General features: G+C 40.0%; 4 protein-coding genes across 5 annotated transcripts in view; 1 reads left to right on the top strand and 3 right to left on the bottom strand.

Annotated features, from left to right (window-relative positions):
• The window catches only part of DOCK2 (dedicator of cytokinesis 2), a 247,022-nt gene extending 239,342 nt beyond the window's left edge, over positions 1-7,680 (bottom strand). The window contains exon 1 of the mRNA XM_053465366.1: positions 7,525-7,680. Within this exon, the coding sequence (XP_053321341.1) occupies positions 7,525-7,567 (43 nt within the window). The 5' untranslated portion in view covers positions 7,568-7,680. The remainder of the gene's footprint in view (positions 1-7,524) is intronic.
• Positions 7,681-19,569: 11,889 nt separating this feature from the next.
• On the bottom strand, positions 19,570-39,986 carry HMMR (hyaluronan mediated motility receptor). Of its 2 annotated transcripts, none has more exons than XM_053462363.1 (22): positions 39,825-39,986; positions 38,273-38,371; positions 36,851-36,939; positions 36,289-36,366; positions 35,983-36,171; positions 35,607-35,693; positions 35,323-35,434; positions 34,911-34,976; positions 33,801-33,874; positions 33,320-33,406; positions 32,373-32,470; positions 30,281-30,367; positions 29,027-29,205; positions 28,798-28,946; positions 27,704-27,918; positions 27,261-27,365; positions 24,684-25,970; positions 23,398-23,553; positions 22,097-22,184; positions 20,916-21,092; positions 20,158-20,320; positions 19,570-19,855 (listed from the first exon to the last, which is right to left on the bottom strand). In XM_053462363.1, exons 1-22 carry the CDS (start codon positions 39,868-39,870, stop codon positions 19,836-19,838), a joined length of 3,651 nt encoding a protein of 1,216 aa, XP_053318338.1. In that variant the 5' UTR covers positions 39,871-39,986; the 3' UTR covers positions 19,570-19,835. The 2 variants fall into 2 exon arrangements, with proteins under 2 accessions (XP_053318338.1, XP_053318337.1); XM_053462362.1 differs by lacking the exon at positions 30,281-30,367 and adding an exon at positions 29,719-29,805.
• Positions 39,987-40,212: 226 nt separating this feature from the next.
• Positions 40,213-49,170, top strand: NUDCD2 (NudC domain containing 2). The gene is made up of 5 exons (XM_053464380.1): positions 40,213-40,331; positions 40,495-40,695; positions 42,572-42,620; positions 46,750-46,901; positions 49,023-49,170. The coding sequence occupies exons 2-5, from the start codon at positions 40,507-40,509 to the stop codon at positions 49,104-49,106; spliced, it is 474 nt and encodes a 157-aa protein (XP_053320355.1). The 5' UTR covers positions 40,213-40,331; positions 40,495-40,506; the 3' UTR covers positions 49,107-49,170.
• A 13,202-nt stretch (positions 49,171-62,372) lies between these two features.
• On the bottom strand, positions 62,373-65,695 carry CCNG1 (cyclin G1). The gene is made up of 6 exons (XM_053463409.1): positions 65,470-65,695; positions 63,973-64,236; positions 63,588-63,841; positions 63,364-63,442; positions 63,141-63,239; positions 62,373-62,577 (listed from the first exon to the last, which is right to left on the bottom strand). The coding sequence occupies exons 2-6, from the start codon at positions 64,234-64,236 to the stop codon at positions 62,386-62,388; spliced, it is 888 nt and encodes a 295-aa protein (XP_053319384.1). The 5' UTR covers positions 65,470-65,695; the 3' UTR covers positions 62,373-62,385.
• Positions 65,696-72,089: the final 6,394 nt, after the last annotated feature.

Genomic DNA, 72,089 nt, shown 5'->3' with positions numbered 1-72,089 from the left:
TGTTACAAGGCTGCTGAACATTTTGGAAATTAAAAACAAAAAATTAGTGACTACGGTAATTTCATGCCATTTGGTCCGTGTGCTTATGTGCAGTTGACCTGCAGCTGGTGACAGAGGTTCAAAATAGCACCCCCAAAACCATGGGTGTATATGTCATTATATGGGCCCCATAGAGAGACCAGTGTACTCTAAAACATCCACAACCATGCCTTCATGTGATATAAAGCAGCATTTAGCGTGATTATAAAGCAGTTCAGCATAAACTGACATTTCCTGATTACAGCATGAACGAGAGCAGGAAATAAGTAACAGCACATGATAAAACTACCGTAGAGATCCACTGAGTATTTGATTAACTCTCTTTCATGAAAAAAATGCCGGTCATATTTCCACAGTAGCTACCCCTTCCATTTAATAATGATACTAATAATTAATAATAATGCTTAAAAAAGGTTTCCTTAGTACTGATTACAAATTATGCAAGCTGTTACCCAGTGTCACGAACCGGATAAACAGGTCGGGTAGGAGCCCAGACGCAGGGGATATAGGGGGTTCTGTCTGTACCCCACGATGCATAATGACTAGAGGGATGTTACAGACAGGTGCAAAGAAACAAACCACAGGCAGAATACTATGATATGGTCTGTATTGAAGATGTTGGCATGAAAAACAAGTACAGGTGGTAAGTCTCTTGGCAGGGAACCAGACACACAGCAGGAAGCCCACTGGCAGGGCTTGACGGCAGGGAGCCCACTGGCAGGGCTTCTCGGCTTGGGAGCCCACTGGCAGGGCTTCTCGGCTTGGGAGCCCACCGGCAGGGCACTCGGCTTGGGAGCCCACCGGCAGGGCACTCGGCTTGGGAGCCCACCGGCAGGGCTTCTCGGCTTGGGAGCCCACCGGCAGGGCACTCGGCTTGGGAGCCCACCGCAGGGCACTCGGCTTGGGAGCCCACTCGGCTTGGGAGCCAGGAACAATTCAGGATCAGGTACAGGGCTCAATCCAGGTAACAAGGTTCAGCTCCTTATAATAATGAGGTCTGGGTGCTCCAGAGAGAGAAGGGCGGCCACTAGTGGTTGTAAAACAACATGAGCGTCAATAAGTAGTGAACACTCCAGGCTGAGTAGGGTGGAACCTGACACCCAGACACTAGTTTGTGGTTTCTTAACACAAGAAAAAGTACAGATAATTAATGGTGAGAACGCATATAAAGTCCTTAATGATATATGTGGTTTTGCCATTTCAAGTATCTCGTTTTGAGTAATAACTTTATAAGCGATCCCACCGTTAATTATCATCCCTCCCCTATTGTTCATTGAATATAGAGATGCAAGTAAAGGGGACCTTATCTGGCAACTCATTGGTTAAGTGCATAACTTACCCTGTAATACCACAGACATATATACATTGTTAGATATACATAGAAATATTTCACACTCCCAAAAACTCCCCTAAACTATCAATGAAAGTACTTTCTAAGTGTTCAATGGTAGACCTAAGTCCATCAAGTTCAACCCTTCTACCTAACCTTCCTATTCTTGATCCAAAAGAAGGCAAAAAAAACCCCTAATTAAGCTACTTCGAATTCTGCCATCAGGGGGGAAAATAAATCCTTCTTGACTTCAAGAGGCAATTGGATTTCAGCATAGGATATGCATAGTGATCTCATTAGAAAACCCACATAGAGTGTTCTCCGTGCCAGCTCTGTGGACGACAATCGGTAAGTATATCACGTGCCAGGAAATGTGTTTGGCCAACTCATCCCTTCCACAGAAAACATCTTGGAGGGGGGCATATGTATATAGGGGGTATCTGCAGAATCCTTATAGGCATTTGCACGGGGGAAGCCACATCTTTGTTTTCAATTAATAATTTTGTTATACAATATAGCAACATTAACAAAAGAGAGAGGACATAAAACAAGATTACACAAACTCTAGACAACACTACTAGAGACATGTAGAGAAAAGTTAACAAAATGTAAAGTATAAGAACAGGAAGGGGAAGAAAGAGAGGCATTCCATTCAGATCTCTTGTGGTAAAAGGGAAGGAGAGGCCATTTACACCTATGGTACACCTATATATACCATCCTACCCCCTGGAAAACATGTATTCGATACGGTAGATACTTCGGGTCTCATAAAAATATTATCCAGGAAAAAAGAGAGGAGAGAAAAAATAAAATGGGTGACATTTCCTTTTAAGCCCAAAGGTTTAACAGTCTAAAGACAATAGCTTTTGTGAATAATATTGAATAATGTTTGTTTAACCACAATTTCCCCTTTTTTGAGTTTTTCCCTCTTTTCACTCTGAACTTTATTGCATCTGACCAATGTTTCTGGATAATCTGACAGGCTTCATTCACACAACCATTGAAGACAACACATAATTAAAGCACATTGTTTTTTTCTAAGTATAATTCTCATTGATGGGAATAATTGCAGACACACAGCCTTGGTGGACTCTCTGGCAACTGCCTGTCCCACCAGGACCACTAGTGTAAATGACTCTAATGAAGTACTCTTTATGGGAATAATGCATAAACTTTATGAAACGTTCCTTGTTTTAAAGTGTGTAATTCATGATATATCTCAGAATAACACATCAATGATTCTTAACTAAAATCTCTGTGCATTATTAAAAAAACCCACCAAATACAAAAAGAAAAATAATATAAATCAAACATAGGATTTCTCAGAAAAAGAGTTACATAAAGTGAGAATGGACACTTTATGGTATGATCGGCAGTGTTGAAACCAAAGGACAAAGGAGTTGCTAGGATATCTGGTAATAAATGCATAGTATGGTATAATTTATTGATGTTAACCAGAACAATTTTTTAAAAAAACTCATCAAATACATGAGCTCTGCACTGACAATAAGATACTGAGACCAAACTGGATTTTAAAGGCCACAATGTTTACCAAAACACTATGACATGTTTACTGTATGACAACACAAATTCCCACAATAGTCAATGAATGTGCAATTTTCTAGCTTTTGAGAAACACTTCCATATATATTTAATAAAGGTACCCCCCACCAACACAAAAATTCTTCCAGCAATATATGCTACCCTGGGGACTACTGTGGCCAGGTCAACCCATCCTTCACTTTCTTTGTTTCCTTTTACCTCCTTCTGGTAAGGTCATGTTCTCCTTCTCACCATATTGCTCCAAGGAACACTTGTATTGTAACAGAAAAGAGCTAAATACCGTATATTAAATAATTTATATACAGTTGCATATAATCTTTGCAAAAAAGGAAAGCGTTAAGATGATGGTGTGTAAAAAAATTATATTGTGTTCCTTCATGGACTCTTGGACTACAGTTAAAGTGAGTGACCCAGAAACTCTTTCAGCTAGCATATGGTTATAGGCACTACATGGAACATACTGTAAGAATTTAAAAAGGCATGACATATTAGAAATTGAAACCACCCAGTATAGGCTTTTCTTAAGTGGTGCTTTCACTAAAGAGCGTGACAAGCACATTGCATGTTACAAAAGTACTAAGCAAAATAAAATGTGAAGGACTTTAAGGATTTTCTAATACTGTACTTGCTTAAACTAAATCTACAGTATCTCACAAAAGTGAGTACACCCCTCACATTTTTGTAAATATTTTATTATATCTTTATGTGACAACACTGAAGAAATGACACTCTAGTACAATGTAAAGTAGTGAGTGTACAGCCTGTATAACAGTGTACATTTGCTGTCCCCTTAAAATAACGCAACACACAGCCATTAATGTCTAAACCTTGGCAACAAAAGTGAGTACACCCCTAAGTGGAAATGTCCAAAATCAGCTGCCACAAAATTCCCATGAGGTCCTGTATATGTATATATTTTATTAGGTTTTGCAAGGGCTTGACCTAGCAAGGAACCTAGGCAACTGTTCCATGTAAAAAGGGTCAAGGAGAGTGGCTGAGGTTAATGAATGTCACCAGTTTGATATTTAATTAAACCTTCATTTTGCTGATTTTACACCCAGTATTATCAAAGTCTATTACTGGAAGAACTGAATGTGATGCCATAATGAAGTCACACAGCAGGATATGAATAAAAAGACCATATATTCTTTTAATTAAAAAACATAATAAAAGTATGAAATACCACTCATGCAAATAAAGATATATTGTACTCCAGATTCATACTCCAGATTCAGTAGGGAAGACACATATTTCTCTCATGCTGTAATCAGATAAATGTTCTGCTGGCTGGATGTGCAGGGCTGTCTCACACCCTATGAGGTACTAATCTGATCGCAAAATTTTAACTCTTTTCACTAAATAATGCAGACTCTGAAAAATGTTAAGAAGTATTTTCCAGCTGAATTAGAGGTTACTTTTAATTTGCATTCACAGCTAAACATGATTACTACAGGGAACTAGAACATAAATCTCCAATTTTCCTTGTCCCTAACCTTACTGGAAAACATCTAGATAACTGTACGACAATCATAGGTGTTACTGTTAGAAAAGCAGGTTATCAGCTGCTTGGGGTCCCCATTAAAGTAAAAACAAATATTGCCATGATACTGGTGTAGCATCATTAATGGAGTTGAGTAAAGTAAAGAAGGAACTCTTCTGCCAATAATAACCAACCTTTAAAAGAGAATAAACCCCCAGGTAAGGATGATCATCTGGACTTCACTTACAAAAGCACCAGGATGGTCACACAACCCAGGTTGGCACACAGGAATCAGAATAGATGGTCAACAGCAAGAAGGGTTGATTTCATTCAATGGTCAATGAAACAAAAGTTTTCTATTGGGGTCAACCTAGGTCTACAGAAATCAGGGTACCAAGACAATTGAAAACAATCCCAATAAGAAGTATAAGTGAAACATTGTGGAAGTGGGTTTTATAGGCTGATTTCAGACATTTGACTAGGAACAGGTACAAGGATTAAAGACAGATTACAAAAATTGCAGCGTCATTAATTATAGAGCTGGATTTGATCTAGGAGTATGTAAAATCAGTAGGGGAAATGGATTAGATGTGAGGGTACTAATTCCACCAGGTCCAGTACCTGGCAAACATATACACTCACTGGCCACTTTATTAGGTACACCTTGCTAGTACCAGCTTGGACCCCATTTTGACTTCAGAACTGCCTTCATTCTTCGTGGCATACTTTCTACAAAGTGCTGGAAACATTCCTCAGAGATCTTGGTCCATATGGACATGGTGGCATCATGCAGTTGCTGCAGATTTGTCGGCTGCACATCCATGATCCGAATCTCCCATTCCACCACATCCCAAAGGTGCTCTATTGAAATGAGAACTGGTGACTATGGAGGCCATTGGAGTACAGTGAACTCATTGTCACGTTCAAGAAACCAGTTTGAGATGATGTAAGCTTTGTGACATGGTGCATTATCCTGCCGGAAGTAGCCATCAGAAGGTGGGTACACTGTGGTCATAAAGGGATGGACATGGTCAGCAACAATACTCAGGTAGGCTGTAGCATTTAAACAATGCTCAATTGGTACTAAGGGGACCAAAGTCTGCCAAGTAAATGTCCCGCCCACCTTTATAGCACCACCAGCCTGAACCGTTGATACAAGGCAGGATGGATCCATGCTTTCATGTTGTTTACACCAAAGTCTGACCCTGCCATCTGAATTTCGCAGCTGGAATCGGCACTCATTAGACCAAATGTTCTTCCAGTCTTCCATTGTCCAATTTTGGTGAGCCTCAGTTTTTTAGCCTCAGTTTCCTGTTCTTAGCTGACAGGAGTGGCACCCAGTGGGGTCTTCTGTTACTGTAGCCCATCTGCTTCAAGGTTCAACGTGTGGTGCGTTCAGAGATGGTATTCTTCATACCTTGGTTGTATGAATTGGTTATTTGAGTTACTGTTGCCTTTCTGTCATCTTGAACCAGTCTGTCCATTCTCCTCTGACCTCTGACATCAACAAGGCATTTTCGTCCACATAACTGCCGCTTCACTGGATATTTCTCTTTTTCGTACCATTCTCTGTAAACCCTAGAGATGGTTGTGTGTGAAAATCCCAGTAGATCAGCAGTTTCTGAAATACTTAGACCAGCCTGTCTAGCACCAACAAACATGCCACGTTCAAAGTCACTTAAATCCCTTTTCTTCCCCATTCTGATGCTTTGACTTCAGCAAGGTGTCTTGACCATGTCTAAATGCATTGAGTTGCTGCCATGTGATTGGCTGATTTGTGTTAACAAGCATTTGAATAAGTGTACCTTATAAAGTGGCCAGTGAGTAGCAGGGAAAAAGAGGAAATGCAAGGAGGTCCTTATGGTGAATTCCTCCATGCATTTGCAAGAAGAAATGTTTTTTAAAGGGGGTACTCAACTATCATATGCATTCAAGTGAATATGATGGCTGGAGTGTGCCTTTGTTTCTTCAAAATTTCATGGAATCTTGTACTGTCCTCAAAAACGTCTTATCCAAATACAAGGATGAGCAAAGAGAAGTTAAAGCACATAAGATTCTTATACCATAAGTTAATCAAGAGTGCATGGAAGGTTAACTGCCTTCCTAAGAGATAAACTTTCATTAGTTTTAGGTTTGTTTGTTACGCATGACCATATGAATGATTTTTATAAAAAAAGAACCTTTTGTTCAAGCTAGAGAGAGAGAGAAAGGGAGAAAAGAATCTCAAATTGTGTATGACCTATGAGATAAGCAGAAGAAAAATAATGTCACCAATCCTTTTCAGAATATTTTACTGTTTTTTACTTATTTTCTATTTTTTAATAACTTATAAAACATATTCGGGGGGTATATATTATAGAAATAAAAGTATTGTGGGACTGCAACTGGAAAACGTTGTAATTACATACACTAATTATGTCATATTCCAACATAATGATCTTCTCTATAATTTAAATAATTTGTACTTTTGGAAGTGTTTCTTGGTAAATGAACAACTCCCTTGTTTTTGATAACAACCACACATGACCGCTACATCTTATGCCTTATCACGAACTTTAATCATTCTTAAGAGTGATACGGTTCTTAACAGAACAGTTATGCTACGTATACCACTGTCAGTTCAGATTATACAAAATAGAAAAAAAATGTGTGCCTAAATATGCTACAATCATCCCTATATAAACAATTGCAATAAAACCTGGCTTTCACTTTTGCATTCCTTTAAATGCAAAAATAGGATGTAAATGTTCACTATGTAAAAGCAAGTTAAAAAAAAAGAAGAACTTTAGTTAATGCTTACAGGTCATTTTTGTTAAGGAAGTAAAAACTGGTACGAAATGGAAAAAGATTAGCATTAAAAGTATTTTAGTAGGATCATGAGATCCCATTTTTAGGCAGAGCATATATGCACTAAATACATAGAATTTCTTAAATAATATACAATGTACATAAAAAAGAATTAATGCAAATATTTGTAAGATACTTTTTAAGGCTTATTCTGCCAGATGGAGATTTGGTTCACCTGCCCACATCCTTCCTGTTCAACTCTACGCGAAAAAAAAAGATGAAGCAATCCAAAAACTTAGGTTTATGTTCGTTTTGCTTAACTTACCAACTCCATATCGTTCCTTGCCAGTTTTCTGCCAGGGAGCCATAGCAAGCTGCCTTTTCTTTAAGAAATTTTCACCCGATAGATAGGTACAATGTCCCTGATATTAAAAAAAATCTGCTGTCACCAACAAAAGGTCTGTCAAACCCACACAGCAAACCATATTACTTCTCTTTCTAATGCAACTGGAGGTAGCAGAGTCTTGAAGTCCCTCCCTGAGACACTCCTACAGAGAACTTCCGACTTGTGCTTTCTGAAATGTAGTTACTGAGCTTCCTCTTGTGTAAGGACAATGTTGTACTGATTGTCAGTCCTGATAATCATCAAATGCTATTAATGTTCATTTAAAGAGACAACTTCTGGTATGAAGGGACACTCCGGCCATCATATACAGTATGTTTTAATGCATATAATATCTGAATGGTTCCTTTAAATTTAGGTGGCATTCTCCTTGCAAATGTGTGGGGAGATTCAGCAGAATGCCCCTATATGCATTTACCCCTTTCTACACCCCCTGCTGTTTGCCATGCAGGAAAATGTTCAGCTAAATGCTAGAAGAAAGACACCAAGCATCTTGCAAAAGCAGAGGGCCACTGGTGCACAAAAGTATATATACTTCCACGAAACCAATAGCTAATCCACGGTCATCCGCTACAGATGGATTAGTTTGATTTTTTCTTTTTGTGTCTTTTATTTTATTTTTTGCATGGCCCTTACTTTGGGCTGAAAATGAGTATCAATAGCTTTTTACAGAGCATTGCTGGATAGGGCCTGGAAGGCAGGGCTTTTATTATTTTTTGTACTTTAGCTCCCTATCCCACAGGGCAGAGATAAAGGAAGAGTTTTGGGATGGGGTCAGTACCCCTCCAAAGGGTTATATTATTTTTTTTAATCCCCACTTCACCCCATTGGTTAATAGGAGTCCCTGTTTTTCTTGTTTTATATAAGTTTGTGCACAAGGGGGGGGGGTGGACTTTTGCAAGCTGCAATTTAATTCCAACTCTCAGGTTAATGAATCTTCAGGTTGCTTGCTTATTTCTACTCGCATCCCCATGACACTCAAGCAAGTTCATATGAGTTGAGAGCCTTTTTGGAAAAAAAACCCACAAACACAAATAAATTTTAAAGTTTATTAATTTATAAAGAAAATAGTTATAAAGAGAAAAAATGAGAAAACTCGCTGGTATGTAGTATATAAGGAGTTAACATGATGGAGAAGTGGATATCTAGTAACAATAAAACCAATCATATAAAAATGAGATTTTTATAGAAACTCCCAAGCACTGATATGAAAAATAAAAACCTTCTTTCCAGTAGAGGCACTCCCATTTACGCTGAATATTGGGATGTGCTACAGTGCAACCTCTACATCAAGAAAATGCAATATTGTCATATTTCAAATCATTGCATGCCTTCAATTGATCAAAAACTGTGAAGTCAGGTTGTTTTGCAGCAAAATGTAACCAGTTACAAAAAACAGTGTTGTGAGTCCTTTAATATCTATTGATCTCACAATGTATTCCAACATCTTTTGGAATACAGGAACTTGTGGTTATTTGTAGGGATGAATTTTCCTTCGTTCACGCAGAAGACATGCACAACATCCTCTTCAGTTTCTTCTATATCTAATGTAAATTCTCTCCTGTCTCTGCTTACTCCAGGGAAAGATCGTCTTTAATTTTTAATAGAACTGGATGGTCTTTTTGGCATCATCTTAGGAGAAAGAAAAAAACACAAGCCTTCAATAATTATAGGGATTATCACACACACACAATTACACAGTTTAGTATTTAGTATGGTTAAAGGTTCCATGGGGAAAAAAATCATTTTACATGAAAAAAAGTTCTCTTTAGACCCCTAGAATGGTTGGGCAAGACGTGTTTTGCTGGCTGGTCGTGTGTATAGCGCACATGCACACTGGCAAGCAGTGGGGAACAGTGACGTCTCCAGCTTTCATATTTAGGAGGGGCACATGGATACACAGGGACCAAAGTAGGGGGGCCAATTATAAAATGCTACATATACACTCTCTCTCTCTCTCTCTCTCTCTCTCTCTCTCTATATATATATATATATATATATATATACATATATATGTGTGTGTATATATATGTGTATATATATATTTATATATTTTTTAGATATGCATTTTTAACTACATAATATGTGTTTAACTCGTTGAAGTAAAGACTGTGATTAAAATATAATTTCAAAATAACAGCTGAACTGTTATATTTCATTCTTTAATATTAGCCCCTGCTGCCAATCTATATAAATATTGGACCCTGTTGCCAATATATTTTATATTGAAAAAAAATTGGACCCCAGGAAAGCATTTCCTTGGGCCGCGCTCCACGCTCCCTAGCATGCAATCACTCCCTCCGCTCCTGCACCAAAACCAATATTTGCCACACTGATTGCAGATTAGGGGAAGACTGTGAGAGTCAGTGCAGTCTTCCCTCTTTTTGACCCTACCGTGACATTGAGAGGTCATCTCCCCGTCATCATGCCCAGAGTTCCTTTGTCCCCTCATTCACTAAGCCACACCTCTCTTTTACTTACTCCCTGTAGTTCAGGTATAGATCAAATAAACGTGGAAAAAGCATGTGCATGTATAGATCAACTGAATAAGACATAAAAACCCTGTATTTGCAGGTATACAATAATAATGTATGGAAACAACAGAACACACAAACCCAGCACTGCAGGTGTAGATTAACTGGAAATCACATGTAAACTCAGCACTGAAGGAATAGATCAAATAAACAACACATGGAAACAGCACTGCAGGTATTGATCAACTCAATAAGACATACAACCCCTGTATTTGCAGGTATAGATATATCATTTATGAAAACATAGCATAGCAGATATAGATCAACAGAATAACACAAAAACCCAGCTTTGTAGGTATAGATCAATTGGAATTCACATAAAAACTCAGCATTAAAGTTATAGCTAAAACCCCCTAAATTACAGGCATAGATCACAGGTTTCACACACCAAAGGCTTCCACACTGCCCACATAGAACCTGACCAGCACTCAAATTACACACACAGGACATGCCATCATTGTCCCCAAACAGCCCAGCATGAGTCAACTTTGTCCCATAAACACGCCACTTGTGCAATCTTTGTCCCATAAACACCCTGCCTGTGCCATCTTGGTCCCCAAGGCTTAAACACCCTGCTTGTGCCATCTTTGATACACACAAACACTTTTATAGTCATTCACTAATTCACACTTTCATTCACATAATTCATTCACACAATAATTTATTCTCTCACTTTCACACAAATCATTTACACATATTCATTAATGCATTATCACAAATTCATTGATTCTCTCACTCATTCACATAATTCTTCCAAACATTAATTCATGCACTCACTCATTCAGACAATTCATCCACGTTAATTCATACTCTCAGTCATTCACACACTTCATACACACATTAATTCATACTCACTCATTTACGCAATTCATACACACATTAATCCATACTCATTCTCACTCTTTATTTAAATATTCCTACTACCCTTTTTTCTAACCCTCTCCCCCTCCCCCCTTTTCTTACTATTTACCCCTCTTCTCATTATCTAACACCTCTCCCCCTATGTAGTTTACTTACCTTACAGAAGTCCTGCGGTGGAAGCACAAGGAAGAGAGTGAGGGTTGCTGAGCGGTTGCTGAAAACCTAGGCGACCGCTTGGCGCCCCTCTCTCTCCTCCCTCGCGACTGCAAAAAAAATTGAGGGGCACACGGTGGGGCACAGCATGATGTATGGGGGGGCATGGCCCCCCTTGTCGACACCACTGGTGGGGAAGGGGCAGGGAAACAGTTCAAGAACTCTTTTCCCCTGCTGATCCCTGGGGACACAAAACAGACTTCTCCTCTGTATCTGAAATAGGACAGGACTCTGAAGGAAAATAACCCCCCCCCCTCCCATCAGGGTTACCTTAGTTAGAAGAACTGGTTTCACTGTTTTTGTAGAAGAAAAAAACTTGGAAAGAACAACATCCCAAGGTTTTATAGAAAACAGGTTGCACATTGGCATGCATGGCTTCCAATGGCACTGCGTCACTAGACACAGCCGGATGAATTTTTAAGTGTATAGGGATATAGTGTCTGCTCAGATTCATACTAATTGTTGATTGGACGGCGCTTCACTTTCCAGATGGACAAAACCTTCTGTGAAAGAAATCCAAGGCTTTTTTAAGGCAATAGTAATATTCTGCAATGGCCAAATGAATCACCTGATCTCAACCCAATTGAGCATGCATTTTACTTGCTGAAGACAAAGCTTAAGGTAGAATGACCCACAAACATTGAAAGACCTGGCAAAGCACCACAAAGGAGGAAACCCAGCGTTTATTGATGCCCATGCATTCCAGACTTCAAGCACTGATTGCCTGCAAAGGATTCTCGACAAGATATTAAAAATGAACATTTTATTTATGATTCTTGTGCTGATTTGTCCAATTACATTTGAGCCCCTGAAATAAGGAGACCGTGTATGGAAATGGTTGCAATTCCTAAACGTTTCATACAATATTTTTGTTCAACACCTTGAATTAAAGCCTGTACTTCAATTGCATGTTGGTTGTTTCATTTTAAATTCATTGTGCTGTTGTAGAGGCAAAATTATGAAAATTGTGTTCGTGTCCAAGTATTTCCAAACCTAATTGACTTTTAACAGTCTCCACATAGGAAATGGTTGGAGGGCATGTTATTAACTTATAGGCATTTCCCTGCCTATAATGTTGAGGATCCATGGTTCTGATGATACATCCACCTAAGTCAGCTCTTCAATAACCCCCAACTATGATATCTCTGGGTCCAATATCTTTGGCCAGGATTTCTTCTAATACTGTATGGTTTATCTGGGAAGCTCCTAGGTAAGTACTTTGATATTTAAATGCTACCCTAAAGGAACTTGTACCAAATCTTGTGGTTCTGTCAAACAGATCCTTTACATTCTTTCCAAATACATCACATAATTTGTTTTTTGAGGTGTTATCTGGCAAGCAGGATTTCAGACACATCTGTTGAGCTACTGATTGAATGGTAATCACCTGCTCAGTCGTGTGGCAGAAATCCTGGTCAGACGAAGATTCAGTTGCTACTTTGATGGTAGGCACCTGCAGAGCTCTTTTTGGTTAAGAAGCTGCATCAGACATCCAGCTGCTGTCTTTTACATTTCTTGCTATGACTTTTGTGCCCAGACATTCCACAAGATCATCCTCCACCTGTTGCAGTTAAATCCTGATGATCATGGTAAATGAAGCAGAATTTGTTTCTGTGTGGAACCCTGCTACTGTTCTGTTTGGCCTCCGCCTTACAGTCTTGATAAAACTTTAATATTGTCTCTTTAAAAGGAAAAACATTAGCTTCACAATTCCCTGTTAACACATGCAAGATGGGCTGCTCCCTTGTAGGTATACTCCTATAAAAACATCTGAACTAAGCCCCCCAAACTGTATTCTTTTTTTTCTTGTCCCGCCTCAGATACAGACAAGTCTCCATCTCTCCAGACAAATGTTTAGTGTCCACTTCACCTATCTTGGTTCACCCTAGGGTTGGATCAGCCAGGGTAGGTGTCGGAAGCTATGCTTCTTCCTCTTTACCTTAGGCTTCTACCTGTAAGGGAACTTGTCTGCTTAGGTTGCAGTACTAAGCTGAATAAATTATGCATTCAGTAACCATGCTCCTATCTTTCAGATGAAATGTAGAAAAACAATTTGTATACAGTTGCCAAGTTTTATGATGTGGTTACAATCACGTGTTAAGGAAACTTTGTCTTCAGTTAAGACAGGAGGCTTCATTTTATGCAAATCTCTCTTTACTACTCCCAATATTACAGCACTGAAACAGTTAACAGAAAACTGAACATAACACCAATAGCATGACAGCAGAGTATATATAAGGATCCTGAGTAACTGCCAAATCCTCTTTCTTTGCTGCTTCCTAGAAAGAAAAGTACGTGTGATTTGCTATTATACATATTGTGGTTTGTTTTTCATCCTATGTATGCTGAATTTCGTTTATTCCGTTTGTGGTATATATTTTCCTTCGTTTATTACGTTATTTTCTTCATAATTTCTGTTTCGTTTTCCATTTTATTAACCCCTTAAGGACAATAGGGGTTCTTACTCGCAGTATATTGTGGAACAATGGCTCTTTTAAAATTTTTCAGTGTTGCTGGTTAGCTGTGATTTTCTTTTCTCATTTCATGCTCCCACACATATTATATATTGTTTTTATTTCAGGACAAACAGGGCTTTCTTTAGATACCATTAATTTTATCATATCATCTAATTTACTATAAAAAAAAATGATAAAATGTGGGTATTTTCTCACTTTTTAAACAAAAAACTTTTACTCATCTGCAAAAACTTATGACAAAACCTGCTAAATAGATTCTACTATTTGTCCTGAGTTTAGAAATACCCAATGTTTTTATGTTTTTGAAATCTGGTAATTCTTCCCCCATGTGCCATTTCGGGTATCTTTTAAGCCGGCCAATGCAATTTACCCCATCAAATCATATATTTTTAAAAATTAGACACCCCAAGGTATTTGAAATGCTTGTTTAACCCTTTCCATGCACTGATTTTACCACCAGCCTTTGTGAAACTTTATGGTAGTAAAAAAAAAAATTCACACACGTTGTACTTCAGGTATAAATGTATCGCTCCTGGTATATGTCCGTGTCAAACAACACCCCAATATGTGTTCAGTAACATCTCCTGAGCGCAGTGATACGCCACATGCATGGGTTTGTTGGGTTATTTGGGAGGTAAAAGGCCGCCTTTGTGAGGTGTGTATTTTTTTGCCATTTAGACATCTGACCCTACTGCCCCCATGTCCCATATTTGGGACATCTTTGAACCCGGCAAATTCAATTTACCCCATCAAGTCATACATTTCATACAAATAGACACCCTATGGGCATTTATAATGCCAATATTTTAACTCTTTCCATGCTGGAATTTTTGAGAACATAAAGAATTGTAGGACTTGCTTATTAAAAACGTCTTTTTTTGAACAATAATTTTTTTTTACATTTTTTTACATTTTTTTTTACTAATCACTCTGATTAGTGAGCTGGGCTCCATTGACCTTGCATGGTTGGATGCAGTACCTGGAGCTCGAGAGTTCTCAAGAGGGTCTGGATAGACCCTCTGTGAACTTGGATCTATTGTTAATGCCATCCTGTGAATGACAGCAATGTCATTTACAGGATGGCACTTGTGGTTGCTCTTCGCCATTTAAAGTGGTAACCCGCCTGCCACGTCACAGAAAACCTACACTGTCCTACACTGAACAATTTACCTTGCTGCTTGCCAGGCTAACCTTGCCAGGTTACTATTGCTGCCGCCCACCCCATGTGGTCCCTATTAAGGGCTAATAAATGTGTAGGGGTTCAGAGAATACCCCTCTCTGTCTCATTAGAGATGTTTACCTTTAGCTCAAAGCAGCAAGGTGAATTGCAAGAATTATAGGAATGCTGTCAGCTTCGATTCAAGCTATTTTCCCTAACGGTCAAAGCAAGAGAGGAAGTTCTTTGGTGGCTGAAACACGTAGATGCATAGAATGGCAAGGCCATTTTCAGTTCTCTTCCAGACATCATCATAGAGTCAGACGCCAGTCAATTCGGTTGGGGAGCGCGCTGCGGATCTCAAACAACGGGAGGCAGATGCTCTCCTCAGGAAGTAGAGCTTCACATCAATGGCCCGGAAGTTCTAGCGGGATTCTTTGCCTTAAAGTCTTTTGCAAAGGACAAAGTGAACTGTTGCCTGTTACTCAAAATGGACAATGTATCTGCGGTAAGATACATAAACCGTCTAGGGGGTACTCGTTCGAGACCCTTGACCGAATTTTTTGCTTGGATCGCGGCGTCACGATTCAAGCGGAATGTATTCCAGGTCTTTTGAACATGGTAGCAGATTGGAACTCCAGATATTTAAAAGATTCCGACGACTAGCGGATCTCCAGGTAGATCTGTTTGCTTCCAGATTGAACGCCCAATTGCCCAAGTTCTTCAGTTGGAGACCAGATCCGGAAGCCGTAGCAATGGACGCTGTGACAGAATGACCTGTCATACAGGGCCCCAAGGTATTCAGAGATGGCTCCAGCCTGGCTGCCAAACAGGCAGGAACTCCATTGTGTAAACTAATCCCATTAACAGGATGGCTGCCAGGGGGAGATTCAGTAGCTAAAGGGGATTAAAGGTTGGGTTGTCTACATGTACCTGTTTATCAATGTTGATTTATGTTAATGAAGTTCTGTGCCTATATGAGTCTATGTTTTACAAGTATAAACTGTTTATTCCTGCTGTACTCAATTCAAGGTAGTTGTGTCTACTTATTGGGTACACATAGCAGGGTTCCAAGGTGTGCGTGCTGGCTGGTACTGGAAGTGATTTCAGGGATAACAGGAGGATACATGTGGGTGATCTCTGGGCGTTACTACAGCTCTCTTGGTGAACCCGTTACAGACGCTTTTCTACAGGATTGGTCTCAGGATCTGCATTTTGCGTTCCCACAATTTTGTATGATTCCCATGTCCCATGATTGCGTCGAAGGTCAGAACACAGAAGGCAAGGATAGTCCTCGTCACCCCGTTATGGCAATCACAACCTTGGTACCCGACGCTTAGATGGAACTGAGCATAGAAGCCCCACGATTACTTCCATCCTTTCCGGATCTTCTGCTCAACCTTCAGAGAGAATCTCATCAACTGATTATAGATGGATCACTTACCCTAGTGGCATGGCTGATTTTGGGAATCCCTCATTTATCGAGGGACTTTCAGAATCAGCTACCAGCATCTTATCCAATGTTCGAGCACCAGGTACCAGGGCGGTATATGCATTTGCTGGTGTTTGGAACGGGGTCTGGATCCGTTCGAGTGGATGTAATTCATGTCTTAAATTTTTTGGCATCTTTGTTTGATAGTGGTAAGGCTTACAGAACTATCAATCTATATTACTCTTCGATCTCGGCATATCATATTTTAGTCAATGATGTGCCTATAGGCAGACATCCGCTGATATGCAGGGTCTTAAAAGAGGTTAAGATTCAAAATCCTCCGGTTCTAAGGTATATATATTGGAAACATGGGACCTTAGTTCTTCAATTCCTCTTCTCGTGGCCTGCGAATGATTCTCTATGATTTTATGTTTAATTTCGTGTGTCTGATGTCAAAGCTCTGGATTTTAATAATAAATCTTTTATTTCTTCTGATGTCGCATTCTTTATTTATCGACGAACTAAGACTTTTCTCAGATCTGTTTTCTATCCTAGTTTTCCTGATGAACCGCACCTCTGTGTTGTGCAATGTTTATATCATTAGCTAGACAGAACTTTGTCTCTAAGACAATCTTCTTCTCAACTTTTAATTTCTTACTGTAAAGCTTACGCTTCTGTTTCATCGGCCACTCTGGCGAGATGGATTAAGTGGGTTATGCAATTAGCTGGTATTGACATTTCTATGTCTTCCACAATATTAGATTACATTTATTTGTATATTGCCAGCAGATTCTGTAGCACTGTTACAATCATTGGAATAATTTCAAACACACAATAACAGACTGGTACAAAAATAGAAGAGGGCCCTGCTCTTGAAAGCTTACAATCTAGTCAGTGGTTAAGGGGAAAGTGAAACAATAGGAAGTACCCTCTTAAGCCATTTACACCATGCAACTGAGCTCCTCTTTGGTCACAAAAGCAGTTCATAGGGTTTTTTTTTTTGCCATGGCCCAGACACCTCTGTGGGATGCTTCCTTGACCTCATGACTGCACTCCCTAGTCTAATCTCCAGATATGTCTTCAAACATTGGAATGGTTCAGTAGATACATTGGACCTGTTGTCAACACCTCTCTACATGTAACATTGCCTGTATGATAGAGGAAAATACATAATTTCTCTAATGCCATTCGTGGTCAATTCAAGAATTCTGAAAGTGGATGCCCCATACAGGGATGGGGTGCAAACCAGAGGTTATAATGCCAAGGAAATCTGAAAAGTTCAGTTTCATTAGAAATCCTCCAACTCTAGGGAAAGTAGTAGCAGTTTTTGAGGCTTTTTAGAGCATGGTTTCCCCTCTTACTAAAGATGCGGATCAGGATCCATTCAGACAACATCATTACGGGCACAATCTTCAGGGTGGCTCAAAGACATATGTTCTGAACAGGCTGGCTCAAGTAGTTTGTCTAGGGGCAGAATCACATATCAACTGAACACAAAAGAAGGTCTGCTTCTGCCTTTAGCAACAGTTTGCATACCCAACAGAATGGCACACAGTACACCTTGAGCCAGATTGTTCATAGTTCTCAGAAAACTAAGTTCAGACTCCACAACTAATACACACTATTTGTATTGCAGAGCCTGGTTTTCACGGTTTGAAGAAGCAGTAGACCCATGACTTCTTCAGGCTACATTGATACTAGAGAGGCACTCCTATTTTTCCCACTGCCTAAATGAGACTGGAAACAAATAGAATTCATAACAAAGTAAATAGTATTATTTGGCTCTTCCACAGGTTGTTAGAGCGTGGGAACAGATCAGTAATAATCAAACGTACATACTCAAAGCATGGTATACCCTTAAAACAAATCCTATCTGCCCGCCTATTTTTATTCTCCTGTTTACTTAAATCAAGTTCCCCACTTCTTTCAGTGGCATAACTTCTAAGATAGAACTCTAACCCAGTGGTGTACATTGAATACTTAATATGGTTTTGTTGGCATTCAAGTATCAAAGGGGGCTAATGCAGGAACCCTTGTTGACTTGGTGGCATCATCTTAAAGGGATGCTTCAACATCTTGTAAGACAGGCAACATGTCTGCTTCTGCTGGTTGTATCCTTAGCACCATCTCTCAGTGGCTCAGACTTTATACAGTCAGACATCCTGTGCAAAGCAACCGTATTGCATCCCAAAGGCAGAACAATGTACTCACCATACAAAACACCCTTTGAGAAAAGCATACTGGATATCCAACAGTACTACCCCTATGTAATTTAGATTCCAGTCGGAATATATCCAATCTGGAAGGTGCAGCAAAGTATTCAAACACATCATGTTCTGCACATCTTTCTTCCTCTGATCTAGCTGAAGGGACACAGGTAAGCAGATTCTCTTATAGGTCTACTCTTAAGTCCCATACAACCCACATTACTCTGGGAACATGCTAGATATAAAACAAACAGGGTATAATGGCACCTAGCTAAAGCAGGGCCGAACAAATTAGGAGGGATTTGAAGGGTGCGGGTCGGTTTCTGCCTTCCCTAGCGTAGACAGTGCCATCTCTGGTTTACTGGTGTCGGAAATCACATGGTTATCTTGATATCAAACAGTTTCTAGTGAATATGATATTCTTGTATTTGGAGACAGATTTTTGGGTATAATATAAAAATCACTAGGACTGCAGCTAATTATTAGTTGGCCAATTAATTTTCGTTTTTATTAATTGGATAAAAAAAGTATTTAAAATAATTTAATTTAATAAGGGGAAGTCAATAGGAACTGGGAACAAGATCAGACTGAGTGTTGGGGAGTTTATTTAATTGACAGACCGGAGGGAGTTAACAAAGGAAATGGGGAAGTTAATGATGGGATGAGATAGAGACTTGGGACCGGATCAGACTGAAGGCTGGGAGGGAGTTAATACATACCTTACAGCAACCTGCAGTCTGGCACGTCTTCTCCACTCCACAGTAGCATCTGTCTGAACTAACTTTAAAACAATAGTGTGTGTGCTGTACCCAGACCAACCAATTGGTAATGAAAATCGACAACTATTTTCATTATCGATTTTGTTGATCAGTTGTTTCAGCCCTAAAACACATCACTACATTTGCTACGTGGTAGAAATGCACAGTAAAAGATAAAACCTATCGCCATTTGTCGTTATGGATGACAAACTAATTCTCACACTGCGTGGTTAAATCAGTGAGCAGAGACTTCATCCTGCAGTATAGTAATTTAGTCCTAAAGAGACATTCATTACAAAACCACTTCCACTAACAGAAAAGCCACGCTATTGTTCTTTGAGTTTTCTTTTATTAAAATTCAAGCTTTTTTAAAACAGATTCTCAAAATACACGGTACCCAATATATAAAGGTTATCAACATCTGAACAGAAATAAGAGACATTATTTATTCAGAAGACAAATTATAATATTGCAAAGGACAACACAAAAAAAATCTAAACTACTCTTGGAAGCAGCATTTTATACAATCTAAAATAAATATGTAATTAAAAATAGCAGTCCATTAACCTAAGTAGACATATTGATGAAAAAAGCATCAGCTCTTTTTCCGGTTTCCTGTATAAAAAAAAAAAAAAAAAAAAAAAAAAAAAAAAAAAAGTGATTGACTAGAACACAGAAAACCACATACATTATATGAACTTTGCAAATTGAATTATGTAGGTAGACTTAGATCAATGAACCCTCTCCATGCCCAGCTGATGGGCAAGGACTTTACTACATTGAGTTAAAAATTCCATAATGGAGAATATAGGTATTTGGAAATACTAGCTGGATTCAGAAAATAGTAGAAACCCCAAAAGATGAAAAAAATGAAAAATCATATCTATATCTATATCTAAATATAAAAAGTTGGTTACCTTCTCGTAACGGAACTTTAGGAAATATGTTTTCCTTGACATCATGCTGGAAAGCTTTGGATGGATCAAACCTCTTCATACCCTGAACGCTGTTCAACTGCTCCTGTAATTGTTTTTCAGCGTGCTTTTCTTTTGCGAGCAGAGCACGAAGTTTAGACACCTCCTACATTAAAACAAATCATTTAATGCCCCATAAGGCTAATTTGCTGTTGGCTACAAAAAAAAAAAGAAAAAAAAAAAAAAAAAAAAAAAAGATTCTTCCCCGTTTTACACCTTGGTTTATCCAAATGAAATTTAGGGTTAACATTTCCATCTAAAGAGACTACTGTTGCCCTGAAAGATTGGGCCATTATGGTTTCACTTTGGCTTACAACAGCATCCAATCAAGGACCAATATGCCTATAGTCTTTATTGAATTAAGGCAAGTTTTATTTTTTCATTTTGGATTAATGTATAGTAGTGATTAGAGTACTTTAATATAAATGATTCTACAGTACGTGTAACAGGGACACTTAACTGTCCCTTTAAGGATCCTGAAAGGACATTTATTGTGCAAGGCTTGTGAAAAAACACTCATCAGCACAGCATCCAATGAAATGTTCAGCAGAAACATTCCTATGGTCGTTATGGTGATAAGATTACATTATACACCCGTAACGTGCTTTTTATATAAACCCCTTTCACTAATGCATGGCTGAACAACAAATGATATCACTTCAGGCATTTGAAAGGTTAATCATCTAGCACTATAGACATACCTGCTTGAGCTCACAATTCTCAGTTTTCAGCTTCATAACATGCTTGATCTTTTGTTTCTGATTCTGATGACCAAGCAGCTTGGCATAAGCGTCACTAAGTTTGTTTAGTTCATCCTGAGCGGCTCCGTGCTCATTAAGCAAGGCATTCTTCTCAGCTTCATATGCATCCAATTGTTGCTGTAGTTTAACAAAATATTTTAAGTAATCATGCCATGCAAATTTGAGATATTTGAACTTATATGACTAAACCACACTAAGAGTTACAACAATGCAAGTCTAAAATCCCTGAATAATAATGTTACATGGGAGTAAGAACTAAAAGTACAGATTATAACATGAGATCAAAGAATGGAGACCCATCTAACAAGTTTAAACATGCATGGGGCAACTCTGGTGACTATTACCAGCAGGAAGTACCAATATTCTCCCGTACAATCCATATTTATATCAATGGCATGATGTAAGATTTTACCAATTAATAACATTTATTTCAAGAAAGTTTTGTTAGGTACCTAACACATAATTAAGGCAATGGGATGAGATGCTTCATGGAAATGTTACTTCTCAGAGAGGGAATGAAACAGGTCAATCACAGACTTAGTAGAGGTATATTCTAAGACTATTAATATTTTAATAGTTTTGAGTTACTCAATAGTAAAGTGGTTTACCAAAGTCAAATTTTTAAGAGGGGGAAAAAAATACACATTTAAAACCCCCTCCCTATCACTGGTGTCAAACAGTCTGGGAGCCTCCAGGAACCAGCAGTTGAAGCTTTCAGGTAAGTATAACCCATTTTGTTTAAAAAGTACAGACACACACAGTCTATAAGGAACACCTTGCACCCGTCTCCCTACAGTACCTTTCGTCTACATCCAACATATCACAACAACTTTCAACCCATCTCACTTCTTAAGCCCACAGCACCTCTCAGAGTTTGGTGAGCAGAAATTGGCTTGCCGAGGATTTTCTAGCACTAGTAACTTATTTGACATCTTATTAGTATCCCTTAAGACATGATAGTGTGAAATACTATTAAATATATTTATATCTATTGTTTTGATCTACTTGGGACATTTTTTGTATTAAGACTGACCCCGGTGGCCTCTACTGGCTCTGTTTGGCCACTCTCTTTTTCCTTGTCACACTGTTATACACACACACACAATCTTAAACATGCCCACCTGGAAAGGTCTCACTTTGTTGTGCAATTCCTCATACAGCGTACGCCATTTATTCTCCTCCACCTCATTTTTCTTTTCAGATTCTTGTCTACGAAACAGAATTAGATTTTTGCAGATTTAAATGCAAATTACAAGTGCAGAAATTATAAGCTTAATTTCATGTTTACATATAAACATTTAAATGTATTCCACAGTACAAAAAAAACACAATTTCATTTGTTTAGTGTATGCTATTTGATAATGTTTTCCAGATATTCTTCTATTAGTCTTCTTTTGCCATGTAATTAATCTAGGACTGTACAATTGTTAGTTTTACATTAATGTTGCTCTTCAATACTAAAGCCGTTTGACTAGGTGCGCGCATAGATGTCAAACATTTTAAAAAATAGATATTTTGACTTGGTAGATGGTGGTAAATTTAAAATACATTACATTGGTTTGTACAGTGGCAACTGAAAATTCAGCTCATCACACGTGTATAACGTGTATAAGTACAGCATGTTTACTATTGGATGCCAAAAACAAACCCAAAATATCCTTGGTCTTGATTAGTTCAACAGGAAGACATAAATCAAGTAAGGTTTGCATTTATATAGATTTAAAGCTACAAAGTAGCGCCATAAGAAATTGTTTCCTAAATTGATGACTATGGTGTCTTGTTCAACAATTTTAAGTCATTTTTTGATTATAAGTGCAACCCAGAAGGTCCATGCTGACATTCAGCTAGGTTATGTCTACATGAAGAAAGTGCAGAGAAGAGCTACTAAAATGGTTTATGGATTTCAGGACAGGTTAAAGGATCTTAACCTATATAGCCTGGAAAAAAGACGTGACAGGGGGGATATGATAGAAACATTTAAATACTTAAAGGGAATCAACAAGGTAAAGGAAGATGGTTTATTTAAAAGGAGAAATACTACCACAACAAGAGGACACAACCATAAAACTAGAGGGGCAAAGGTTTAATGGTAACATCAGAAAATATTACTTTAGTAGTGGTAGTAGGGTAGTGGACGCATGGAATAGCCTTCCAGCAGAAGTGGTAGATGTTAATACAGTAAAGTCATTTAAGCAAGCATGGGATAGGCATAAGGCCAAGCTAGATATAGGATAAGGGCAGGTACTAAAGGAAAGTACTCAGAGGTTGGGCAGACTGGATGGGCAGACTGGATGGGCCTACTGGTTCTTATCTGCCGTCACTTTCTATGTTTCTATGATCCAAGTGTTTACATCACATATGCAAAAATCTTTCCCTTTCATGTAGACTGAAGAATCATGGAAAATTCAGTAGCACAGCTTACCTTAATGTTGCAAGATCTTCTTTCTGAATCTGCAACACGTCTTGCAGTTGCTTCAGTTGAGCTTGCAACTCTGACTCTCTTTTAAGAAATCTGTCTTCCAAGTCTTTTACCTCTGCCTCCTTCGTTTTCAGATTTATCTGAGCATCTTCCAACAGCCTGAAATAATACAAAAAACAAAAAACACATAAAAGCAAGCCTTACTTAATGCATTGAATTCTACTCAAATTCCTTGTCCTTGTTTGTATCTCAAGTAGCGATGGCAGTAGAGAGGCTGACACGTTGGGAAAACTGGAAAAAAAAAACCTGAAGCCCCTTCAAACACCTTTCGAGTATAAGTATGATATCCCGCCAAACCAAAGCTTTAAGTGGAAAGTGTGCTGTAGAGAGGAGCAGTTTATGCCATCAGCACGGACATAGACATACCCAAAGAAAAAAGGAGGGTTGCATAATTGCAGGTTTGAGAACGGACCATTAAGCCTGTAGTGTTTGTGATCAAGCCTCTAGCATGATATGCTAGTTCTTCCATGTAACAGCCTAAAACCCCCCAAAAAACCCCTAGAGACATGAAAGCCCAAGAGAGAGAACGTAGGCAGCTGACAAAGTTTAAATAGAGTGCAACTCAATAAGATGGGCATCAATTGTGGCCACAACTAGCCAAAAACAGACTGTCCAGGACGGACTTCACGTTTCTATCTTAAAATGTTATTTGATGTAGAAACTTGTTTACATGCAAGAGGTCCACAATCAACTTTGGTAGCAGAAAAATCTGAGATTACGTTGCACGCCTGCATTTCAGAAACTTTGTTTTCCAGAAATCCCTGAACCATGAACAAGAGTCAGCATTGTGGACATTAAGACTGGGCAAAAGGTTCATGTGATTATTCTCAGAGACATAATGGCCTGTTGCCAAGATTCTAGGAAAGTGTTGTCACTGCATCACACAAGGCCTTAAATTGCACCTGTGGACTAGTAAAAAGCGTCCGGGTAACCAGACTTCTTGGGACCACAAGACGCTCTAAGTCTTTCAAATAGTCACCGCTTCACTATCACTGCTGCTAAAAGCATGACAAAACAAAAGTACTTACGGAGTACTATGAAGTGCCACATATCAGCCACCTACCATCACCTACTGTAAATTCTAAATGGACAGGAATCTAATTACAAATTTTCTTCTTACATAAAATTAAATTATAAACCGATGCCTTATTTATAAAAAAAACAAAAAAAAAACTGATTAGCTAGAAATATTGACTAGGTAAAACAAGAACGTATGGGTTTACTTTTACCTCAAATATTCAGTGTTAGCCTTTGCTGCCTTTTCACTTTGTTCTGTAAGCTGCAACTTGATCTTTGCATATTCTTGTTGTTGGTTATTTAAGTCTGCTTCGGTTTTAGCAGTTACTTTTTGGAGCTCGCAAAGTTGCAGCTTCAAGTTATCCTTTGTTTCAGCTGCAACTTTCTGTTGCTCCTGTAGTTGCAGTTCCAAGTTCTTCTTGGTTTTCTCTGAGGCTACATGTAGCTCATTAATCTGCTGCTCCAGACTTTCCTTTACTTTGGCTGCAATCTCTTGCTGCTCCTGGAGTTGCACTTCCAAGCTTTCCCTGTTCTCTAAGGCAATTTGTAGCTCATTAATTTGCTGCTGCAAACTTTCCTTTGCTTTTGCTGCAATTTCTTGCTGCTCCTGGAGCTCAATTTCCATGGTTTCCTTCTTCTCTAAGGCTATCTGTAGCTCGTTAATTTGCTCCTCCAAGTAAGTCTTTGTTTTGGCAGCAACTTCTTGCTGCTCCAAGAGTTGCAACTGCAAGCTTTCCTTTGTTTCCTTTGAGGCTATTTGTAGTGCATTAATTTGCTGCTCCAAATCTTCCTTTGCTTTGGCAGCAATCTCTTGCTGCTCCTGGAATTGCACTTCCAAGCTTTCTCTGGTCTTTAAGGCAATTTGTAGCTCACTAATTTGCTGCTCCAAACTTTCCTTTGTTTTAGCTGCAATATCTTGCTGCTCTTGGAGTTGCATTTCCAAGCTTTGCTTTTTCTCTAAGGCTATTTTTACTTCATTAATTTGCTCCTCCAAGTATTTCTTTGTTTTGGCAACAGCTTCTTGCTGCTCCAACTCCAAGCTTTCCTTTGTTTTCTCTGAGGCTATTTGTAGCTCATTAATTTGCTGCTCCAAACTTTCCTTTGCTTTGGCTGCAATCTCTTGCTGCTCCTGGAGTTGCACTTCCAAGCTTTCCTTTTCCTCTAAAGCTACTTGTAGGTCGTTAATTTGCTGCTGCAAACATTTCTTGGTTTTTGCAGCATCTTCTAGCTGTGCCTGAAGTTGCAGCTCAAAGCTTTCTTTCATTTTCTCGGAAGCTACTTGAAGCTCGTTAATTTGCTCCTGGAAGCAATCCTTGGTTTTGGCTGCTGCTTCACTAGTATGTAAAAGTTTTTGTTCCATGTCTTCTTTTGCCTGTGTTGCCTTTTGAAGAAGTTGCTGCTGTGCTTCATTATTTTTCTGTGCCTCGTTAAATTCCACCAGAAGAGACAAATTTGTAGACTTCAGAGATTCTATTTCTGTTGTGGCTGAATTCCTGAAACTATAAAATTAAATCAGACTTTAAAATATGCTTACAAGGCATTTAATTCACATTTTATGCAAGTTTCAATAATTGTCAACATTTAATCTTGCAGTATGAAGATGTGATTGATATTTAATCCTTTATTGCACTGGAATTTCTCTGTTCCAGTGCAATATTTCCACGCACAATCCATAAATATTGTATTTGGTTGTGTGACCCCCCCTCATCTATAAGCATTTAGGTAAAATAAAAATACCTCTGCATCTAGACAAGGGTTAAACTTTTAGATACAAGAGAGCTTTCCAGTAAAATGAGCATGCGAAAACATTACTTGGCTGATAAACAATTGGCAATTCAATGACCGTTAACGGTAAATCTGTTTTGTTTCCATAGCCAGGAAATAACATACAATTGTGTGCTTGGCTGCAAGACTCAAACACGCATTACAACTACTATAGATCTCGAAACTACACTTAAAGCAGAAGGGGGCATGTTGGATGCCACCATCAATACCAGACATGTTCAGCACATTGATGCTTGTTACATTTTAATTGATTGATTAATGTAAGATTTCAGAACAATTACAATTCCACATACTTAATAAAACTAAGTTCTAAAATGACCCAATATGTTTCCATGCTAGAGGGTGCAGCAATCATTTGTCATAGAATGTGCAAAATAAAAAAATGTCACCTTCAGCAGAACATTGGTAATTGTGACAGTAGGGATACAGGCAGGCAAACAGAGGCCAGCAAATTAATTTGGTTACCCATGTTATAAGTGATTGCACTTTTTTTTTTTTTAAATTACCCACTTTTAAACCATGTTTTAATCTTAAAACAACTGCAAAGGCTGAACAAATTTCTATTAATAACCTAATATCCAAAGGGAATAGAAGAGAAACAAGCCTCAAAACAATGAATGATACAAGCAGCACGAAACTGCTAGGAAATTAAAGGGTAACATTCAGAAGAGAATACAAATTCAATAAAAAATGATGCAAGACTAACCGGACTGACAGTAGTATAAGATTCATAGTTAAAACGTGTTTACAAACTCTTACGGGTTTAGGCTTTTTTAGCCCACTAGGTAGCTTTGTTACCATATTTCCTTTGGTGGTCATAATTTGGGATTTATGCTCCGGTGTACACGTCATGATTAGTATAATCCCTGCCCAACCTAGCCTCTTGTAGCTTTTTCTAAGCCTTGTTGTTAAGGCGTTTGGTAAAATAGGATATCGGTACTACACAAAATGACTGGAAGCGATTGCATTGTATCTGTAGTGTCTGTCACTAAAGAAAATCGCACCTTTCAAGTTCTGTAAGTTTAAGCAGTGTATTGCTGTGTGCTTCTTCCAAACGTAAACATTTTTTTCTGTGCTTTTCTTTAAGGTTTTCAAGCTCTGCAGTTTTCCTATGATAAAACAAACAAGGTCAGTAATGAACCTTTTCTAGATAAAAGTACTGTGTTTGCACAATGACAATAGGATTACATACTAAACTTCACACTTATCAGACCCAAAATGCAAACATGGCCAGTTAGATTCACAACACGCGGAGTGTTCAAGTTATTAGGCAAGGAGTTTGTCATTCAGGTTTGACTGCGGCCTACAGTCAAATAACCACATAGCCCTGTGGTGAACTGCAGCCGTCTAGGGTTACAGAAGTTTATACGGAACCAACAGTTATAGTTCAAATCTAACAAGGGGTTAAGCAACATTTTTTAGTTGTACCAGAAAAACAAAAACCTACTCTTTCAGGGTTTTTTCAAGATGAGCCATCTCCTCTACTCTCTGCTTGTTATCCTGTTCCAGATGAGAAATTAATTTATCTGCCTGCTCTTCAGCAAGCTGCAACCTGTCAAGTTCATCAAGCACGCCTTCCAATTCCTCTTCCAGCAGGTGGCGCTCTTTCATCATCTCTTGCTGAATGTCCTGCATTTCCAAACGTAGAGAATGTGACAATTCCTGAAAAAGAGAAGTTTGCACCTTACCTCTTTTTTGTATGTAGCATTTCTAGATTGCAAGATAAGCAATTCTACTGTAATATTATAGACATGAAATTTGACAGCAAATAAGCAGATTCTGCTCATCTGGCATTCACATTTTTCCCTAATATAGATTTACCGTATTCGTTTCATTATAAGACGACCCCCAAAATTTGAATATTAATTTAAGAAAAAAAGAAAAAGCATGAATAGAAGTTTGTTTTTATTTCCTTTTATTTGCCAGCCTGCCCCCCCCAGTCATGCACATCTGCCCCACGGCTTGCTACTCTCTGCCCCCAGATATGCCTTATGCCCCCCTATACACCACATTGCCCCCCCTATCTGCCCCCCAGGTATGCCTTACCCCCCTCTATCTGCCCCCCAGATATGCTTTACAACCACCAATGCATCCTAGACTTGTCAGCCGTGCCCCCGACTCCCTGGTGTCAAGTTGGGGCGCAACCTCTGCCGCTACCCTACACTTCTACTGGGGCTTCTGTGTCAGAGCACCGGAAGGTCACGTTCCCCGGCTGCCAGAGAGAAGGATCCGGGTCTCCTGCAGCGCTGCGGGGGAACCGTCTCTCTGGCAGGCGGTGAACATCTGCGCAAGGCAAGCAGACAACCTCCGCTGCTGCCGGTACTTCCGCGGTGAAGTACCGGAAAGTCACGTGAATACATAGAAGTACCGGCAGCAGCGGAGGTTGTCTGCGCGCATCGCACAGATGTCTACCAGCTGCCAGAGAGGAGGATCCAGGTCCCCTGCTGCTCTGTGGGGGATCTGGATCTTAGTCTGATTAGAAGATGACCTCGAATATAAGACGAGGGGTATTTTTCAGAGCATTTGCAAACCACTACTTACCTCTTCTTTCTTTAACTTTACACACAGTTCCCCCTCTTTCATCTGTAATGCCTGGTGTCTTTCTTCACCTTGGCTTAGTCGCTGTTTAAGCATTTCTATCTCTGCATTTAAGCATTCACCTCTTGCCTGACTTTCAAAAAGGTGTTTCTCTGGAAATCAAATTACAAAATTGTATGAATGCCAACATCATCAACGCATTATCCATAAACAGAGGCTTTTGTAAAGATACCTTTATCCTGAATTTGTTGAACATACTGCTCTTCAAGCTCTTGTATTTTTGTTAAGAGTTCCTGCTCCCTTTGGCTGAAAAGATCTCTTTGGTTTATTTTTTCAAGTTCCTTCTGCTTCAGTAGCTCTGCCATCTGGTCTACATCCAATTTATGCTTTTCAGCTCGTGCTACAACTTCACTGCAAGGAAGTGCAGAGTATAATTAGTTTGTCTTTTTGCACGTCTGCTGAGATGGTATTGCAAGACTACTTTGGGTGATAACATATAAAATAATCAATTTCAGTAGTGCGAAACAATTACATGTATGCAAGATGAACAATGATATCCAGGCAACAAACTTGCAATTGGCTGCTGCTCTTACCATGCCACAGAACGCGTACTGAAAGGGACAGGCCAAACAAAGAATCCACATTAAAGTACACCAAGCATTAATATGCACAAAAGGTAGAAGCTGCTGAAGTAGCCAATAAATGGGAGGAAAGATTTCCAATTAAGAGCTTAATGTGCCTACCCGCAGAGTTGGCGTTGGGACTGACTAGAATTAGGGGCTGACTTATGTTTTATGTCCTGCAAGAAAAATAGCTGCAGGGTTGGCAAAGGGACAAATGCATATGGAGGAATATACAGAATCCCTCCACACATTTGCAAGGGGAGACATGAAAACATTTAAAGGGAAATATCAGAGAATTTACCTCAACTCTTCCAAAGCAGCAGCCAGCTTCCTTTCAGTTTCAACTTTTTCTTCCACCAAGTTGCATTTTTCTTGATCGGCTGCAAGACTAACAAGATAATTAAGGAAATAAGTTAACAGACATGCCTTATACCAACCCCCTATATGCCACTCTGGCCCCCAGATATGCTTTATAACCCCTGATGCATCCCTAGACGTGTCCCTTGTGCTCCAGACTCCTTGGTATCAAGTTGGGGCGCAACCTCTGCTGCTACCACACACTTCCACTGGGGCTTCTATGAGCAGTAAAAGGTCACAGCGACGCTCCTTCATAGAAGCCCCGGCGGAAGTGTCAGGTAGCAGCGGAGGTTGCCTATGCGCGTCACGCACACGTTCCCCCGGCTGCCAGAGAGAAGGATCCGAGTCTCCTGCAGCACTGTGGGGAATCCTCCTCTCTGGCAGGTGGTGAACATCTGCCCACTGCTGCTGCTACTGGGACATTGGAACTGACAGCAACATGAACTTGGGAAAACCCAGTAATACTAAATTTTTTTGCGACCGGTGTCACAAATTGGGGAATTTACCTCATCTCTTCCAAAGCAGCAGCCAGCTTCCGTTCAGTTTCAACTTTTTCTCCCACCAAGCTGCATTTTTCTTGATCAGCTGCAAGACTAACAAGATAATTAGGGAAATAATTTAACTTGAATTTCATTGCAATACATTTATGCAATTGTTTTTTTTTACAATAGGTTGACAATCAAGCCAAAAATAGCCCCCCATTAAAATAAAGGATTTAATTACATAAACCTTTAAGTGCTGTGTATACAAAGTTGTGTTTATGCCAAGCTGTGAATGTACAACCAAAAGAGTCTTATAACTTAAGGCTAGAATAACTTGTTTACATCAAGATATTAAACCTGAATCAGCTCATTATGATAAAGGATTTTATGAATCCACATGGAGTTGAGCATTTACCACAAACTTTTAAACTGAGAATACGAGGAGATTTTAAGAGCGGAGTTATGGATTTTTTTTAATTTTTCTCATTAGTGCTAGGTAGGGCTGCAACTAACGATTTTAATAATCGATTAGTTGGCCGATTATTTTTTCGATTAACCGATTAATTGGAAAAAAAAAATTCACTTTTTTTTATTATTTAAAATAACCTAATAAAAAAACGTACAATTTACACTTTCATCTCTTTGTCACAATGGCATTTCTCTATTCACCTTCTTATTTTACTGACATAAAAGCTACAAGAACCCAAACTGTTTCTCAAACTAGGTTTTAATACAAAGTTATTAAATATTAATTCATATGTTAACTATTTTTCATATTTAATAAACTATGAGAAAAAAAAGCCTATATTTTCTTTTATTTACCAAACTGCCCCCAGTTATGCACATCTGACCCCAGCTTGCCACTCTGCCCCCAGATTTGCCTTATACCTCCTATATGCCAGAGATTCCACTGTGCCCCCTGATATGCCACTGTGCCCCCGATATGCCTTTTATGCCAGTGATATGCAACTGAGCCCCCTGATATACCTTTTACCCCAGGATATGTCTTATGCCCCCCTGATATGCCTTATACCCCCTATATGCCACTGTGCCCCCTGATATGCCTTATAACTTCCAATATGCCACTCGCCCCCTGATATGCCTTATACCTCCCTATATGCCACTGTGCACCCAGATATGCCACTCCGCCCACCATAAATGCCCTGCACCACCCTGAAACTCATACTCCCTGATTCACCACTCTGCCTCCCCCAGATATGCCACTCTGAAATTAATTATACCCTCCATAAACCACTCTACCTCACCCTATACATCACTAACTCCCCCAGATATGCCACTCTGCTACCCTGAAATTCATTATACCCCCATACACCACTATAACTCACCCATTCACCACTCTGCCTCCCCCCCCCCCTCCCATTCACCACTCTGCCTCCTGTCAGCAACGGAGGTTCACAAGACATCAGGCAGTCGGGCAGAGTGGTGTATGGGAGGGGGAGGAGCCAGAGTGGTGTATGGGAGGGTGGCTCCCATACACCACTCTGCCTCCTCCCCCCTCCCATACACTGCTCTGCCTCTCTCCCGACTCCTTGGTGTTTTGTGAACCTCCATTGCTGACAGGCACTTTCACTGGAGCTTCATAGAAGCCTCAGCGCAAGTGAAGGGGAGTAACGGAGGCCGTCTGTGCGCATCGCACAGACCCCCACCAGCTGACAGAGGGGATGATCCTCTGCAGGAGACCTCGATTCTCTGTCAGCCGGTGGGGGTCTGCACGATGCGCACAGACAGCCTCTGTTACTCCCCTTCACTTCCGCTGGGGCTTCTACATCATGTGATGCTGCCACTGCATCGTAGGAGCGGAAGTGGAGGGGAGAGGCGGAAGTTGTCTGTGCGCATCGCACGGACACCCACCAGCTGACAGTGAGGGGAATGCAGCGTTGCAGAGGATCTGGATTCTAGTGTTATAATCCGATCTGTTTGAGGTCGGATTATATAAGAAGGAGTTTTTCAGAGCATTTGCTCGGAAAAAAACCGTTATAATTGATAAAAATAGATTTGACTAATCGATAATGAGAATAGTTGTCAACGATTTTCATTATCGAATTTATCGATTAGTTGTTGCAGCCCTAATTAATGCCAATTAAAATAGTCTTACAGTTGTTCCTCAAGCTTGGTTACTTGTTGCAGTGTTTGTTCCAAGCTCATCCGTGCTTCATGAAGACTGTTTTCTAGTTCTTCTTGTTTTGCAAGCATCTAAAAAGAATGATTTACTGAATGAGCAAATTTCAACAATTGGGCTTATGCTGGGTCAAAAGCAACAAAATCCTCTAATTTACAGGAGCACAGAAAGAAAAATCATATATCACCTATGTCAATATGGAGTCTAAGAATAAGCACCCATGGTTTTACAGGTTCCCCCTCATTTGAACACTCTGCTCATTTCCAACTCTGTCAAAACAGTGATTTGTGTTTGTGTCCACGACTTATTCATATCAACATAACTATTTTACTTGCTTGCTATACATTCAGAAAATGCCATATGATTGTTTTCTTTTCGAACAAGTAATGCAATCACAATGGTGACATAAGTATAAAAATAATTTAGTTATATCAGCTGTTGTGATAAGGGAAAACCAGTATATTCAAAGATAAGTCTAGCTGAGATAAGCTGATAAAAAGATGATTAAGTATGAAAATAAACAGGGTACTGAGTGGCGTAGTGTCTACAAATGTCAGCGTTATTCGATGCCCTGAGAGCAGACTCAGAGGAAGGCGCCATTCTTAAAAAAAAAAAAAAAAAAAAAACCCAGAATCGGTGCCCTCCTTCATATTGTCTGCCCCCCAGCTGTTGGAAAAAATGTTTTAATTCAATGGGATTTATTTACTAAAAGGTAGGGCTGGGGGGGGTTGTGGTGTCAGCCCCCCCCCATACATTGCAAAGGCCATAACCTTGTGCTTCTGCTGCAGTGAGAGCTTGGCTGGCACCTCATTGTCTCCTCGGCTCTTACTCAAGCAGATTCTCAGTGTCTATCCTCAGTGACAAACAAAAGCTGCATACAGAGAGGAGAAGTGAATTACACAACTTAAAATATATATAATTACCTTGCTTTGTTCATGCAAACGATCGGTTACAGACTGCAGCTTGCTTTCATTTTCCTTTTCCTTCAAGGTCACTTCCATGCGCAGTTCCTGGAAAAAGACATCACACCTTTAAACATAACCAAACTGATCCATTAGAACTATCTATACGGTTAGAGATGTGCAATATAGAGTTTAAGTATTTTAACACTAGGAAACATGTTGCAAAATGTGGAGAACCAAACATTAGAGTGCCCTGCTCTGAAACACTTTGTTTCTGTAGTCAAAAAGAAGAGTACTACTCATATTTTAAAGGAGAGGGATAATTTAAAATACATAGAAATTCGAAGACACGAACATAAAGAGGGCTGCTTCCACGGTAAAGACATGATGCATTTTTATATAAAAACATCATTTGTATGTGTGTGATTACATAGCTTATTTTTTGTATTCAGCTGTAAGATATACCCATAGCTTAAAAAGGCACCTAATGGGTCAAGTTTACCTTCATCTGCTCCTGTGTGTTTGACAGACGTTCTTGAAGATTTTGATGATCTCTTTGTAATTCTTCTAGTAAGCCTAAAAAAAGCGGTATTTAAACTAAAAAATGTTTTTTTCAATTTTATTTGTCTTTCTGCTTTACAGTATGCATACATTAATTTAATATATATATATATATATATATGTAAAAGGAATATGTACAGATTTGCATATCTTTTTAACGCAACCAATCACATTTTGGGGTAACTTTTTTCAGATTGGCAACGTCATATATATTATACTTTGCACTAACCGAAACTAAACAAAATCCATCCGTTCATTTCAGGACAACGAATTTCGTGCCCTTTCAGTTTGGCCGAAATCTGGAGGGATTTTTTCAAATCAGAAACCATTTACTCTCACACTCTGGCAACTGCTTCCGTGTCCCTGCATAGTTTTCCACGATTTGTCTTGCTTCTCTTTGTTCTCTGGTCTTCTTTCTTGGTGCTTCTCGCTGCTATCCACTATAATACCTAGCGCTTTCTCCCAAAGCGCTTTCTCAAAAAAGCGGATCCTCCACACACAACCTCTTCCCAAACTAGAGGAATGGGGAGAGGTTGCCCCCGTGGCTCTGCCCTTCAGCTGAAGTACTTCAAGAGACCATAATGCAGACAGATCCACAGGGAGGTATGCGTGTGTGTATATCTCTGCCACACATTTACCCCCTCTCAATAAACATTAGCAAAACTCCCAGGAATTAAGTTGGAATAAGCAAAAATGCAAAAAGGCAAGCCACAAGGTAATGAAGGGGTTAATTGTAAGAAATGTTTTACCTCACAATTTAAAATATATGCCTCTTTCTGCTTTACTACTAGCAAGCGGCATGGAGATGATCAGATCAGCAAAGGCAAGGCCTTTATAAGCAGTTATTGTATGACAAAGTGACTGTTGTGACTCAATCACATAACTGGCACTCAGCAATCCGGTCCCAAGAGCCACCACTGTTCAGAGGCATCCCCAGAGGGGGACCTGGCATCAACAAGTACACACAGCGGTGTCAATGAAGGCATTGTTTTGTGCAAACAGGTTAAATAATCTTAAAGGCATTGTTTTGTTCAAACAGGTTAAATCTCACCCTTAGCGTGGTTCAGCTCCTTTTCCAAGACTTCCCGCTGCATATTTGCTTCAAAATGGCTCTTTTCTACAAAGGGAAAGAACAGTTGTCTTTAAGCATGAATTTTCATTTTTGACATACTATAGCATTTAATTACTAGGTTATATTAGCCCAGTCTACAACAAAACTCCTTATACTGACTGGCAAGTGCAGACTCCAGATCTGCATTTTATTGGAAAATCAAGTATTTGTCGATGCTATTGTATGTTATTCTCAGGGAGAAAAATCATTTTGCACAGGACTTAAACACACCAGCATGTCAGTGATGTCTGTGAGCATACACAACTCCCATGTACTCTGTCCATGTTTCCTTTAGTAAATAAACCCCAATGCAGCGTACAAAAATGTGACAAATTATATATAAACAACTCACCGAGAAAGGTGTTTTGCTTCTTAAGAGAGTCTAAAGTTGCACTAGAAGACTCAAGATCACTTTGGAGTAGTTTAATCTGTCCTTCAAACTTTTTCTGGAGACAATTTAACTCCTGCAACAGAGACATTATGTATTTAACTTCAAAATTAAATATACCTTGTGATACTTTCGGCTATATTTAACTTAAAAACGCTAATCTCAGACGCAGAAATCAGCAGCTCACGGCTTCATTATATATAATCATGGTAAAGTTAATCAAATCAGTAACAGCTTGGTAAGCAAACCTTGTCTTTTGTGTCCATTTTATTTTTTGCTTCTATCAGCTCCGCAGACAAACTGTTCAGTCTCTTCTTTGCGCTGTCATCTGAAAACTAGGAGAAAGTAGAGATTGCATGTGCCTGAATTAGAAAGTCTCATGATGTATGCCCTCATTAAAATGACATTGTATGTCAATATGTTAGGGATTCATCCATTAGCACTAGATCAGTATTACATAGGAAGATGCAAGTTCTTATCTCATTTGCTTATTTGGACATCTAGACATATTTCCAAAAACAGCTGAATAATATACTCCAACACAGCACATCGCATCTCACATTAGCAGTTAAAACATTTTATTGTATAGCAATATTATAACAGGGAGATATGAAACATACTTACTTTGGTTTTCAGAAGCTCATTAATTTTGTTTAGGTCAGCAATTTGACGCTCCAGGGAGGCAACGTTTGCCGAAAGGGAAGACTTCTCTCTCATAGCTGTGATCAGTTTGACCTCCATCTTTTTGAATTCCTCCTCCAACGCCTGCAGTTTCTTGTCCTGTTCAGCACGCTCCTTCAACAGTGAGCGAATCTGTATGCGAAACAAGAAAAATTATGAACAATAGTATAAAAGATTTTCACGATAACTTCTTATACGAATGCACACAAAAGCAATAGAACTTTGTCAGACAATTTCAGGTAAATGTACCTCTTTTTCCAATAGCTTCTGTTTTTTCATCTCTCTCAGAAACTCTGTATCCTTTTCAGGCTTCTGCCTTAAGTTTGGCTGTGAAACACAAATACTATGTCTGTTATTTAATCAGGAACAATCTTTTCTTCACTGTATGTCTGTTAATCATACCCTGAACTTAATTGGGTTTAATTAGGGTACCAGCTGCAAGGACATGCTATTTAGGGGTGTATTACTGCAAGATTGTAAATTCAAAATAACAAGCCTCTAAAATAACGGTAGTCCAAACAATGCTACAGTATTTTCTTTTACACTTTGGAATGAAACTACATAAATCCCAACACATACACATATACATACACACTTTGCCACAAAATCAAGCTATTCTTTCACCTGTGATCTGTTTGCCATATAGTAGAAGTAACTCACCACATAAAAATGCTGTATGGTTAAATACAGACATCTAAAATTTTAGCGTGGCATTTTTCAAATGTGGTACAGATTTACAGCTACACACTAGGAATATGTAGAAGTCTATGTATGAAGATACAAAGATAATAGAAATCAAAACAAGCCATACAGTTGAACCGTGGGATGAGTGTTTTCTCAGACGTACTGGAGAAGTAAATTCATCTTCTTTATCCATGTACTGAGCTTCACTGCTGGAATCTATTCCAAAACAAAAAAAAAATTGTAGCCATAAAGTTTCCAAGCAATTCTACCTGGTTACAGTATAAGTAAAGGGTTATAAGAATCCCACTAATATTTGTTTTGTTTTTTTTCCCCTCATTTGTACTTTAAAGGGACACTCTCTCCATCACATGCGTCTTCATTTTCACGCAAATGCATGGGGGATTCTGTATAACGCATTTGGCCCTCAGTCATCCCAGAGTAATGTAATATGCATTCTTCTTTACAGTATAGTGACATTAAACTGTCCTTTTAATTTTGATGGTGAAAGTGTTCTGTAAATTCAGATACTTATTATAATTTAAAACTTTTCTAGCTTTGCAACGTCTTGGATAGACACTTTTATTCTTAGCGCGTATGGACTGTTCATTCACAAGAAGTTTTTTTCTCACTGGTCCCTCGCAAAGAATGCCAGCTACTGATACCGAGCGCCAGGATACAACGGCATATCCCAGCGCTCAGCACCGAGGCCGCACGCACAGCGATGGAGCACTGACACAGTGGTCTGTAGGAATAGATCTCGTGCTCCCATGGCAGGAACGTATAAAAAGGTAAACGTGGAGAAAAGAGAGATTGATAGTGATAAAAGAGTGTACGTAAATTGAGAGATAGAGAAAGATATAGGGGAGAGATAGAAAGGGGAGATTATGAGAAGGAGGAGAGATGGGCAGAACGGGGGACATTGTGGCACCAGCACATGGGTTCCATCTGAGAAGCCAGCAAACACCTTGCACCCATCCAGTTTAGATGTATTTATATATATTTAGATTAAACTGGATGGGGGCAAGGCGTTTGCCGGCTTCTCGGAGGGAACCTTTATGCTGCCGACAATGCCCTTTTCTTTAAGATATGAGAAAAGGATTACTATTATTATTATTCAACCTGCTGCATTTATCCCCCAACAAGACAATGTGTGTGTATCTATATACCTATATCTGCCAAGCAGTGCGACGTATGCATGTATGTATGTATGTATGTATGTATGTATGTACCGTACGTGTGTATGTATTGGTGAGTGTGAATATATGCTTAAGTGTAAGTTATGTCATTTTTCTGGAAGGTGAAAACACCGCACTACACCAGGTGTAGGCACTAATACTTGTTCGCCATTACAGATATAGGATTTAAAAGGAAATGTAAAAGGAAAGATAAAAAAGGAAAGATAACAATGGCGTGTATGTATCTGCAACGTGTAAACACTATAGGCTTGCTTAGTGTACACAACTGTAAAATGTAGGATTTATAGAGGACATATTTGTTGTTGATGTGTTTGCCCAAAAAAAAAAAAAAAGTATGTTTTTGTTACTCTCACCTTTTTTCGCTCTAAACCGTTGTGACTTCTCAAAAGACACCGGCCCTTTAAGACCATCAGATATCTTAACATCGTATGCTCCAGGTGGAGGTGCACAACCTACAAATAACGGCAAGTTACTTATATGCAGAATGACAAACATTTGAATGTACAATTACTGCTGACAAAATTGTAGAGCATATATTGTATCCTTCAAACAATTTACAGATTAAATTAGCAAACTGTTCCCTTCCGATCACATTTAGTCTTGCACGTACACGGAAATGCTTCTGAAACCATACTCTTCATGAGCTTCATCATCCTAGGGATAATTTGAAAGGTTGGGGGGGGGGGGGACACAGTAACCTACAGCAAGAAAACAAGCACTGGATATATAAATTTTAGTCTAAGAACATCATATTCAAAGGAGAGAGAATGACTGCTTAATGTCACTGATTGTTGTGCAATGTTTATCAGATACAATTCACATATTCAAGTGCATCTAGAACAGTTCGAAAGCATGTCTTCAGTTTATTGCAACATGAAATCATCATATGGCAAAACCTCGAGAACTATAGCGTATATGGTCATAATGCTTTAAAGACGTGGCTAAAACGCATTGGAATGTGTGCGTGAATACACAATCGCACTAAACATCCACACCCAGTTACACAAAACAGACAACTGCATTCTAGGTTCTTTATTTATTTATTTATTTAACTACACTTTTGACAAAACCAAATAAAAGATGCCTACAGGCCAAGCCCCAGTATGGCAATACAAGAACGTTCGACACAAAAGTACACATATACTAGACGTAGCGGAGATCGTATCACAAGCAGTGCCCTATATTGACTATATGGACGCCCACAAATGTAACTAATCGGGGAAATACAATGTGTTATTGATACATGACATTTATATAGCGCCAGCAGATTCCATAGCGCTGCAACAATAAGGAGGTTGTGGACATCAATGGCAACTTAAAGTGACACAATGCGAGTCCATGTACCGGTACAGAAGGAAGAGATGACGCAGCTTCGCAAGTTCAGTCTATTTGTACGAGGGAGTTTAGACTTTCAAATAATTCTTAAAGTAACACAAATTTAACCCATTACATAACGCTCGATAAAGGAAGCACCCTTACCACCATATCCAGGAACTCTCAGTATTTACCCCCTAGTCTCAGAGCAAAGGGGCAGATTCCGAGGGTCTCACAGTCTGGAGCAGACTCCTTCCTGTTCTGCATTGCTGGGATCATTTAGGGGCTTCTGCTCCTATTTTATTAGTTATATAATGCTGCTTGAATGCAGGTGACGCAATTAAGTGCATCTTTAAATGATGACAGGTCATAGACTCCATGAGGATTAGTATGAAAGCCATTGACACATTTAGCGAGTAATTACATTTTAAATACTTAGCATTTTTATCAGTATCAGCTTATTCAGAAAGTTCCAAGGTATGCGAATCAGTCACACCTTCGCGAACCATTTCTTCTTCACGAGACACGGACAGCTATGAGGGAAAATTCCGCTCCAGAAACACCAACGTTCCAGGGTAGTGTCATACTCACCAACATGGTCGTTAAACCGTTTTATAGGCGCTTTGGGAAAAGACATTTCTAAAGCCGTAGATTTCCAGTCACGTTAGTTCGCTACTAAACCATAAACAACGAAAAACATAGGCGGTGGATGAAAAATCCAGACAGATTGCTCGCCGCTTTAAAAACTGCCCCTAGCCTTCACAACCAATGCCGAAGCAGCTCCCGGCTATCCGTGGGCCAGCCAACCAATCATAAAAGCAGAATACGAATCCAACTTTGTCACCCAATAGCGTCGTGTCCCTAGAGGTTACGTAAGCTCGCGTACGTATCACATGAAGTTCCTCCTTCTCTTCGTATTGGTTACACTGGTTGATTGGCAACTAACCCTACGAATAGTTTTACCGTCTCTGAAACATATTTAAGCCGCCATATTACTTTTTCGTCACTGACGGCGGAAATGTAAACTGTTGGTCTTTGGCTGTGTGCTGCAGTCGTCTGTGGTGCCATTTATAGTTTTACTGCAGTTTCGTTCATGTGGTAAATTATTTTGTTTTAATAAATTTTGTTTCGCATGCGTGTTAAATTCCCAGCATTGTGCGGCTAATGTAGGCGATAATACATTGTGCCAACTGCAAAGTGGTCGTTCGAATCTTCAGACGCGGATCATCATAACACGTTTCTTCTAAATTCTTTATTTCAGTCTCTGACCGTTATGGCGGTTCATTTTGATGAGCGAAGTGGAATAGTGCCGTGTCAGACCCCGTGGGGCTGCTGGTACCAGACCATGGATGAAGTGTTCATTGAAGTCCAAGTGCCTCCAGGAACACAAGCCAGACAGATCCGGTGCAATCTCGGAAGCAGGGACATAATGTTGGCGGTTCAGGGGAAAGATGTCTTTAAGGTGTTTAGTACTCTCTTGGGCAGTTACTTAAAAAGCGTGGAATTGGAGAGAGTCTTAAAGCGTCAACCGTTTTAGCTGATGTGGTAAAATATAGTTTAGAAAGAATGTTTATGCAAAATAATAATACAACCTAATTACATCAGCGGTGTCTGGCGAGGGGTTATGTTTTGTTAGTGGTGAGCTTTATAGCAACCACTTGTATATCACAAACCTGATGGCTGGGCGAAAAGGTATAACCTTCATCACATATTTACTTTTTCGGGCCATTGATTGTTTAAGATCGGAAGCGAGGATGCCAAATGAATCATAACAGTAATGGTGAAGGACCATTAGAGCAAATTTAGATATTTACACATTTAATGCCTTAGAAGACCGTGGAAAACAATATTCCTTTTAAATTGAGCAAAATTTATATAAATACTCTATTAAGCGTCTGGTGCTTTTACTCCTGACGGTGCCATGCGCTGCTGCCAAAATGGAATGAGACTGAAAACAGATTCAAAGGGGCTTATTCGCTAACTTGCAGTTATACCACCATTCAAAGGTTTGGGGTCACTTAGAATTTTTGTTTTGTTTTTAAACACAAACCAAATTTTGTCCATTAATATAACAAAATGAATCAAAAATAGATGTCATTAATGTTGCGAATTACTTTTGTTTCTGGCTGATGGAAAATCTTAATAGGCGTACAAAGGCTATTTAATCACTCCCATCACTCCTGTGTTCCAGTGGCACATTGTGTTAAGTAATCCAAGTTTAAGTTTAAAAGGCTAATAGATCATTAGAAAACACTGGCAATTATGTTAGCACAGCTAAATTGTTGAGATTCATTTATAATCATTATACTGGTTTTAGATATAGGTCCCCCCCCCTTAATTCATAATGCACTTTACTTACATATATGCCCCCTGATATGCCACTCTGCCCCCAGATATGCCACTCTGCCCCTGATATGCTTTATGCCCCCAGATATGTCACTCTGACACCCCAGATATGCTAAATGCCCACCTACCCCCTAGAAATGGCTACCTGCCCCCTAGATATGCTTTATGCCCCCTAGAAGTGCCACTCTGCCCCCCTGATATCCCCCTCTGCATCCTAGAAGTGCCACCCCCATGATTTACCAGTGCACCCCCAGACTCCCTGGTGTCTAGCGGGGCTTGCCGGTGAACGTCTGCACGATACGCGTTGGCAACCTCCGCTGCCGGCACTTCTATGGTGAAGGTTAAGTCACGCTGGTGCTCCACCATAGGCGGAAGTTCCAGCAGCGGAGGTCCACGGCTGCTGGAGAGGAGGATCCAGGTTCCCTGCAGTGCTGCGGGGGATCTGGATCCTAACCCTGCTGCTTACCTGAAAACGGAACAAAAACACGCGGCCGGAACTACATGTGCGCATCCCTGCGCAAAAACCCGAATATAGGCTGCACCCCCACTTTAAAGATCTAAAGTGTGTGGGGGGTTGCGGCCTATATTTGGGCCAATACGGTACATTAAATTAACAAGTCCTGTTTCAAATATTGATCACAAACTCCCACACAGACACAAAAAAACAGATATAGAGCTAACATAATAGAACCAAATAAATGGTTTGGGGGTAAAATACCCAGCTAAAAAGAAGATCTAAACAAAGATATTTAAATGTTTACTGTGAGTGCATGCACGACAGCTTCACATTAAGATTTTCTCATCACGTGCACATCCCCATCCACGTGAGAACAACATCACTTATTTAGAATGGGCAAAAAAATAAGCATCTAAAGTGCTACAGATCATCACCAATGTGCTGAATTTGTTGTACAACTAAGAGAAATTTGCAGCATTGCAAATGTGTACTATGTGTCTTTTTTGTGGTTTTTTTATTATTATTTATTTTACAGGGAAAGTTGTTTGACTCTACAATATCTGATGAAGCTACATGGACATTAGGTAAGCTTTATAGTATATATCTGTGCAATACAGATTGTATGTCTTTTGGTTTGGTGTACCCACACAAGTTATATATTGAGGTTTTTTTCAGGACAAGGAGGGCTTTGTTTAGATACCATTATTTTGATCATATCATCTAATATTCTTTTTTAAAAAAGAAATAAAAAATGGGGAATTTTTTTAAAAAAACACTTTTTCTGACTTTTAAAATCTACAAAAGCTGATGAAAACCCTTTTCCATGCCAGCAGGGGCATAACTAAAAACCACAGGGCCCTAGTGTGAAACCACAGGGCCCTAGTGCCCTTCAACTTCACAGCTGGTCTGTGCCATCATTGCCTCCAAACAACTTGTCTGTGTCTTCTTTGCCCCCTTCCAACATACACTCTGGCACACATATCTAAACACGCTTACACAAATTACACACACTCATACTAACACACACGTACACATTCTTTTGAACCGGCAAGAGGAGACAGGACTATATTGGAGGGTTACCCCTGTAGTTAAGCCAGTGCATGTCAGGATTTTTGGGAAGATACAGCACTAATTTTCAGACTTGCTCATAAAAATAAACTTTTCCTTTTTTTCTTTTATCACATTTTTTGTAACGTTTTCTTCTTTTTTTTTTTTTAACTCTTTCATGACAAGGCTTGTACTTGTGCGGGCTCACAATGCGATGCATTCTTGACAAAGCCCGTACATGTACGTGCTGTTTTCAGATACCTGCATAGGCAGCATCCACAGAAACCTCACAAAGTAGGCTAGCCCTGGATCATGGGAGGAAAGCCCTTCCCCCCAAAAGAAGGCCAAGAGAAACCACAAGGGCCATCAGTGAGTGGCATTGCTGCCACTCATAAGATGGCAGTGCCAACTGATGCACCAATGAGTTCACAGAGGGTCTATCCAGACCCTCCTGAGAACTCTCAAGCTCCCCCTGCAGGTTGAATACAAGCACTGCATTCAACCATGCAAGTCAATGGAGCCCAGCTCAATAATCACAATGCGATTAGTAAAATAAAATAATAATTAAAAAAAAAAATTTGGTGAAATGTAAAAATAATTCCCCACAAAAAATATACAAAAATATATATATATACAAAAAAAATTAGCGCTATATCGTCACAAAAATTGTCACATGGAAAGAGTTAAATCAACAAGCCTACATGCACGTCACCAGACAACAATAAAATTAAATAAGATAGAAGTAAATTATAGAACACAAATGTGCCCACACTTCCTCCTGTAATCTCCATCCTGGATACCTCCGATATCTTTCTCCTAATTACGAGCATGGAAGAGACATCAGGTGTTTTCCATTTCTCAGCTATTGCTCACCTAGCTGCTAAAGCAAGTTGGATAACCAGTTTGTTCTCATGGTTTGTGAGAGTGGGGGTCGGTCTACATAAAAGATATAGACGTGGGTCTAATGGGATCGGCTTCTTCAGTACACTCATGATCAGAGAATTGAAGAAGCCGGTTTCATTAGATCCATGGCTATACCTTTCATCTAGACCGACCCCTACTCTCACTTTTTTATTTTTTTTATTAAACCTTTAAAATTTGCATAATAATCAGACCACTTCTATTGGTCAAGAGTGATTTGATTATCATAAGCACAATCTTGGTTGGCTCTGCAGAAGTTTGAACAAGCTTGTGGGGACAAAAGATACAAACATTAACCCCTAAAATGCTGTGATTGCGGCATTGAAGGGGTTGATGTTCCACCCTCGAGGCTGGTCCCTGCATTTATGTGGAGAGTGAAAAAACAAGGGCTCTGTCCCTGAAACTGCCAATGGCAGCTATGATACAATCTCTATTACTGTTCCTCTAGACACATTCTCTGATGATGTACCTGGTATGAGTTCCATGGTGAAGGGGTTAAAGAAGATTGCATGTTAAAAGTACTATGTTAGTACTTTAATATCCATTCTTCCAAAACAAAAAATGTCAGTTGTTTCCATTGAATCCAATTATTATTTTGATATAAAAGTAAGATGCTCCATCAGTTTTAATTTCATAGAATACAACACCTGGCATAACATACAGTTGTGCTCAAAAGCTTGCATACCCTGGCAGAAATTGTGAAATGTTGGCACTGATTTTGAAAATATGACTGATCATGCAAAAAAGTCTTTTATTTAAGGCTAGTGGTCATATGAAGCCATTTATTATCACATAGTTGTTTGGCTCCTTTTTAAATCATAATGATAACAGATATCACTCAAGTAGCCCTAATCAAAAGTTTACATACCTTTGAATGTTTGGCCTTGTTACAGACACACAAGGTGACACACAGGTTCAAATGACAATTAAAGGTTAATTTCCCACACCTGTGACTTTTTTTAAATTGCAAATGATGTTTGTATAAATAGTCAATGCGTTTGTTCTCATGTGGATGCACTGAGCAGGCTAGATACTGAGCCATGGGGAGCAGAAAAGAACTGAAGAAAAGGTAAAGACCTATGTAACAAGGTAATGGAAAAGGATGTAAAAATATTTCCAAAGCCTTGAAAATGCCAGTGAGTACTGTTCAATCATTTATTAAGACGTGCAAAATGCAGGAATCGCTTGATACCAAGGTCAGGTAAGACCAAGAAAGATTTCAGCCACAACTGCTAGAAGAATTGTTTGAGATACAAAGAAAAACCCATAGGTAACCTCAGGAGAAATACAGGCTGCTCTGGAAATAGACAGTGGTTGTTTCAAGGAGAACAATACGATAAAACTTGAACAAAAATGAGCTGCATGGTCGAGTGGCCAGAAAGAAGCCTTTACTGCACCAATACCACAAAAAAGCCCGGTTACAATATGCCCAACAACACCTCGGCACGGCTCACAGCTTCTGGAGTGAGGAGACCAAAATAGTTTTATGGTCACAACCATAAGTGCTATGTTTTGGAGAGGGATCAACAAGGCATATAGCAAAAAAGAATACCATTCCTACTGTGAAGCATTGTGGTGGCTCACTGATGTTTGGGGGGGCATGAGCTCCAAAGGCACAGGGAATCTTGTAAAAATTGATGGCAAGATGAATGCAGCATGTTATCAAAAAATACTTGCAGACAATTTGCATTCTTTGGCACGAACGCTGCCCATGGGATGCTCTTAGACTTTCCATCACGACAATGACCCTAAGCACAAGGCCAAGTTGAGCTTCCAGTGGTTGCAAGACAAACAGGGGTCATTTCATTTTTTCTTTGTTTTTGTTTTATGATAGTGCCATTCTGTTGTAACCTACAGTTGAATATGAATCCCATCAGAAATAAAAGAGATATGTTTTGCCTGCTCACTCATGTTTTCATTAAAATACATACCAATTCTCCAAGGGTATGCAAACTTCTGATCACAACTCTAGGTCCTGAAGTTGTTATTGCTTGTGAAGGTTTGAGAGATTTCTCAACAATATTAATAATTTCCTACTTATACATTGTTCTATAAAACAAATTATGTAAATAGCTGAAATTACACACTTGTAATGTTTTGACTTTCAGCTGCAAATGGATTAGAATCCCATTTGACTTTGAATACACCTCATATGCCTAGGATTTTCATTTATTTTGGACAGTTATAGGGCAAAGCGTGCATATTTCTTTACAAATTGTAATATTTTCAACTTTACTGTTCTGAAGCTCTAGCGTCAATAGAATTTCCACTGCTCTTACAGACACAAGGGATCTCTTAAAGCAAGGGAAACTGCCAGCAAAGTACGCAATGCTCATAGAGAAATGTAAAGAGATTATTATGGTTTATTTTATTTTTCATTTAATAGAAAGACAGGGTTCAACACAGCAACAGTTCTTTGCCTATTAATCCTTTTTTCTATAGAAAGAACCATATAGAGTATTAAGGTGATGGTAAATTGTATAGGTTTTGTGAACTTACGTGTTTTCTTTGTAACAACACCACAACAAAAGGTAAATGTTACTGTTGGCTGTGGCTAAAATTATTTTTTTAAGGTTAAATTATAAAGGTTTGGCAAAAGAGTAGTACATATCTTGCATCCTTGACACTCACACCGTGCTGTTTTCATTCTGTAATGTAATACAGTTTGTTTTACAGAATAATACTGTTTCATTACTACTTTAATAAAGCAAACACTTAATTATGTGAAATCTTTATTTTTTGAAGAGGACAGAAAGCTAATAAGAATAATTTTAACAAAATCTAATCGGAGTGCTGGAAATTGCTGGGCTTCTTTGCTGGAAGAAGAATATTCTGCTGATCCATGGGTTCAAGATGAAATGCAGAAAAAGCTTACACTAGAGAAATTTCAGAGAGAGGTAACATATTCAAATGTTTTTCTTTATATATTTGTTACGCATTTATATATCTCGCAAAATGACCCTTGGAGAAGAAACTTTTATTTAAACTTTTATTCTGAGCTTCAGTGAATATAAGACAAGGGTTTTTTCATAGCAAGTGCTCTGAAAAATACCCCTCGTCTTATATTCAAGGTTGTTTTATAATTTAACCTCAAATAAAGGTCTGACTATAAGACTAAGATCCAGATCCCCCTCTCTGGCAGCTTGTAGACGTCTGCATGATGCACGCAGACAACTTCTGCTGCTGACTTCCCCCGGGGCTTCTATGATGGAGGGCTGGAAGGTCATGTCACGCCGCTGCTCCATCATGGAAGCCCCAGCTGCAGAGGTTGTCTATGCACACCCCCTCCAATAGCTGCCCCACTAGACACCAGGGAGTCTGGAGCAAGTCTTTGGGGTAATGGGGATGCATTGGTAAGTCTGGAGGGGAGAGTTGCATATAGGGGAGTATAAGGCATGTCTGGGGGGCAGATGTGCATAACTGGGGGGCAGGTTGGCAAATTAAAGGAAATAAATACAAGAAATGCATTTTTCTCAATCATGGTTTTTATTAACTACAAAAAATAGTTTACATGTGAATACATATTTAGTAGTAAAACTTTTTTCTTTAAGGTAGTCTTATATTCAGGCTTTTTCTTTTTTTCCTAAATTAATATTCAAATTTTGGGGGGTTGTCTTATGATTGAGAAAATACGGTATATTTTCTTGTATACCGTTAGATACGAAAATATTTGGACACTGACACAAATTTTGATATTTTGGCTGTTAACCAATTAAATAATGAATATGGGCTTAAAATGCAGTATCTCAGCTTTAATTTGAGGGTATTCACATCCAGATTGGAGGAAGAGTTTAGTACCGTATTTGCTCGATTATAAGACGACCCCAAAATCAAAATATTAATTTAGGAAAAAATCAAAAAGCCTGAATATAAGACTACCCTATTGGAAAAAAGTTTTACTAGTAAATATTAATTCATGTAAACTAATTTTCATATTTAATAAAAGCTATGATTGAGAAAAAAAAAAAATTTTCCTTTGATTTGCCAACCTGCCCCCCGCAGTTATGCACATCTGCCCCCAGGCTTGCCACTCTGCCCCCAGAAATGCCTTATACCCCCCTATTTGCCACTCTGCCCCATGATGTGCCTTTTAACCCTCTATATGCCACTCTGCCTCCAGAAATATCTTATACCCTCCTATATGCCACTGTGCCCCATGATATGCCTTTTAACCCCCTATATGCCCCTCTGCCCCATTATATGCCTTATACCCCTATATGCCACTCTGGCATATAGGGGATTAAAAGGCATATCATGGGGCTGAGTGGCATATAGGGGGTTAAAATGCATTTCTGGAGGTATATATATATAACTGCTAACAGCAATCACACTCCTATCAATCCAAGGCAGCCAGTACATGCTGGAACCTGTGGATGATAGTAGTGTGATTACAGCCTCCCTATGCCATGCTACCACCCCCCTTACACATCCATGCTGTCACACACACACTCATTCACAAACATTTAAATACTCATTCATTCCATACTTGTGCAAAAACCCTCCCCCACCACCTTACCTGAACTGCAGATCTCCCACTCGCAGACTTCTGCAGGGGTCCGGCTGTGCGAGCAACTTCTCTGGCCCCGCCCCCAGAGGAAGGAGGGGAGAGACAGAGTTATGTGAGGACTGTGCTAGCTTCCTGTTCTCCTGGACGCTGCTCGCGACCAAAGCCCAGTAAGCAGCCTGGCCCCAGCAGAATGAGGTCTGATTATAAGACGACCTCGATTATAAGATGAGGGGGATTTTTCAGAGCATTTGCTCTGGAAAAAACCTCGTCTTATAATCGAGCAAATACGGTAATTACATCTTACAACAATAATACAGTAACTATGATACAATAACAATAGTTTTAAACACTTTACAACAATTATTCTGTACTGGCCATAATATGAGTAAAGTAATATTTTATTAAATCAAACAGTAGTTTATAGCATATATATAATGTAACACTTTAATTATGTTTGGCTTTTAAAATACATAATTGGCTAGTACAAAACATTTTTCAACTTTTATTGCAGAATCCTGGCTTTGACTTCAGCGGTGCAGAGCTTTCAGGAAACTATAGCAAAGGAGGACCAGACTTTTCTTCGTTGGAAAAGTAAACTATTTATCCCATGGATGGAAAACTTGCAAAGTTATAAAATAAACTGTTTCAATGTCTTGGCACATCTCACTTTATATATTTTTCAGCATATAGAGTCCTCTCCTTGTTAAGGTTATTGTTAGGTCCAAGGCTATTTTATACCTTAGTGTAAGAAAAATTTTGGCATGTTAGGGTTTATTCACTTAAAGGGCACTTTAGCCATCATTTGCACTTTAATGCATATGGTAGCTGAGAGGTCCTTTTTAGTTTCCATTGTATCCCTTACCAAATACATGCTGATGTCAACCAGAAGGTCAGCATAGTAAATGATGCCCCTTGCAGGGTCTCTCTTGAGCTTGCTGGGATATTATCCCCTACTGGCCGCTCACGTGCATTACAATTCCGAATTCAAGTCTATGGAGACTTGCTTGATCAGAGGAAAAAGAGTGAAATAATCGGAAAAAGTTTAAAAAAAAATCACTTAAAATAAAATAATTCAAAAATAAAGTGATATCATTGTAAAATGGAGGGGACCGGGAAAGTTAATGGTGGGAACTCGGGGCCAGATCAGACCGAAGGGTGGGAGGGAGTTTATTTAATTTGCAGACCGGAGGGAGTTAATGAGGGGAATGGGGAGTTAATGATGGGATGAAAGAGAGAGACTGGGGACCGTATCAGAGTAAAGGCTGGGAGGGAGTGATGGAGAGTTTATTTTATTTGCAGACTGCCAGGTGGGAGGTGGTTAGTGATGGGAACTGGGGACCGTATGAGACCGAAGGGTGGGAGGGAGGGACGGGGAGTTTATTTTATTTGCAGCCCAGCCAGCGAGAGGAGGAACGGATCAGACCTAAGGATGGGAGGGAGTTTATTTTATCTGCGGATCGGAGAGTGGGAGGGGGTTAATGAGGGAGCCAGGGGAGTCAATGATGGGAACAGAGGACCAGATCAGACTGAAGGGTAGGAGGAAGGGGGTTTATTTTATTTGCAAATCAGGGGTTAATGAGGGGACCGGGGGAGTTAATAATGGGATAAGAGAGAGACTGGGGACTGGATCAAACCTAAGGGTGGGAGGGAGTTAATACATACCTTACAGCAGCCTGCAGTCTGTCGCTCCAAAGTAGCAGCTGTTTGATGTACCCAGATCAACTAATCGAATGGCCAACTAATCTATAATGAAGATCGTTGACAACTTTTTTCATTTTCGTTTATTATTGATTTAGTCGATTATGTGTTTAGCCCTATACTGTAAGCAGGGGATGTTGCCGAACGTATATTTGGTCATTGTTCAACAAAGACACCTAAAGTGTAGAAGAAATTCTAAGAAAATTGCAAAAAAATGTGCATGTTTTTATGGTTTCAAATGAAATCTCTATTTGTTCTGAAAAACATGTAATTTGTGTGTGTAAACCAAACACGTTAAAAGGGGAATCTTAAGAAAACTCACATATATGGTTTAAAATGGCAAAAAAGCCCCTGCGACTGAAGGGGTTAATATGCATCCCCTTGTGTGGGGCTGCGAAGGAGAGTAAATGGCTCTTTTTTATTGGAATTTGGTAGCGAAGTTGTGATTTCTAATCTATAAATCCACTGTACATAATAAATGTCTGTTCCTGGTATATTTCACTGCAAGAAAGGTTTAGCAGGCCCTCCATCATGCATAGTTTCATCAGTGACATGACTTTCAATTCATTTAATTTATGCCAATATGTACAGTAGCTAATGTGGCAATGTTTCACAACACAACAGTGTCAGGAGGTGGGCACATTATATGAAAAATACTAAGGCAGGTAGAGGCAAACTTTAACCCCTTCACAACAAAAGCTGTACGTGTATGGGCTGTTTTTAAATTGCTGAGATTGCAGTATTTTCGCCGCCATCAGTGGCTTTGCAGCATCCAAGGGAGCCTCACAAGTGAGGCTGGCTGTGGACATTGGGAGGAAAGCCCTCCTGCGAAAAAGATGGCGGTGGCCAGCTAAAACAGAGCTTAGGAAGCGATCAGCTATCGCTTCCTTAGCATAATCGTCATTGCTGACAGCAACACAATCCTCCTATCCCGATCTTATGATTGCTCTGAAGAGCAACCACAAGCGCCATGAGCGAGTGATATTGCTTATACTCACAAGATGGCGGTGCCAACTGAAAAGCTGACTGTAACAGTCCTGGGAGTGGTGTATTTTGCTTTTGTGGTGCCCTAGGCAAGACTTAACTCGAGCACCCCCCTAATCTAAAATTGGCCCACCTAACCCTAAAGACCTCATTAAACATAACTGCCCCTAAATTAACCCTAAAGACCCCATTAACCATAACTGCCCCTAAATTAACCTTAAAGACCCCATTAACCATACCTGCCCCTAAATTAACCCCTAAAGACCCCATCAACCATAACTGCCCCTAAATTAAGCCTAAACACCCCATTAACCATAGCTGCCCCTAAATCAACCTTAAACACCCCATTAATCATAACTGCCCCTAAATTAACCCCCGCGTCCCCTAATTTTCAGCAGCCCAAATATTAATTTTATACGTACTGTTAGATGAGTTGCTGAGCACTGTGGACGTTATAAGGAAAGGGGCGGGGCTAATCATCAGTGTGACTGCTGGGAGGCACTGGAAGCAGAAAGAGGCGGGGCTAATCATCAGTGTGACTGCAGACAGGGACTGGGAAGTAGGAACTGCTGTGGGGGCATTTGGGGCGGCTGAAATGTGCTGCCCAAGGCAGTTGCCTTTTCTGCCTCGCAGCAGATACAGCAGTGGGTCCTGAAGAAGAGGATCCCGGGTGCAGAGAAGGGAATAAAGAGTGCTTAGGAAGTGGTGGAGTGTTTCACCCTCCAACTACCCTTCCAGACCCTCTGACTGGGTTCAAAGGCGTCCCAAAAATAATGGGCACAGACTGACCAGATGTCCAAATTCCAATAAAAGCATTTTACCTCCCAAATAACTCACAGTATCACTGTACTCAGGTGATGTTTCTGAACAAATTTTGGGGTGCTGTTTGGCAGTGACATATACCAGGAGCTGTAAATTCATACCTAAAGTGGACTGTGTGGGAAAAAAACACAAAAAATACTACTGGAAACTTTGACAAATGCTGGTGGTAAAATGTGTGCATATTAATAGTTAAAATAACCTGGGGTGTCTATTTTTCAAAAATATATGATTTTGATGTCATCAAGAGGGTAAGCTTTCGTCTATCCACACTCAGAGGAAACGAAAAGTACCCCAAGTATGTACCCCCTATTTATCCATATCTCTTTCCTTACAGTGGACTAAAGATAGTGGGTGCATTCTTGATGGAGATTTAGCCAAAACAATTGCTATTCCTACTCAGTTGAAACCTAACCCTATCCACATTCAGATGGTCAACGGAAGCCCTGTCAAGATGGAGCCCATCACTCACGAGACTTTTCCACTTGTAGTCATTATTGGCGATAAACATCAAGAACTCTTTTCATACGACATTGTTTCTGCACCAACATTTTCTATCATCTTAGGTCTCCCATGGCTTTGTAAATATAACCCTACTATCAATTGGGAGACGGGAACCATGACCTTTCCTTCCATATACTGTATCAAGGTGTGTATCGTCTCCAGCACTTTGCCTGACTGCAAACTGTTCTTCATCCGCTGTTATCCCAATAGTTCACCAACAATTCCAGGAGGTGAAATAATAATCTATATATAAACCATCATTTAGTAAGAAAAATATCTAATAATGTGGGGAAAATTAGGAAAACGGGAAATTGTTTTACAGTTTCACCTATAAAAACTGTATGTAACCAGTGCAAATGGGAAAAGAAATGCCAAAAATGTATTGTTATGTGTCCTGTTTTTGGAAACACCACATACGCATGGTATTATCATTTATTTTGGCAGGTTAACTATGAATGACGCGCATCGCAGTTTCTAAACAAGATTTTATAAAGATGTAATATGCTGGGAGTTGCTCCCCAATAGCGGCCAGAAAAAGAAAAACTGCTAAACAAAAGTATATATTTTTGAAAGCTGACATCCCAAAGTATTTTACTAGGGGCAATTTACTTTTAATTTAACCATTTTAGCGTCAGTCTGTCCCAAACATTGCAGTAAAATTTCATTTTTAATAAATCCATTCTATCCAAACACAGTATTTCAGTACATTTATTTTCCTGGGTATGTGAAATTACTAAAACAACTTGTGATTTGTATTCAGAAGCACCTCCGAGTACAGGTATACCCCTTATGCATGGATAGGGTATGTCTCTTCGGCAGTGTGGGTTCAAAATTGGAACATGCGCATTACAGTTTTCAAATACAGAATTTTGACAGATCAGTTTGTTGGCTCCAGGTCTCATCTGAGACGCAGTAGAGGCCCCATATTTCATTCTAACACTCTAAACTATATATTTCCCAAAACTATGCAGCTCAGGGAGTCTAGTTAGGGGCATATTGACCTGTCTCATGCAGCAGATTCCACACTGGCACCTTCCAAAGCTAGTCTAACTGTAGAATGTGTATGTTGCATGTATTCATGGATGTGTGGAGACATGGGGCTGGAGACAGGAAGCAGGAAGTAAAGAGGGATAGCAGAGTAAAAACTAGAAGGAAGGGAGTAGGATTCATGAAGGTTAACATCAATAAACTGTTTTCATTACATCTGTCTACCCCATTACTGTTGGTGATCAAGTAATACTTATGTATTTTGTATACATTTTTGTGTTTTTCATTATTACCTTAGATGACCTTTCATCAGCCCACTCTTGATTGATTCTGCAGCAGTTTTAACTGCAGATCCTTAACTCAGCAATTGACCTGGAAGCACCTTTTTATTATTATTATTATATTTTAAATGTTTAACTCTTTCTATGCTGGTACTCTATAGGAACACATCATTGACTGATATTTAGTCCCCACGAGCTTGTGGTGATAAATATTAACCCCTGCAATGCTGTGGCAGTGTCATACACAATCACGCCATTGAAGTTCTTAATGGAGCGATCCAGCAGCAGGGGATGGTTGGGGCAGGTCTCCACACTCATGCGGAGGCAGAAGAAACTTCTGTCCTTGAAGCTGCATTTGGCAGCTGGGACATAATTGCAGGTAAACCGGCGATTGTGGGGAGGGGCCTCTTTGATCACTCCTGTAGGCCGCCATGTGGCCGCAAAGTTCAAAGCAGCCGGAGCGGCTGCGAGTGGCATTGAAAGCGGCCGTCGTGCAGTACCTCGTCCCACATCTTAAAAGACTGACAATAAAAAAAAACACAAAAATGTAAGTACTACCAAAAAATAGGGGGTTAAAGGAAAGCAGACCCATATTCAAAGAAGGGGGGGTTGCCTTGGGACATTAAAAATTACCGTATTTCCCCATGTATAAGACGCACCATAATTTTGGGGCTCAAAATTTGAAAAAAATGTATTATCATAAAATGTATTATCATAAAATTCATACTCATCATTCTCATCACTCCCATCCATTAACTGCCCCTAAATTAAACCTAAAGACCCCATCAACCATAACTGCCCCTAAATCAACCCTAAAGACCCCATTAACCATAACTGTCCCTAAATTAACCCTAAATGCCCCATTAACCATAACTGCCCCTAAATTAACCTTAAAGACCCCATTAACCATCACTGCCTCTAAATTAACCCCCACTTCCCCTAACTTTCATCAGCCCAAATATTATTTTTTTAGTTACTATTAGATGAATTGCTTAGCCGTGTGGACGCTATAAGAAAAGGGGCGGGGCCAAATCTTCAGTGTAACTGTTAATCAGAAAGGGGCGGGCCGATTGTCAGTGTGACTGCAGGGAGGTACTTTGAAGTACCGTAGTAACTGCAATCTACAACCACTGTATAAGACGCACCTGATTTTTAGACCCCAAATTTTTCGGAAAAAGGTGCGGAAAATAATACAAGGGGGGTGGCTGGGTTATGGCATCACAAAATCAATATAAACAGGGGGTGTGTGGCTGGGGGTAATATACATGGCAGTGGGGGCATCAACAATAGACAAGCGTGTGCTTGGGCATCACATTAACCAATGCAAAAGTGGTGGGAGCATCAATACACAAGGGAGGGGGTTAGTTGAGGCATCACATAAATCAAGGCTAGGGGGCAATACACAAGGTTGTGTTGTGGTGGGGAAGACAGTAATCAATACTAAAGGGAGGCCTGGCTGTTAATGACAAAGCAGTGTAGAAAATACATTTTTTATGCTTCAGTGTGGCAGAGCCTGTCCTGATGTGTGTGTCTGGGTGTCAGAGCCTTTCCTGGTATGTATTTGGTTTTTTTTGTGGCAGAGCCTTTCTTGGTGTGTATTTGGGTGTCTGTGTGGCAGAGTCTGTCTTGGTGTGTGTATTTGGGTGTCGATGTGGCAGAGCCTGTCCTGGTGTGTGTTTTGGTGTCAGTGTGGTAGAGCCTGTCCTGGTGTGTGTGTCTGGGTGTCAGTGTGGCAGAGCCTTTCTTGGTATGTGTTTAGATGTGTCGGTGTGGTAGAGCCTGTCCTGGTGTGTGTGTCTGGTTGTGTCGGTGTGGTAGAGCCGTTCCTAGTATGTATTTGGGTGTCTCTGTGGCAGAGCCTTTCCTGGTGTGTATTTGGGTGTCTATTAGGCAGAGCCAGTCCTGGTGTGTGTATTTGGGTGTCGGTGTGGCAGAGCCTGTCCTGGTGTGTGTGTTTTGGTGTCAGTGTCTATTCTGCAATGGCCTCCACCCACTGACAGGAAAGGGGTGCAATGCTTTGTGGGATTTACAAATTTTTACCGTAAATTTATTAGAGAGTTTTCTAGAATTATACAGCTGACTACAGCCCTTACTTCCAAAAATACTACCTTCTGTTGGACTGATGCAGCTCAAGCAGGATTTGAAGCGTTAAAGAAAAAGTTTACCATGGCTTCCTTTCTGATACTTCCTGAACCTACTAAACTGTACACCTTGGAGGTTGATGCATCTGATTACGCAGTGGGAGCTATTTTGTCACAAAGACAGGAGAGCAATAAACAATTCTTCTTCTTCATCCAAATGTAACTATAACGAGGGTGAACGGGAACTACCAAGTAAATTGGCCTTGAAAGAATGGCAACATCTTCTTGAGGGGGCAATTTACCCCATTACCGTTTTCACTGATCACAAAAAATGTGGAATATTTACGTTCAGCCAAAACATCTTCAACCAAGGCAAGCCAGATGGGCACTCTTTTTTACTCAGTTCCAGCTGCACATTACATATCAGCCAAGTTTCCCGCAATGGCAAGGCCGACACCTTTCTCGTATGGCAGATAAACCTATTACTCCATCAGAAGACACTGGCACTACTCTTCAACCTAGCAATTTTTTGGTCTCAATCCAATCCATTTGCAACGCTCTATGTGATCATTCCTCTCCCTCCAACATTCTCAAGAACTCCAACATTTGTCAAGAACAACATTTGTCAAGAACTCCACGTCCAACGATGTCTCTCTACGGCATTCCTCCTCGAGAGTAATGGTCAAACGGAATGCGCTGATCAAACCTATGAGCGATATTTACATTGTTTTTCTACTTACCTGCAGGACAACTGTGCACAGTTCCTCCCATTAGCCGAATTTGCCTATAACAATCATATCCACAGCTCCATTAAAATGTCCTCGCTGTTTGCCTGCTACGATTACAATACGTCCATGCTCCTCGGTTCTCCTATTCTTGGTACCGTTCCTTCTGCTATTGAGCACATACAGTGAAGGGAAAAAAATATTTGATCCCCTGCCGATTTTGTACGTTTGCCCACTGACAAACACGTGATCAGTCTATAATTTTAATGGTAGGTTTATTTGAACAGTGAGAGACAGAATAACAAGTGATTTGGATTTTACTCAGTGAAATAAGTATTTGACCCCTTTGCAAAACAAGACTGAGTACTTGGTGGCAAAACCCTTGTTTGCAATCATTTTTTGTAGTTGGCCACCAGGTTTGCACACATCTCAGGAGGAATTTTGTCCCACTCCTCTTTGCAGTCATTAAGGTTTCGAAGCTGACGTTTGGCAACTCGAACCTTCAGCTCCCTCAATTTTCTATTGGATTAAGGTACCTTCAGGACCTTAATGTGCATCTTCTTGAGCCACTCCTTTCTTGCCTTGGCCGTGTGTTTTGGATCATTGTTATGCTAAAATACCTATTCAAGCCCCATTTTCAATGCCCTGGCTGAGGGAAGGAGGTTCTTAACCAAGATTTGACGATAAATGGCCCCATCCATCATCCCTTTGATGCAGTGAAGTTGTCCTGTCCCCTTAGCTGAAAAACACCCCAAAGCATAATGTTTCCACCTCCATGTTTGATGATGGGGATGGTATTCTTGGGGTCATAGGCAGCTTTCCTCCAAACACTGCAAGCTAATGCCAAATAGCTCGATTTTGGTCTCATCTGACCACAATGCTTTCGCCCAGTTCTCTTCTGTATGTTCATTGGCAAACTTCAGACGGGGCTGTACATGTGCTTTCTTGAGCAGGGGGCCCTTGCGGGCGCTGCAGGATTTCAGTCCTTCATGGTGTAGTGTGTTACCAATTGACTATGGTTCCAGCTGCCTTGAGATCATAGACAAGATCCTTCTGTGTTGCTCTGGGCTGATTCCTCACTGTTCCCACGATCATTGAAACTCCACGAGGTGAGATCTTGCATGGAGCCCCAAGACCAAGGGAGATTTCTTCTTCCATTTGCGAATGATCGCACCAACTGTTGTCACCTTCTCACCAAGTTGCTTGGGGATGGCCTTGTAGCCCATTCCAGCCTTGTGTAGGTCTACAATCTTGTCCCTGACATTCTTGGACAGATCTTTGGTCTTGGCCCTGGTGGAGAGTTTGGAATCTGATTGATTGATTTCTTCTGAGGACAGGTGTCTTTTATACAGATAGCAAGCTGAGACTAGGAGCACTCCCTTTAAGAAAGGGAGTTATTCTGGATTTTTTTTGTTGTTATTCTCTCTCTCTCATTGTTCAAACAGACCTACTGTTAAAATTATAGACTGATTACGTCTTTGTCAGTGTGCAAACATACAAAATGAGCAGGGGATCAATTTTTTTTTTTCCTTCACTGTGCGTAATTAAAGATTATATCCCCGAATATTATGTTTTTCCAGGTATCCATCCAGTTGCAGTTTAAACGTCTGTACAGACTCTGAAAAAACTACCTCTGCAGGCAGAGAATTCCACATCCTTATTGTCCTTACTGTAAAAAACCCTTTCCTCTGCTTTAGTCTAAATCTCCTTTCTTCCAGTCTAAATGCATGACCACGTGTCCTATGCATTGTCCTGTTTATGAACAGATTTCCACACAATGGTTTGTATTGGCCCCCCGAATATATTTATATAATGTTATCATATCCCCTCTGAGGCGACGTTTTTCTAAACTAAACAGATTTAAATTAGTTAACCTTTCTTCATAACTATAGTGCTCCATTCCTTTTATTAATTTTGTAGCCCGCCTCTGCACCCTTTCTAGTGCTATGATATCCTTCTTTAGAAAAGGTGCCCAAAATTGCACAGCATATTCAAGGTGCGGCCTTACCATTGATTTATACAGAGGCAAAATTATATCTTTATTCCGCGACTTGATGCCCCTTTTTACACACGACAATACCTTACTGGCCTTAGCAACCGCAGACTGACACTGCACATTGTTGCCTAGTTTGTTGTCTATTACAATTCCCAAATCCTTCTCATTTGTCATTACCCCTAATTCACTACCGTTTAGGGTGTAGGTTGCTTGTGCATTCGCTACCCCGAAGTGCATAACTTTACATTTCTCTACATTGAATTTCATCTGCCATTTGTGCTATCTCTAAGCCAATGTTCTACCCAAGAACAAGAATTTGCATCTAGGCCAATTTCTTTCAGTTTGAATACTAACCTATTGTGTGGAACCGTGTCAAACGCCTTGGCAAAATCCAAGTAGATTACATCCACTGCAACACCCTGATCGACACTTCTACTTACTTCTTCTTAGAATGCAATTAAATTAGTTTGACAGGACCTATGTTTCATAAAACCATGCTGATTTATTCTAATAATACTATTCTTCCCAAGGAATTCTTGAATATTATCCCTAAACAGCCCTTCAAATACTTTCCCAGCAACGGAAGTTAGGCTCACAGGTCTATAATTTCCGGGCACAGAGTTTGAACCCTTTTTGAATATAGGAACCACATCTGCCTTCCTCCAATCCTCTGGTACAATTCCTGAAAGAAAAGAATCCCGTAATCTCACACATACCTATGCGTACATACCTATACATTGACAAAAGCTCAACTCTATAAATGGTTTGCAGAACTACATCAGTCTCCAGCACCAACGTATGCGTCAGAGACAAGGTCTGGTTATCCACGAAACATCTTAAAAGTTTCAGCCCCACAAGGAAGTTAGGTCCAAGGTTTATAGGGCCTTATTCCATTTGCTATCAATTACATCTTCCACAATCTCTGAAAATTCATTCTGTATTTCACGTGTCTTTAATAAAGCCATGGGTCAAAAACCCTTTGTCCGAAAGACATCTCCCCCCCCCCCACCTGAACCGGAAGAATACAAAGTGGAGGAGGTATTGAATTTACAAAGGACAGTTACAATGTTTTATTCACTGGAAAGGCAACAAAACTGTTAAGAGATCCTGGAAACCAGCTAGAGAGGTGCATGCTCCGGCCTTGGTTTGCTCGTTTCATTAGAAGCATCTCGGTTGCCCTGGTCCTTTGCTTGTCTGGAGACCCCGCATTAGGAGAGGGACCTGTCAGCACACTTTTCAAAGCGCCTCACTTAAATACCCACCTGTCAAGACCTCAGCTTTGTGCATGCCGGAGCAGGAAACCGTCCTGCTCCCGATTACGGCACCATGCCTGGGAACGTTTAATTAGCTTACCTTTCAGCCTCTTGCTTGGTGTATTTGCTCTGAGTTCCTGTATCGTTTGGTTCCTTTTTTATTTGACCACAGCTTATTTTACAGAATATTGCTCCTATTCCGGGGTCCCCGACCACGGCTTGTTTCAAGGATTTCTGCTGTTGTACATGTCGGACTTTTACCCAATTTAACCTTTCCAGGGACGGCATGGTATTCTTAGCCTGCATACCGGACTCCTCTCCTAATTAACCCTCATATACCAACTACCAAGAACATTGGGGGAAGGGGTGATAAATTGGACTTTTGCAGCTACGGGACCTGAGAACCTTGCAGTCATTGAATCAACCATGAACTCCTCTGTAAACCAAAGTATTCTAAAGTCAAACATTAGGTCATTCATCTAACAGCTTGACCAAATTGGGTCATGCAACAGAACAATGAGCCCAAGAAGAAAGAATTAAGGTGTTGCAATGGCCTAGTCAAAGTCCAGACCTCAACACGATGAAAGTGCTGTGGTGGGACCTTAACCTCTTAACGACCATTGACTTACCTGGCACGTTATGCCATTAAACAAGCTTAGAAAGCTTAAACTGTCGCTGTAATCAGTCGCTTCCCAAGCTTTAACGGTGTCATTGAAATGCCTTGATAGTGAGGAAAGATGGGTAATCACCATGGCAGCCATCTTAGTTTATGTTCAGGTCCCTTATCTCTAGCTACGAGTTAAATACTCAGCGACATGATCCTTGATTGTGAATTATGTTTGCCTCTGCAACATATTTAACCATCCCAAAAGCTTAGGATCATCAGCTTTCCCCTTAACTTGTATATACAGCAACAAAGGTTTTTCCCAGATCTCATTCCTGCAACTTTTAATAATGCGACACCACACAGAGAGGGGAACAAACAAAAAAAAAAAAAAAAAAAAAAAAAAAAAGGCATATTTTATATCAATTAATCTGGAGGACATACCTCCTAAATCCACCCTTGGAAAATGATGTCAGACACATAGGTGAGAACTGAAATGGCTAGAAAAGATTGTAAAACATTAAGATCCGCTCCCACAGTATATACCAAGAACAAACAAATACCCAAATTCAGTTTCTGCTTTTCAATAAATGTTTATTGAAAGGTACATTTCTTAATGCATTGTACAAAGGCACTTCTGCCAAACATAGCCCAACTTTCGGTAGTCCCTCTGGCTACTTTACCTACTCTGAATCAGTTAAACAGGGCATGCATTACATAAAACCCGTTTCATGCTGCATCAGACTTCCTGTTTATTCACTCTTTAATTTTATGTTCCATAGCGTCATTTTAAAAATAAATAAAGCCATCTTCACAACAAATCCCGTACAGGCTCACAATGGATTGGGTTAATGGGTTTATGGACAACCAGTTTTCCTTAAGGGGGTCGGATGTCAACACAACAACAGTTACAGCCGGTAAGGGGGGGCGGGGGAAAAAAAAAAAAAAAAAAAAACCCACAAAAAAACCTAAGCACACACACCAGGAAATAAAACCACACAAATGTTTCCACTACTTAAGATACCAGTGTTTCACAGAATTCAAACTTTATCGAGCATTACCTCTGACTACGGTAGATAGTCTGAAATGAATTAGTTACATAACCCTGGTGACAAAAAATAAATAGGTTCCGTGTACCATGATGAGTCCAATAAGCTGGTAACATTTCTGAAAACCCAGCCGCCCCCCCAGATACCGAACAGTAAGCCGACAGGTTATTTGACACATGTATTAAAACAGAGTAAAAACCTTAAAATGTATTTCAAATAAAGTGCATTACTTTGTGGTGAAATATAGTGCACAGGACTCAACCCATCATATTCTATATAACCTCTAAGGTCATTTAAACACTAAACAAGTCTTACAGATGTGTAGTGTATTGGATTAAAAAGCACAATCACTTTTTAAAACCCCAAATGGATTCCATTTAAAACTGAATTCATGCCTTTTTAATCCTCTGCAACCTTAGGTTAGGAGGTTATATAAAAAAAAACACAAGATAATATGTATCATTACATTGCAAAAGCATTGTTTTGATATGTTTAACATAGTTAATGTAGATGCTAAAGCAGTTCAGCATTAGAGCCAACTTAGATACATACTTTAGTTTTAATTGTATGTATTACTAGTTAATGTCAAGTTTAAGGAGTCCTTAGTCCTGTGCATATTTCCAATAAATACCCTATTTTTTCTTCTTCTTAACTAGTTAGAGAAATTCACACCAGCTGCCAGATTTCCTTCACAGTTGTGTATTCCATGCAAATGTTCCATAGTCTATAAATTGAGAACATAAAACTGCTTCAATGTTCTGACCTGTAGAAAGGGTAAAAAAAAAAAAAAAATAGAAATTACAACCTGTGTATGAGGTATTTTTTTTTTTTTTTTTTTAAAACACAGGAAAATGTTTTACAATGTATTCCTTAAAATACCTTTTATTTTTTCTTTAGGAACCAGACTCTGGAATTGTGGGGAGATGTGCTATCCTGTAGTAACTGTGTTTCAATTGCCTTGCAGTGCGCCCAGACACAATCCATTTGAGCTTCTGGACATTTGGTTTGGAACATCTGCTTGTAGAGTATTCTGCCAGGCACTTAAATACCAGTTCCTTCCAACATAACAAATCTCTACAGCTGATCTGTAACAGAAACAACAAATTACTTATTTTACAAGGTACCAATGAGAAATAAAAACCATGGGTACTAAAAAACAGACAACCTCTACTTACAATTATATGGTTAACACTTTGGATATTTGCTACTGCATGTGCAAGTCCTCATCAAGATTAAGAGTGACATTTTGTCAAGAGGCTTCAGAAATCACATCTGAGATATAATGGGTACCAAGAATGTATGATGAAGTAGCCAGCACCATGTCAGTAACGAGTTATCCACACTGCATTGTGACAAACAGACCAGATTACATTCCTAGGTGTACCATATAATGAGGTGAACGGTGTTGAAAACAAGTTGGGCTTTAGCTAAAAAACACACAAGTTTGATATAGGAAGAGGAAAAGACACACACACACACTTCTCTTCAGCAGTAACTACTAGAAACTGTCAGGAATGGTGGATATTGTACATGATATAAACCAGTCACCCCATGCTGGGACAAGACGCAAGGAACCAACAAAGCAGAAGCTCCAACTTAAGCTTTCAATGGATGCACATTATAGCAAACGCTGGAAACATTTTGTTACCTTTGAATATTCTCGAAGATACTCTATTGCATCGTTAAGTTCAAACAACTTTTGTTCCTGAACTTCAAGTGCCAATACAGACAGGGCCAGCGCAGAGGGCTGTGTATAAAAGAAAGCTTTATGGTCATAATTCATTTCATCGCCATTTTAATGTATTGAACGGTCTCATATTAAAGTTAATAAATGCTACACATCTATGCATCTCTTATCTCACTCCACTTACCTTTGCTTTTGAAAATCCAATTCTACAGTGACAAGCCTTAAGTTGCGTTTCAAGCTTCTCCAACATAAAGAGCTTTTTCCTAAATAAAGTGAAAAAAAAGTGTTAAATGGAAACAAAACACAACTGTAGCAAGGTTTTTTTTTTTTTTTTTAAACCCGCTTGAAGCAAACTGCTTGAACATTGTTTTTAAATTTACAAATTTAAATACACACAACATACATTACCTTTCAATAGTTAAGTTCTCATAAACAAGGGAATGGTATAGCTGTAAGAGATGGCATGCAGTGGTTGCTTTCACTTTCCAGCCCAGCTTCTCCAAAACAATCTTTTCCATTCTCATCATGTCAAATACTGTGAACTTGTACTGGCTAATTCTTATTAAGTCTGTTGCCAAAGGAACATTTCTTTCCTCTTCTGTTGCTTTTACAGAGAGATAGAAACAGGTGAGTCCAACACAGCCTAAGTGCTTTGGTTGTATCTAGGAGAGAGAAAAAAAAGAAAATTTATATTAAATATAATATATTTATGTTTTATGTACACACACACAAACATACATAGAGTGATTAATCTGACCTTTACACTAAATTTACTCTATAACAATGCACTCACTTTCATTTTTGATAAGAACCGGTCCATAAGGTTTACAGCCAAAGAGAACGTTTCAGTACTGAAACCAAAGAACTGAGTTAAGCTTAGCAAATCCTTCACTTCAAAATCACGAAGTCTAGCAGTCATCCGAAGGCCATTGTCATGAGCAGTTTCGATAAGACGCAAGCCACATGCCTTGGGCTGGTTTTTCAGCTCCTGCTCCAAGAGTGAGTTCAGCTGGCAAAGAAGGTCCTGAGCTTCTGATGTTACAAGTGTATCAATCATCTAGAAGAAAATTGAAAGTAAATAAGTGGGATTAAATATGTTCATTAATATAGTTAAGATTTTTTTTTGTAATATTGTAGGAACACATTTATATAGCAGTTGCAAGCAGTGCCAAGTAACTTGGCTCGTAACAATGAGCGCACACAATACCCAATTTCAACAAACTTAGGAACCGTCTAACCGAGATGACCCAGGGACGCTTTAACCATTAACCCTTTAATGGCCCATCACGTCTATGTAGTTGTGCACAAAATGGCTCTAATGACAGTCCTCCTGGAAAGCTTGACTTGTCATTAATTAAGCATTCAGGTAATGGAGTCAGTGAAAGCTGAAGCAGGCATATCAACCATACTGGCAGCAAAGGCACCAATTAAGGAGTATTAGATACGATCACATCAGTGTTCAATATGAAAGAATCAGCTCCGGGCCGTGACCGAGAATCTACCCCTTCACCCTTAAAACTGGGGCAACAACGAGAGACAGACTATGGATATGCCCCAATTAAGAATACTAATACAACAGGGCTAATGTCACTGGGTTTATTTATTGCGGGGGTGGGAACACAGCAAAAAGTCTTCATAAAACAAGGCGCCATGGCCACCGTCCTTAAGGTTATACAACGGCGTATTATAACGTAATAGTTCCGACCAATGGGAAGCTGCGCAGAATGCAGAGTTCACGCCTATCTTTGAAATGTCCTGCCTGCCAGCCCTGCCTCTTCAATCAACCAGGGAACTTTGACAGCGCCACACCCCCTGTACGACAGACAGGCAGTACCGCCTCCCAATCGCACAGGACAAGCCCGGACTTGTCTACGGCACAGGCCTCGAAAATTCGTGTAGGTTAGAGGCCTAGCGTAGTATCAAGCAGCCGGTAACCCACCAAACAGCCTGTCACACGCACTGGGCACCCCGCAGAAAGCAACTTATTCCAACCAATTCCACGGCGACACGATGCCCTACTCAATGAACGTGGCTCAGTCAATGTTACAGCAAAAAACCAAGTTATTTTTCGCCATAAAATTTCCGTTTCCCCACGAAAGCCATTTACCCGAGTCTATTCCCTGTGATCGTTACGAAAGAAAATTACGCAAAACAGCATTCGAATGTTTAGCCTAGAAGGTGACATTTAAGAAACCGCTATAGTCATTTTATATAAGTGCGTGAAATTAGTACATGTCACCCGCACACAATAACGATTCTGCGGAACATACGAGAAGAAACCGGCTCTTACCTCTATTTACGGTGCAGGGAGGTCGATCCTTTATGTTACTTTAAAAGTCACTTCGTTGGAGATCTTTCAGCAAACGTTTCTTTTCCTTCTAGTTACGGTCTTGAAAACGAACTAACTTCCTAATACAAGATATAGAAGAGATGAAATGTAGAAGCTTCCCTCACCCGAAGCGAGACACCCATGCAGTACTTCCTTACTCAGCTGACTAACGCAAAATCCCCAGGCAGTCAGCTATATAGGAGCGCACCCAGCCAACCCTATTCAGTCTATTGGTTCTCGCTATGGTTCAATCACAGGCCTTTGCCATTTATGTCAAGTGGATTTGCAGCGCCATCTGCTGGATGTTATAGGTAATCTTTTGAAAGCCTTTTGCAGTTTTCATTTATGCCTGCTATGCATCCCGCCTCCCGATTCTCTCTTGTTAGGAGCTACAGTGTCACTTTGGGGCCAAATGTCACTGCCTCCCCCGTCTTCATCCTTCCATAATTTCCCTCGTATCCGGGAGTATAGCATGTTTGGCATGTTAGTGGACAGTACTCTGACTTTAATAAATAATAAATTGCAAACCAAAATGTGGGATTAATATAAAAATCATTTATTATACCATAATAAGAAAATAAGTGAAAAGCACCTTCACATAAATAATTAATAGAAAAATACATAGAAATATATTAGCAATAAATTAATGGCAGGACACTACACAATCATATAGCAATATATTGCATACACATAAAAAACCAAATAACTAAGTGAACTCACTTAGACTTCTAAAGATATTATTATGGCCCCAGGCAGGAACACCGTGGAAGGATATCACGGGAGGAGGATAACATCTTGCCTCTTTACAGATCAATGGTAAGACCTCACCTTAAATACGCGGTACAATTCTTGGCACCGGTCCTTAAAAAGGCCATTATGGAACTAGAAAAAGCACAAAGGAGGGATACAAAATGAATAAGGGGGTTGGTAGATACTAGTTAAACTTATATACACTGGAGAAACGGCATCTTAGAGGGGATATGATTATTATATAAATATATGCAGGGCTGATATAAAGAGCTCTTCAGCCACCTGTTCATTAACAGAAATGTACAAAGAAGAGGTCACCCTCTGAGACTGGAAGAGTGGAGATTTAATAGACTTCAAAGGAATGGATTCTTTACAGTGAGGACAATAAAGGTATGGAATTCACTGCCAAGGGGTCTGGATATTTTTTTTTTTAGAAAGACATGACATACAGGGATATAAATAGAATTAATATTTTAGAGCTTCTTGATCCAAGAAGAAATCCGATTGCCTTTTGGAGTCTTATTTTGGATCAAGAGTAGGAAGGTTCTGTAGAAAGGTTGAACTTGATGGACTTAGGTCTTTTTTCAACCTTATGTACTTATGTACTATGTAACAATTAAATTAAATAAAAAATAAACGCCCTGAATACAACACGTTTCAGTCCCACTAGCAACTGACATATTAGTGATCCCTTATGCCTTCACTCAAATGAGCACACATCTTGATAGATAGATGATAGATACCATGTATCAGGGCCCGCACCAAACACTACTAAAAGAGAACGCATTATAGTATAAAGGGAACCATTATAACAAGGTTAATCAATAAAAATGAACCATTTTATCTCATTTTATTGGATGAGCCTTAATTTACCGTAGAGATTGATAAATACTCAATACAGCAGTCTTTTATGCACCGGCAAAAGCGTACTCCTTCTAAATATTGTTTAATATTGAGGCCGTGCTCAAAAACACAGGAGTCACACAGAGTAAATCAATGCCGCTTTACGGTTGCTATAAAGGTATCGATAGATAACACTCCAATTTCATAAAAATTAGATGGGACCCTCATTAGATGAAAATTAATCCAGCGTTTTTGATATGCCTGTTTTTTTCGTTAGGCTTACAAACTTTCTAAAATTAATTGAGTTTAAGTGAGTTTTACATAAGTATGTTAACCCCTTCGCGACTGGGACGTACCTGGTACTTCCTGGTCACATGGTACCTGCAGACCATACTAGGTATGGCATCCCAAAAAAATGCCCCACGTGTTGATCGCGGGAGTGCTGCTGCCGTCTGCCCAGGTGTCTGCATGAGCGAGCCTCTGTCAGAGCAAATATGTTTCATAGGACCTCTGATGGCAACAAAGCGTCTAAGAGCTTTTATAAAGCTAGACGTGTCCATGGACTTGATCACCTCTATGTGGACAGCTTGGCTAGACATACAGGTGAATATTACCGCTTAGCATTTACTGTTTTCATGGCCTTCTCTCGTGTGTCGGGTAGTGACAGACCAAGGACCAATACATCGAGGCCAACGTTGGTGAAGGGAGGATCTGTACTAAGCCTGTCAGATGGAAGATTAGCATTTTCTGTGTTTGAAAAATACCACAGAGCTTGCGACAGGTAACACATTTGAAAATACATCTGCTCACAAATCTTTTCGCTCCAAGTATGCACAGCCCAGCAGCTCTTAAATACCCTTCTGTAAATAGTCGACCCTGATGTTTTGTCTGATCATGGTAATGTTGCACAAGCAAAGAAGAAATGTGGTGATGACCCGGGATTAATACAGGATGTTTCTCTAAGGTGGCCTCCTACTCTTAACAGGCCATCTCCATCGATGATCGGATCAAGTTTCTTTAGAACACTGTCTCTAGAAATAGGTTTCTGGTTGGAGGACCTTTGCAGTCCTTTTCTTCTGCAGATCCTTGAAAGAACGAACAATGTGGGCTAAGCATGTGATAGCTCTAACAAGTGACTTCCAGGTTGAGAACCTGCTGAAACGGTGGGATTCAAGTTGTTTGTGTGAAGTCACTGTATGTAGCGTAGACACCTGAGGACAGATTTCTGCATTTACATCTACCAGTTTAAATGTGCCACAGTCACAAGTGGTATACTCTGAATTATATGTTATTAAGGTCTAGACCAGGCAGGAGGACATCGTTTAAGGATAAACCCTCATGTTTGGCACTAGAGTCAAACATTACTTTACTTTACTAAGTGCTATGTGGCAGTTCTTTTATGACGAAACGATTTTGACATGGTTGGAAAAGGGAAGGGTGTCCATTCTCTAGAGTACTAGTAAGCATGCCGCTGAGTGAGGTGGGTCTGTGCACACTTCCTAGGCAAACATCCCCTATAATAACCCATTTTAAATCAAGTCTTTGAGCATAGGGAGCATTGTGAGGACCATTAATCTGACCCCTAACTTTATGGACTTGTAAGATATCTCTCCCAAGGAGCAGGATTATCGGAGCCTGAGTGTCTAGTTCTGGTATGAGATGAGCTGTATGCTTTAAATGATGGTGATGTACTGCAGCACCTGGCATAGGGATTTCAGATCTATTATCAGGGATCTGGTTACATTACATTATAGTTGGTGTAGCAAGTGTGTCTGACCATCTATTGACTTGACTTGGTAGCCAGTAGCCCTCCTCCCTGCCGTCTCAACAGTACCTGCACAAGTCTTTAGGGAGTAAGGAGAGCTGGGGCCCTTAATGCTGAACATATCAAAGAAGGAAGATCTTGCTAGAGATTTGTTTCTTTGGTCATCTAGAATTGCATAGACTTGTATAGCTTTGTCCTTATGGCCTGTTGGGTATACCCTGACTAGGCAGATTGTGAGACCCTTGCAGACCTTAGTACATTGTGAAGTAACTGTTGATATATTTGCAAGTGTCCTTTTCCTCCCGCCATGCTTTTGTGTACTATTTGCTTTAGGTAAAGTCCATGGAGATGACCCAGGGTGCAGGGCAGTGTTGTGATCTGTGCTGTCACATTCTGTGCATTTTACACTGACCTTACAGTCTCTGGCAAAGTCCGATATCGGTGAACAGCACTTGTAGCAGATATTGTTCTCCCTGAGGAAGGCTTTGCGGTCTTCTATGGGCTTTTCTCTGAAGCCTCTGCATTTCAGAAGAGGATGTGGCTTCCTGTGCAGGGGACACTGTCTGCTAGGATCCTTGTCTTTGTCCTCTGGGCGAGAGAAGGTTGAAGGCCTGTAGAAAGAATCTGTAGAGGAAACATTAGTTTTATGAACCACCACTGGCCCTTTATGGCGCTTGAGACCAGAAGAAGTGGCACTTGTAAAATCAAAGCTGGGATCATTTCTAATTTTTACTTGCTGTTTTATAAAGTTCACAAACACACTGAAGGGAGAGAAGGATACATTGTGAGTTTCTTTATATTTAGAGCCATGTGTGACCCATCGTTCCTGGAAGTTGTAGGGAAGCTTTTGGACTATAGGGTTAACACCCCTGGCTGTATCAAGGAATGTAAGCCCAAACAAGTCTCCTGCTTTGGCCACCTGCAGTTGCATTAGCAGGTCACTTAGTTCTCTGAGTTTCTGATAATTCTTACCAGCTATTCTAGGGAAGTCATCAATTCTTTGAAATAATGCATTTTTTTTTTAATATTTATTCAAGAATTTCCAAATAGGGATACAGAAGAAAAGAGGGGAAATAGGGAGGGCAATGCAGTTCAGTACACCACACGCAGGTGGGAAAACATTTCGCATCACGTTGTGATTTGCATTGCTATGAAACCAAAGTGTGTACATGAGAGATGGGGAAGATCTAATAAAAAGGAGAGGATGGGTAAGAGTGAAAGAGAGAAAGAAGATAAGAAAGAAATGAGAAAAGGAGGTAAAAAAAAAACAAGAAAGGGTAAGAAGAGAAAAGAAACAAAAGCGGTAAAGGGAGGAAAAAGGGAGAGTGGGGTGGACGTGTCGGGAAGCTGGAATAGAGAGATATAAAGAAGATAGAAGGGAAAAAGAAAAGAGAAGGAAAAGGGGGGGTGGGGAACAGAAGGGAACCATAGGACGATTCCCGAACCTTAATAAACCGGAAAGGGATATATAGTCCTGTGATGTAACATGGTGCAAAGTTGTGAAGTCATACAACTCCACAGGTATGGTTGTCAAGAAAGTAAAAAGCGGTAAGAAAGAAAGGTAACAAAAAAAGAGATAACTGCCACAGCAATCGCCGGCCGGTATACACGGGCACAAGTGTATATGTCTCAGTGGGGGTAACATGAACTATGCATGAAGGTGAGAGCCTGCTACGCAGCAGAACCTCCACAGCCGGAAGTGTAACGTATCCAAGGGGCCCAAATTTCGCGGTATAAATGGTACTTTTTACCCAAGCTGAAGGTGAGTTCCTCTAGACTTTGGAGACGTGCAACCTCCGCTATCCATTCCTTGACAGTAGGAGGCTCAGGATGTCTCCAGTGTCTGAGGATAAGTATCTTAGCTGCGTTGAGGAAGTGAGGTAGTAGTGAAAATTTGTATTTTCGGAATGGTAGTGGTGTAAGTTGAAACAGGACGGTTTCAGGAGTGTAAGGTAAGTCGATAGAGGCAATCACTTTAACCATCTGCGTTATATTAGACCAGAAGGTCTCAATTTTCGGACATGACCACCATATGTGAGCAGGAGTAGCAGGTGAGAAACCACAGCGCCAACATTTAGCCGACTGTACCGGGATCATTTTATGGAGTGTATCAGGTGTCAGGTGCCATCTACAGAGTATCTTAAAGTTCAGAAGGCGAATGTTAGAGTCAGGAGAGGAAGATGCCATCATAGATGCCGCCCTGTACCATTGCTGAGCAGGAATGTCACGGCTAAGGTCTCGTTCCCAAGCCCTCATATAAAAGGGGGGAGAGCGATATAAGGCTTTACGTATCAAGGCATGGAAGGTGGAAAATGGCCTGATGACCCTTTTGTGATTTGTACATAGCCTTTCAAAAGATGTGTAATGGGAGACCAGTGATAGCGTGTGGGAGCATAGGTGTGACAAAGTGGTGAATCTGGCGATATAGAAAATCTATATTACCTGAGCTCTCTCTGTCTCCTAACAGGGAGGGCAGTGATTTCATGCCCTTATCGTCCATTACCTTATGCAATGACCCTTAATACCGGGAGGAAAGAGGGGGTTGTGGGAGATTGGGGTGAGTGGGGATGTGTCCGTGGACCAATTCATATCTAGTTTGTGTTTTCTCCACAGCAGCAGTGTTGGTGTAATAGTGGGATGATCGGCTAACCCCAGAGTAGCCAACGAGGCAGATTGCCAAGCGAGGGACTGCCTGGGAACTATGGAAAAAGAATCCTCTATATCTAGCCATTGTTTACAAACATCAGACCTAGTCCAGTGGTGACATCTAGTAAGCATATTGGCCATATGGTAACACCGCAAGTCAGGCAGGTTTAAACCCCTCATTCGCAGAGGAAGGGTCAAAAGATCATAACAGACCCTTGGGCGTTTATGAGCCCATATGAATTTCGTAAAGGCTGTACGAACATCGTCAAAGAAGGCAGGGGGAATATGTATAGGTAGTGTCTGCAGTAGATAAAGTAAACGTGGGCGTATATTAATTTTGATGATATGTATTCTGCCAATCAAATTAAAATGTGGCAGGTTCCATTTCATGAGATCGGTCTTAATTGAAGAAAGTAAGGGAGGAAAGTTGAGATCAAAGAGGGATTGTGTAGTGCCAGATAGTTTGATACCCAAGTATTTCACCGAAGCGTGGGCCCAGATAGTTTGATACCCAAGTATTTCACCGAAGCGTGTGCAATCCAAAGGGATTGGATCTGGGACATCTCACCCCCTGACA

This window comes from Spea bombifrons, chromosome 4 (assembly GCF_027358695.1).
Source record: "Spea bombifrons isolate aSpeBom1 chromosome 4, aSpeBom1.2.pri, whole genome shotgun sequence".
NCBI classification, from domain to species: Eukaryota; Metazoa; Chordata; class Amphibia; order Anura; family Pelobatidae; genus Spea; species Spea bombifrons.
This window is presented reverse-complemented; position numbering and strand designations above follow the sequence as displayed.

What these genes read in the sequence shown, in the direction of transcription:
- HMMR (XM_053462363.1), bottom strand. Translation starts at nt 39,870, where the DNA reads ATGTCTTTTCCCAAAGCGCCTATAAAACGGTTTAACGACCATGTTG. An exon ending in ACTCATCCCACGGTTCAACT is followed by an intron (nt 36,367 to 36,850) that starts GTATGGCTTGTT and finishes TGTGTTTCACAG; the next exon opens with CCAAACTTAAGGCAGAAGCC. An exon ending in ACAAAGTGAGACCTTTCCAG is followed by an intron (nt 21,093 to 22,096) that starts GTGGGCATGTTT and finishes GTTAAACTACAG; the next exon opens with CAACAATTGGATGCATATGA.
- CCNG1 (XM_053463409.1), bottom strand. Translation starts at nt 64,236, where the DNA reads ATGATTGATACACTTGTAACATCAGAAGCTCAGGACCTTCTTTGCCAG. An exon ending in TTGGATTTTCAAAAGCAAAG is followed by an intron (nt 63,240 to 63,363) that starts GTAAGTGGAGTG and finishes TTTTATACACAG; the next exon opens with CCCTCTGCGCTGGCCCTGTC. An exon ending in ATCTTCGAGAATATTCAAAG is followed by an intron (nt 62,578 to 63,140) that starts GTAACAAAATGT and finishes TTTCTGTTACAG; the next exon opens with ATCAGCTGTAGAGATTTGTT.
- NUDCD2 (XM_053464380.1), top strand. Translation starts at nt 40,507, where the DNA reads ATGGCGGTTCATTTTGATGAGCGAAGTGGAATAGTGCCGTGTCAGACC. An exon ending in AGGGGAAAGATGTCTTTAAG is followed by an intron (nt 40,696 to 42,571) that starts GTGTTTAGTACT and finishes TTTATTTTACAG; the next exon opens with GGAAAGTTGTTTGACTCTAC. An exon ending in TGAAGCTACATGGACATTAG is followed by an intron (nt 42,621 to 46,749) that starts GTAAGCTTTATA and finishes TATTTTTTGAAG; the next exon opens with AGGACAGAAAGCTAATAAGA.